Raw genomic sequence first — 72,089 nt, forward strand, 5'->3', positions numbered from 1 at the left:
ACATTCTTTTGAGATTGGTTCTGGCTGGTGTACAAAAATAAATACGGTATTTTGTCTTTGATTTTGTTTTTCTAATAAAGTGGAAGGATAAAGGGCAAAAATCGGAGAAAAAATGAGATCTCTTTGAATTTTTTTCAGTAGTTTCTGCTGCCTATGAAGTTTTATTTTTGTTCAGATCTTCTACATTAGAAAATAATAACAAATTTTAGAGAAGTAATATTTATATAGGTAGTACTTGAAATGATGTTCTTGTAGTAACTCATTTAATACGGTTGTACTTATACTCAATCAGAAGATCAGCTCTTTGGTTGTAGGGTTCTTCCACTACTTACACAAGAAGTGGCTTTGTTCCCGGTTGCAGGGTATCAGGAGAACATAGCTCCCCTCTCTATGCACAGGATTATTGACCCCTGCTGTGGATGCAAGTTAATGGGAACTGCAACCATGGCACAGCACCCGAAATCACTCACACAATTAATGACGCAAGAGATCACAGGCAGCATGACTGAGAGCCAATCGAAAGCAAAAGGGGGTGCACAAAGAAGCAGTTAGGATTGAAGACCCAGAAAACCAAGCAGAAAACTGGGAGGCAGAGTCTGGGGAGCTCACATTTTGGGTGATCCCCCCAGGTTAAGAGATGGGACTTTGAAAAAAGTGGTGCTGACAAATCTGGGGAGGAAGAAGGCGATGAGAGCCAGATGTTTTTAAAGGCATAGAGATGAAGGGAGCCCAGGAAGTGGTTAGAAAATAGAACGAGAAAGTAAAAATGAGAATTAATTCTTTGGTCAGGGAAGCCAAACCACTAGGAAAACTTGGTTAAGAGTCAGAGAAAGAGGATGAGAAAATGTGGCATAATACTTTGCTCTGTAATATAGGGGAAAAAAAGTAAGAAATAAAATCTATTGGATTTCTATCAGGAATGAAAATTTCCAAACAACTTGTCTCTTGTGAATGCTAGTAGAGAGTTCTGAACACATAGTTACCATATTGGTCATTTAGTTTCTATCAGTTTAACTGTTTCTCTTAAGAAGGGATTTCCCTTTGTTTCCTTCTACATGGCTGCTTCGCTGTTCAAGGTAAGCACTATTTGTTGTGGTGAAGCTCTTGGTGTTTCAAATCCTGATATTCCATCTTAGAGGGCTGCTAATATAATTGTGTGAGGCACACATAGTTTCAGGTTGGCCATTCCTGTATAGAGAGGTAATCTAAGGCTAGTGATTATATCCCAGGAAAGAAAATAAATTCTTAACACTTCTTTGATCCCATCTGAAGAATCCCATTAAAAACAAATAAACAAACAAATAATAAGGAAACAAAAATGAAGAACAGAGTCTTCAAGTTAGAGGGACCTAAAATATCTCCTAATCTGACCTTCCTCCCAGGGTGGAAGGTCCACAGATTTCTCCAAAAGAAGGGAATATTCTACAACTTAGTTTAAATACTCCTGGGCCCTAGAATCTTTTGTAGGTAGTTGCTGCAGCCTGAAGTTGAATAAGACTTAAAATGAAGTACTATGTTACATTGTATTATGAAAATCTTCATTTTTGTAGTTGTTTCTTCATCTGCCTAACATGTCACACAAATATAGCAGAAACCGAATCTGCAATACCTAAGGGAAAAAAAAAAAAAAGAAATTATTAGTATTAGTCTATTTCCTCTTTAGATGCCTTTTAAATAACAAATTAAAACTTATTTTTCATTTGGGTTCAGAAAGAGTATCTACTAAGAAAATAATGTAATAGTTATCACTACTTGTCATTGTAAACTTGGCATCATCAAAAGCAGACATTAGAAAAATATTTGGCATATTAGAAATATTAGAAATATTAGAAATATGCCAAATATTTTTGTCCTAGAAATTAAAAAAATTAAAAAAAAATACCTCACAAGAAAAACTACTTGTTAACTAAATAGGTGAATATATCTGAAATCTGTATTGCACTAATATATATTTATTAGAGGCAAAATAACTTATAAGATTATTTTAAATACAATTTCACAATTCAAACTCTAAGATTTGAACTTGAGTATAATTTCAATAAATCACAATGCAATCTTAACATACAAGAACATAGATCTGAACATCATGGCGAAAACAATAAATAGCCCATCTGAAGACTCGATTTCATTGTAATTAACCACCAGTTAATTACAATGAAATCTTTGAAATCTCTTGTCACTAGGGAAAACTATCTGCCTTATAATATTGTTTATAGGAGTAATATGACCATCGTTAGGTATGTATTAATATCTTACAGGAAATGCTCACTTTCAGGAAGAATTTGTATCCCTGTGTAATTAATACCAATCAGGCCCTTAGAGACTCAAATTGGGAAAGCATTAATAGGGAGAGAGAAAACATTATCTCAGTTTTGATATATATATGTAACATATATATTAATATTTTTGCTACAATCCTTCTTCCTTTTTAAATTTGAGTATGTTCATTAGTGGCTCTTTTAAAACAGTCTTTTATTTTTTCATTTGGTTAGAGGACAGAAAAATTATTACTGCAAAAATGATCTGAGGACATTGGAAGTGTACTATATAAACTGGATAGGTTTGCATCTTTAATATATTCAAAAAATATTCCTTGATATTTAGCTTGAAGTTTTAAACACAAATTCATGACTCACCACAAATATTACTCCCCATTTTCACATGAGCATAGCCATCCACTCCCCATGAACTTCCCCATGAATTCCGCACAATCCAATATGGAGTACTTCCTACAAAACATAAAGTAGTAACAAACCCTGATAACTCATGTTCGTTATGCATTCATGAGTTTATTTAAAGTTGGATTATTGATAAGTATATTAGCTTTGAGAAAAATATTACAAATGTCGTGTAACGCTAACTTAAATAAAGTAAACCTGAGCTGTGCTTAGTACCACACCCCAATCAGTAGAAATGTGTTTGAGTTCATTTCACTTAACACAGGGACTACAAGAAATGAAAACACACATGCATCTCCAGGGAATTGAGAAAAGAAAAAGAAAAAAGAATTGTTAGATATGTGTGATAAAATACTAAGTACCTCTCTCTTCCCAACAATTATCCTAAATATTCCAGATGGAGAATGCACATTATTTAAACCAAAAATTATCATCATTTTAAAAAGGTATCCATCAAAAAACTGATAGGTGGAACCTGAGAGGGTATTTACACCTGTAAGATTATTGAGTAGTTGTGAAGGTCTTATGGGGACTTGGACATAGCAAAACCAAATTTCAACATTCTACATGATGGTGAATCATTCGGCTTTCAGAGTCCAAGCAGGAAAGCAATCAGTTGGATCTTATCAGTACTTACCTGTTTTATCAAACCCAGTTATGAGAACTGCATGATTTGCTTCTCTACTAGAGCAATGATGCTGTATTATGCCTCCCAGATAATCTTGCCAGCTTACTGCATCTACTATGACTACCAAAGGGCCAAAGTTAAGAAGTGCTTTCACCATTTCATCTTCTTGCTCACTACCAAAAAAAAAAAAAAAAAAGAAGGAAATATTTGGTTAAAAAGCTTAGTTTTTAAGGAAAAAATAAAAATGATCTATTTAACCTGTGTACGGTTATGAGTAAGGTTTGGTGGTTGTAATTACAAAAGACAGAAATAATGGAGGCTAAATGAAGTCTGGGAGATTGGCAATCTACGACTACTATGGGCTCTGGGATATCAGGAACCCAGGAGTTTCCCATATCACTGTTCTGCTTTGTGAAGTTTCCATTCTCAAGGTCTGTTCATGCTCCAGGAAGGCTGCTGGGGCTCCAGCCACTTAACACATATTTCAGACAGCAAGAAGTAGAAAGGAGAAGAAATGGTACATGTCTGTTGAGGAGAATTTCCAGAAATAAGACGTAACACTTCTGTATGTATCTGCATGGATCTCATTGACCAGAGCTCAGTCATATGGCTAAGTCTGGCTTAAAGAAAGACGGAGAATGAATTTTGTAGCTGGCTAGAAAAGTGTCCAGTTACAATACAAAGATTCTTTTAATAAGAAAAGGGGAATATCTCTTGTCATCTCTGCCACATGGTATGAATCAAGAGACTAACTAACTTATGCTAGTGAATGTCAAATATAGAAATTATAGGGAAGGCTTACCCAAAAGTAGCTAATATAATTATACAAGAGAAAAAATGTTGAAAGAAATGTACAAAAAGAAGACATATTAAGATGGAAGGAGAAGTACATGCTAGATTGTGAAGACTGCAAAATACACAGTTACTGTTTTTACACATGGACGTCTACCAATAAAGTCTTATGTTACACAACATTTGTCCTTCATCGATCTTAAAAGTATATGATCAAACCATTATTTACATTTTTCAAAGGTCAGCTTTGTGGGTGAAGGACACTGAAACCAAGTTACTGATAGTTCAGGCCATTAAGATAGCACTTGGTGGTTTATTGCTACAGCAAGCAGTGGGTGGACTGGTGGCTGCAAAGAGTAAATAATCCCTCATGATGCCCAGCTGGAGACTAGTTTCTAGCAAGGGAATATTTTGTTCACACGTGAGTAAAAAATTGAATGCGTAACAATGGAATTTATAGAAATGGAAACTATAAACTTATTTTATACACTTATTCATGTTACCCATTAATATGAAAATCTGTATTTTGGAGATCAATAAGCAGATGTTTCTAATTTCTGCTGCTATAATAATGATCAGTATTCATCAAGATTACCCTAAGACAGGCAAAATTATAGAATTTTTAAAAGGCATCTTGATAGGTTTTGAGTTTTCTCACACCTGGGTTCAAATTCCAGCTGGACACTGCAGTCATGCCACCTATCATGCAAAATCAGTATGAAGATAAAATTATCCAACGTAATTTTGCAGGATATAAATTACATAACATGTCTAGCACATAAATTATACCCTAAGTTTACAATAAGCATTTTTCCTTCCCTCATTTCTAAGTTATCTAATAATTAATTTTGTTAAGCACAGGATTTAGTGTATATAAAGTATATTTTATTGTATGAAATTCTTTGAATATTTTGTAATTTAAATATGATATATACGATAATCTCTGTATTAACTGGAACACAGCTATCTCCATCCATTAAAGATAACAAAAGGGTTACTGTAAATACATCGCATCTAAGATCCAGTTAGAGGAATGAGAGAGAAGCAGAAAGATCAAGAAGGAGAAATATGTTTTAGAATGTAAAGTGTAATTAACATTGTAGGATCAGAGAAACAATTTAGTAATAATCCCTGCTTTGAGGTGGAGCTGAAGAAAAGATAGCAAAGATATTGGAAAATAAGAAATAGGATGGCAATCCATGGACATAACCAGCAGACAAATGTTCCAACTGTTCTGCCTCAGGACCTTTGCATTTATAGTTTCCTCTGCTTGGAGGTGTCCTCCAGATATCTGCGTGGCTAAGTCCTCTCACTTCTTCAAGTCTTCACTTCAATATCACCTTCTCAGCGAGGCCCTGTCTGGGAACCCTTCCTGAAACTGTATACTCCCTCCCCCCTGCCCCCATCTTTCCTCTTCCTCACACTGTTTTATTTTGTTTTCTTTAAAAAGTATTACAGCTAACATACCATACATATTTTTTATTTGTTTTGTTTATTGCCTGTCTCAATCACTAAAATATAGTCCATGAGTTTTGTCTGTTTTGTTCACTGCCAAATCCCCAGAACTGATTTGAATGAATGAATGAATCAAAGAAATATCTCCTTGTAGTACAATATAATCAGCTTCCTCTCTCCTCTCCTAATTCAAACTAATGCCTATTATTCTTTTGCTTCTTCCTAATCTTTTTTTCAATTTCCTATCCATAACAAGGGAGTCCCTGAATCCTTTTTAATGATATTTTGAAAATTCAGTTTCTTCTTGTGTACACTCTTCCATCATACTCTCAAGAAACTGATGCTTATAGAAGCACACTTTCTCATTTTAGAAAGCACATTACCTACTCCCCCAAAGGAGATGTTAACGAATGTACTCAGTGACCCTGCACATTTTATTATAAATCCCACGTAGCCTGCCAGCTGTGGAATTAAGGCTCTCTGGTGTATAGTTCCTAGGGTCACCCCGAGGGCCCTTGTTGCAGGCAGAAGCTGTGTTGACAATATGCCAGTCCTCTGCCAGGCTCATTTAAAGGGGTTACATTTTTGTTCAAGGATGCAATTTCACCCTTGATTTCCTCCAGATCCCATGGGTAGATACCATCTGCATCAAGGGATTCTTTTATATTTAGCATCAGTAAGTCACAGGGCATTGTTACTTTATCCTAATTTAGTTTAGCTCCTCTGTTTTCTCTGATTCAAAAGACTGTGCAAAAAATTCTCAGTATATATATATTTTTAAATGAAACCAGGAGTTAGTTGAGTTTTCCTCTGTTTTCTTTTTTTCATCCCTGAGTACCTATTTTTTACTATATCAAAGGATCATAATGATTCTCTAGCTGGCTTTGTGTTTTTCATGTGTTTTTAAAGCATTTTTAACAGATGTTTCTCCCTGAACCTAGACAAAGTTATCCTGTCCTTCAATTCCAACACAATCTTTTTCCTCATCCTATCTTTATCTATCCCTGTGCTTACAGTGTGGGCTACATAATTTATCTGCAGTCGTATACTCTCTCTTGTTTCTAATCTGAAAGTTTTGGTTTATGTGTTTCTTATGGCTGATGTCTTGAAAAATGTGAGGAACATAGAAGGTGTTGGAAAAATGCTTCTCGGTATGTAGCCTGCTTGGTATTAGCTGGAAAGTCTATAACAAGCAATTTTGGATTGACTCAACATTAAGATGGAAATATGCAAGTGGTGTCATAACACCTTAATTTGGTAAGAGGAAGGGAGTATAAATTATTCTGTAAACTGGATTGAAATGTGTTGTTTCCAAAGTAATGACTCATAGGAAAATAAGTAGATTAAGAAACAACATTTATAACACTCCATTGTGATCGCCCATTAGTCTCTTTAGTAAAAAGTAAGGTTTAAAACAATTAAGAGTACACAGTGATGCATGCCTTCAATCAAGTTATTAACTCTGAATAGTTACTAGGTCATAAATTAAAAATATATAGAGAAAGAATAAGACACTTACCTGAAGTCATATGCATAATAATCTTTGATCGAAAATCCAAAATGTGAACCAGAAAAGTAATGACACAGACCGTTTTGTGCTTTAAAAGGGTATTCTGAATCTTTCACCAGTTTTACCTGCGTCTAAAAGAAAACAATTACCCAAAATGTTCACTGTGTCAGTTGTTTTAAAACTCAAACAGAACCTACTTCAATGTGTCAAAATAGGTTCAATTTCATTACACCTTTATCATGTGGATATACTCTGGGTTCTTAATAGTGTAAATTAAATCTTTAGGTGCTTGTTCTGGATATCCTAAACAATTAGTGTCAATATCTTTCTTTCTCTTTTACTTCTGTGTTCTTATATCTTCTTTTCCTTGACCTCCATCGATCTGATAATAAAGTCTCGTCATCTTTCCCCTGAGGGTACAACAGGGCAGTGCACTTTCCTTCCAGGGCTCCTGGCTCTTTGTTAACAAGTCTTTGAGACCCCGTCTGCTGGTTTATACACAGGCAATGGGTAGGCCGAGCGTCCTCTCCATTACTTCACCTTATGCCATTCATCTAGCACTGCAGTCTCCAACCACTGAGCCAACCAATGGGCTGCAGACTGGTAACTGGTTGGTCCATGGCCTGTTAGGAACCAGCTACACAGCAGGAGGTGAGCAGAGACTGAGCAAGCAGAAGCTTCATCTGTATTTACAGCCGCTCCCCATCACTGGCTCCCCATCGCTGCATAAACTCTGCCTCCTGTCAGATCGGGGCGGCATTAGATTCTTACAGAAGCATGAACCCTACTGGAAACTGCATGCGAGGGATCTAGGCTGTGCTCCTTATGAGAACCTAATGCCTGATGATCTGAGGTGGAGCTGAGGTGGAGCTGAGGCGGTGCTAGCACTGGGGAACGGCTGCAAATACAGATTATCATGAGCAGGGAGGTTTGACTGCATAATAAATGTAATGTACTTGAATCATCCTGAAACCATCCCCCTCCCCGCCCCGTCCATGGAAAAATTGTCTTCCCTGGTCCCTGGTGCCAAAAATGTTGAAGACTACTGATCTAGCATGTGTCAAATATTTTATAGTTGTCTGTATGGCATCCTCCCTTTCTGAATGCTGTGCTTATGAAAGGGAGGGGCCGCACAATTCACTGTTGTCCACAATGTGTATAGAGCAGTTTCTGAAATACAGGGATTGGAAATACAGTGAATGGATAACAGATGGGCATTTGGGTTAGGGGAACTCCTGCTTGATGACTTTCTACAAAGCAAAATAGTGCCGTCATTGGCAGGTTTCATGAAGTTGCTGTTGGATCTGGGGCAATGTCAGAGAGAGGCCTAAATGCACCGCGGGACACTAGCCGGAGCCATGCGGTGGGAGGCAGGGGACTGAAGGTGCAGCTCTGGCTCAGCTACTGACTTGGCAACAATCTCTCATCTCCCAGGTCTCATTTCTTCATCTATATAAAAAGCTACGGCATTACTTGGCCTCTAACGTCCCTTTTAGCCTTAACATGCAGATATTCTATGAAAATAAATAATCATATGCTCTCATCTTTCTGGGAAATTACACGATATGTGTCTGCAGAAAAAAAAAAAGTATTTTTCTATTAAGAAACATTAAGAAGTAAACATAAATATTTTTCTGAAGCCAGATCTCAGCTAAGATTTTTCACACTTTGATTTCTTGATGGTTGATTTGCCTGGAAGCAATTTTTAAGTCATTTTTAAGTCTTCTAATTAATTATTTTAAGCTTTGGTCATCTACATTTCTGAATTTGAAAATAGTACTTAATACATCAGAGTAAATTGTCTGCATTCCGAACACACAGTGAACAAGCAAAATAGGAAATGAAGAACTTTAAAAGGCTGAGAGACTAGTCACCTTGTTTAACCAGTTTAGAGCATTGAGAGTAGAGCCTCCGCTGCAGCCGTAATTGTCATACGAACAGTCAATGACTTGCTGGACGCTTAGGTCTTCCAAAGTCCCCCCTTTTATAGCACATACGGATTCCACTGCACCCACCACGCTGAAGGCCCAGCATCCTCCACACTGATTACAAATAGACAAAGGGGGTAGTATTTATTACCCAATAGTGCTTAAATCAATTCACTGATATCTTGAAATATAACAAGTCATCAAATTAAGTAAAGCTTCCAGAATGTGGAAACCTATAAAAATATATACGCCTGTCCTCTAGATTGCAAATTAAAAAAAGAAAAAGAAAAAAACCAAAAACCTAAAAGTCTCTTTTGAGCGTCAACATTTAATTATTAATTAATGTTAAATTAGTAGTAATATTGCTATTGTAAATTAGACAATGAAAGATCAAAGTGAACTTTTAGAGATTGAGAAACACTGGGACTAACCGATGTTTTGTCTTTTCTTTGAGACAGAGTCACACTCTGTCACCCAGGCTGGAGTGCAGTGATGTCATCATAGCTCACTGCAACCTCAAACTCCAGGGCTCAAGTGATCCTCCTACCTTGGCCTTCCAAAGTGCTTGGTTAAAGGCATAGCCACAGTGCTGGTCTGATGACATTTTAAAACACTCGTCAGTTCACTGAACATACAACTTCTCTTTGTAAGTGGCTTTTCTACTGGAGAGTGGGTACCGACTCTCACCCCGTACTTTAATCACCCTTGATTCTCTCTGGACCCTGTGCTTCTGTGGGATGTAGCGGCTCCATCCCAAGGGTGGAAGTCAGTGAGGAGAGGCTGTGGGGGACGGTGTGTGTTGTATTCATTAGTTGATGAAAACAGGAGCTGAACGAATTACTTTTCAGGCTATTAAGATGGCAGAACGTACCTACTAAGTATGCACATTGTGGATGCACATGAAATGTCCTAATGATTTAAACTCCTATCAATCATTCCTCAAACACTGCCTGCCAATCATACTGATTGTGGATCTATTAACTTGCTTTTATTTGATAAGCTAGACCAAAAGAATAAAAGGGCTAGTCCTGAAAGAAAGAGAGGAGATAGAGGGAATGGAATTAGGGATCATGTAAAAGAAAGAAGGAGTCACAGAAAAGGCAGAGAAGAGAGTAAGATTTGAAATTGGACAGAAAACCATGTGCTGCAGAATTAGGCCAAAAAAAAAAAAAAAGGAAGAACAATTGGATGTCTTTGTGGAGTGAGGTTTTGAGCAACATTATGGCTTTAAATGCTCTTTTTTAGGTCTGTATCTTCAGTGCCTATAGCATAGTAAAATATTCACTAAGTGACTCCATGGCAGAGTCTCCAAACCTTGACAAATGTGAATACAGACTGCTGATACTACATCCATAGCTAGCTTTATTCAAGCCACGAGGGCAGTTCCTGCTAAGAAAAAAGAAAATAATATATATATGTATCTGTCCAGTATATTCCTTTAATTAAAAATGACTAATTAAAAGTTCCTCTTTAATACATGCAGACAATTTTGGGAAGGATTGGATTTATGTCTATTTCACATGTTATGAATCCAATAATAAAATAATGATTTGGTGGTAAAATTTAATGCACAATAATAAATAAACAATCTGATAAATAAAAAGGATCATTCTAACTAGGCATTCACTACGAAGCTGCTGAGTCCAAAACACTTTCCATACAAGGGAAGGCCGAATGACCTGTTGAGGTTTTCCACTGCATACAAACTGCAGGCAAATGGAGATTACCCTCCTGTGTTTAGGGGCCTGACTTTCCCTGTTGGCTGGCATTCCTGGCCAAGAGTGGGGGTGCAGATGGCTAGGGAATGACAGCAAAGCACACACACACCCCTCAAACATCTACCAGCGAGGCAGGTTCCCTACGTGCATAAGTCATATCCTCCCACATCTGATGTTACCACTTCCCTTCTGACGTCAGAGGACCCTTCTTTCACCACTTCAGAATAACACAGTTGCAGCTCTTCCAACACCCATGACCGCAGGCACACTTTGGGGTCTTCTTCAAAGTAAATTGCTCTATTGATGGCAGTACTTACATATTTCTTAATCATGTAACATGTATGAAACTGTGCTTCCAGGTTTATCAGTTTTCAATCTTTTTACAAACTATGTCATTGGCTAAGTTCTTAAGTGTTGTGACCTAACTTCATTTCCATCCCATAATCCCTGGCATTTTCTTGCACAATTTTGCATAGACGGTGATTTATAGGAATGTCTATGTCACACTGTAGCGGAACTGATTACCGATTATACGTTTAAGCACCGTAGATTAAAAGGTGTGTGATCCTCGGAGGATGGGAGCCTTTCTGATGGAGATCACAAGACGAGGCCTGAGAACCCAGCAGATCTGGCAGCACTGTTGGTACATGTGTCCATTTTCATTACTTTTTTAGTATTGTCCTTTGAAACTATTTAAGCCTTTAGTGGTCATGTTTACCTTCTCCAGCCTTCCACCTGCTGTTCTACAGAAGGCTTGGTATCTGGGATACAGCCACTGGCAAGAATCCCTGAGTTAGTGTGCTGGTGACAATGGCAATTAGTGAGAGAACACAGCAAGGAAGGCTTCTTTGAATTCAGGAATAAAAGTCAGGGCTTTGACATCTGCCTCTCACTCCTCCAGAGATTCTCCTTTCATTGTAACTTTTGGATGATTGAGGTGTTATATTCCTATAGAAATGATGGGCTCTATTACAAGTTTAATTAAACTTGACCTCAGAGGTGCCTTCCAATGCTTAAATGATTAAAAAAGACAAAAGTTCTAAAACTTACCATCTGTTGGTTTCTCACTTGCGTTACAACATGCTTGTCCCTCCAGTCAAATCTTGATGGCAAAGATACATTGGAGACAGACGTTTGTACACCTGCTGAGTATCTGGGAAACCTGGAAGGTTTGCTTCTTAGATAAATGGCTGAGTAAAAACACAGAATGAAAAGACAACCAATATTATATTATAGGGAGGGAGTCACGGGATTATTTTTGGAGGAATTTTTCAAACAGAAACAGTTCTAGTAGACCTGTCATTTTAGGATTTTTTTTTTGTATGTGATTTCATATAACATGAAATGATTCAGCTGAAAGCTGCAAAAGAGAAGTATTCCTACAACAAGGCTGGAGCACACACAAAAGATGACTTGTTTTATAGAACTAGGTCAGTAATAAAAATGAGTACAATTGCCATCACTTGTCTGCCATCATTTCATCATAACCCATGAAACCACAAGTATCTTAAACAGAAATAGCATGGAAAACTACAGAAGTGACAAAACAATTGTCCCTTGTAACCACATGGAAATGTGCATAAGTATTTATTTCTTAAGCAATAATTAGCATAGAACCATGAATTTATTTTTATTATGGTAAGCACATGGTACCTGCTTGACACTTATTTGGTATTTAATAAATGTCAACTATTACTCAAATTACTAGATTTACAATTAAATACTTCCTCAAAGGTTAAGTAAACAAATTATTAACATCAGGAGATAAATCAACTAATATCGCCATCAAACCATACCTTTAAATTCTTCAGGAAACAAATAAGAAAACTGATTTATTCCATAAATGGCAGTGGAGTTTTCACTATGAAATAAAGAATTCAAGTATCGATGTCTATTAAGACTTTCCTACAAGAAAAAAAAAAAAAAAAGCTATTTTATATCTACCATGTCAATTTTCCAAGTAATCTGTGTTTAACTAACTTGGAGATATTTTTCATGCATAAAAGCCACAGCATGATTTCCTGTAGATTACAATGTAAAGCTATATAAGATATTAATAGCAGATTTATAAACATTTTATATTAGAACTACTGAACTACTGTCTAATTTCAGACAATTTTTTTTGAGGCTTGGAAAAGTATATCTTATCTACTTACAATTCCTCTTCACCAAGCATGTTGCGATATCACATATATAGTTGTTAAAGTGTTGACATAGTCAAAAAATAAAATAAATTGCAGATAATCACTAGATACTAGTGGCAAATTGTCACCTGTAGACATTCACTCATGTGATTAAATAATTAAGAATATGGAAAGTGGCCTCATCATCTTTGTGTTTCCCATCACTAAGTAATGAAGCATGAAAAAAGGACTGGGTAAATAAATGAATACATCATTCTAATTCTATTAAAGCTTTATAGATATCTCTACCTTATGTAGGGTAAAAAGGCATTGTGAAGGAGATGCAATCCTGGAAATGTTCCAGGAAGACAGCCTGGTATTTCTATAAGGAGGGAAAATGTGACCATTATTTATAGATTCTTCATCTTTGCATTTTGTGATCATTTACCTTAGAATTGTCTTTTGTATGAACATGCTTCAATTTCCTAATACCAACCAATTGTGTAGGATAAATAAAACTTCAGGGGACTATCATTTGGCAAGTTTCCAACCTAGCTCTTCTACATACTTGTTTATGTACTTATGTATTTATTGTGTGTCTGTCTCAAAAACCTACCAGTGAAGTAAGGGCAGGCCTGTCTGTCTTTTTGATCTCAGTGTTACCTTCTGAACACGTGCCTGGCACACAACAGATCCCCAATAAGTGTTTGCTTATGAATAGATACATGATACTTCGCTTATATTATGGCCTTACTAGCTTTCAGCTGTTTATTTTTAAGCAAATTATTGCTGGGAGTTACCATAATCTCATTTGTTCCTTTTAAGCATGCCTAGAAGGACTGCTAATTACTAAATTAATAAAGTTTTTGAGGGCATTTAAAGAAAGTCTTGAAGAAGCAAGGTTTTGAATATAATCTGGATATATCAACATAAAAACAGAACTAAAACATAAGGCAATTCTATATATGACAAATGTCAAATATAAGCCAGAAACTGTTAACTGCTAAGTAATTCCAAGGATTCACTCAATCAATAAGCATTGACTGGCCATCTTTGTGAGCTGGAGTAGTCAGGAAGGGATTGAGAATGTAGGACGTTAAGAATGCACAGGAGAGCACATGGGAGCCACAAGAGTGTGCCTCACTGGCTTTGAACTTCCATGGTTACACCAAGGGAAGCCACAGTTCCCACAGGCTGCACCTAGCTAATGACTGAGCACTAAGGCTGGGCACGTAGGGGAGACACAGGACTCCTCTGATGGCTGATTTTGATTAAGGACTCCCCGATGGCCTTGCCAAACCTTCCAACCTTCCTTGGACTGTGAGGCAGTACAGAACTCTTCCTCCAACCTTCCTTCCCTCTCTCCTTTCCTCAGGGTCAGAGCTACACTGCAATCAGATAGCTCTACCTGGCCCTCTCCCCATTTTCTCACAGGCATTGCTCCTGTGATTAGGCAAAAAAAAAAAAAAGAGACAGAAAAAAAGATAAAGGGAAGACACAAGTTATCAGTATCACAAATGAAAGAAGGATCATGATTATAGATGCTGCAAGCATAAAAAAATAATATCTTGAAAACTTTATGCCAGTAAGTTGACCACCTGTATGAAATGGACAAACTCTTTGAAAGGTACAGATTACCACATCTGAAAGTAGGAGAAATAGAAAACTTACACAGCCCTTTACCAACTAAAGGCATTAAATTCATAATTGAAAATTGACCCAAAAGAAAATTCCAGGCCGAGGTGGCTTCATTGGTGAACTCTGTACGATAAAGAAAGGAATAATACCAATCTTACCCTTTGAGAAAATAAAGAAGAAGGGAACACTTTGCAACTTAAATAAGACAAGTGTTATTCCTATCCTAAACCAGAAAAAGACATCTCAAGAAAATAGAACTTCACACCAATATCCCTCATAAATATACTATGGTTGCAAAATCCTTAACAAAATATCAGCAAATCAAATCTAACAATATATAAAAGGACAATACATCATGACCAAGTGAAGTTTATTCAGAAATGCTGGGTTGGTTTCATACTTGAAAACCAATCCACATAATACATCACATTAACGGAATAAACGAGTAAGGAAAACTGTATGCTACTTTCAACAGATGCATAAAAAGTATTTGACAAAATTCAACACCATTTGCTGATACAAATTCTCAGCAAAGACTGAGAATAAAAATAAACTTCTTCAACCTGATTGAGGGGATTTAGGAAAAACCTACATGATAGTGATGAAGGGCTCACTATTTTCTTCCTCATAACAGGAAAAAGGAAGGGACGTCTGTTTTCACTGCTTTTATTTCACAAGTGTGCTGCAAGTCCTATTTTGTTCAATAAGGTAAGAGTAATAAATAAAACACATTTTAAAGAAAGAAGTAAAACTGTATGTATTTGAAGAAAATAGGATAACATGCAGAAAATGCAAAGGAATCTACAAAAATGCTACTTGAAATAGTAAATAAATTTTAGCAAGGTTGTAAGGTAGAAACAAGATCAATATAAAAAGCTAATTGTATCTTTTACACTGGCAACAAACTATTAGAAAATGAGATTTCAAAATTTAAAAATTTTTAATGAATATGAAAAATTGAATGAATTTTCAAATATTTTAAAAATGACTAAATTTAACTAAAGTTGTTTAAGACTTGGACTGAAATATACAAAATATTACAAAAAGAAACTAAATTAATGGTGAATTGTACTGTGTTCATAGTCTGGAAGACTCAATATTGTTATGACAGCCATCTTCCCAAACCGATTATAGAATCAATGAGATTCCACTAGAAATATTAACAGACTTTTTTTTTTTTTAAAGAAACTGACTATTGGGCAAAGGGCTTTTACAGTTTGATGTCAAAGGAAAAATAATATCAAAATTGATAGAGCTGATTAAAAAAAATCTTCAGTGTACTACAAAAACCATAAATTAAATTGAAAACAATGCCTATGAAAACTACCTACCACTAAAGTTAACAATATTTTTATTCAAGAGATTTTCCAATTAATTAGAAGAAAATGAAATACTGATAGAAAAATCAGTATAAGTAACTAATCTTGTATTATTGAAAATATAAAAATAATTTAATATATAATTTATTAAATTTCAGTATTAAAGTGATGCTAAGTGACACAACAATAGCATTTTATGTTTGTCTGTGAAATCTGTACGTTGTTTATAAAAGTAAGATTCATCCTTCATGAAATCACTGGGGAATGGGAATATAGCCCACATGTACACACACACCTGTACACACACACATATGAGGCATAAACTGGTAACCCTTTCAAGATCCTTAAAATTCTAGAAATTGTTTGGCCAAGAATGTCTAATTCCAGGAACATATTTTAGACTCCTGAGTGTTGGCAACGCTGTAACTCCAAGTATTATATTATAGGTGCGTGTGTGCGTGTGTGTGTGTGTGTGTGCATGTGTGTGTTTACACGTGTGTGGCTAGGAGGGGAGACTATAATTTAGACACTCTCCATTTAGTTGGACAGCTAATGCAAATTTATCTTACTAAATCATTTTATAACCTATGAGAAAAAAATATTGCCATTCTGAGTTAGCAGATGTCAGACTAAAGCCAAAATGCTTAGAAGTAAACAAATTTATATATTACTTCTTTCTCAGTGAGTTCCCAAGTAACTCTCTTAATTGTTACATTGCCTTAGGAAAGTCATTTAATTATCCAAAGTTTAGTCATTCTGGCTGTGAAGTAATTTTAATGACATTAACTTAATAATGAGAGAAATAAATATAGTATTGATTTATTTTAAATATTCATGTCCCTAATTTTCAGTGTTGATTCCAATAACTGTTACTTGTTTGTGGTCTTACGCATGTGTTTGAAAAGACAAATCTCTCTCTCCACAGACACCATTTGCTGCCACTTTCTATACTGTTATTTGATTTATGTTGGCTGCACCAGTATTTGCAGAGCTTGTGGAAATGCTTCTTTCTTCCACTTTTTCAACCACGGGCCGACTTCTAAGAGAATACCATTTGTCAATTGTCTGTGCCATTCCAGTTCAATGACTCCTGTCATTTCATGGCTCTCCACAGTCCATGTTAGGGTACTCAATATTTGTAATTGTTAACTTCTTGCCAGGAGCAAAGTGTTCTAAACCCCAGAGTACTCTGCTTTGCCCTCTTCCTCCCACTGATACCTACCCCCTTTTTTTCACTCTGCAAACCACAAATAACATTAAAAGCACTTCCCTGGAGGTTTCTGAACAAAGCATAATTCTTTTACATGTCCACACACACAAAACACCCCCACACACTTAAAGGATGGCATTCTCCAGTGTTTCTTAACTATTCGACAAATTGAAATGTCTTCCCATTGCTGTGCAATCTTTGACTATATACTCCACCTCTCTGAGCTTTATTTTCTTCATTGACTAATGGGATAATGCTGACTTGGCAGAATGTAAGGATTAAATAAGATAATGTATGGAAATACATATTACAGTGGCTGGCAGAATAAATGCTCAATTAAAATACTTTCATGTTATTTCTTTCTTTTCTTTTAAACATAGAACATTTGGATTATAGGAAATGTCATTCTGTCTAGGGCCATACCATTCTGAACGTGCCTGATCTTGTCTGATCTCTACAGCTAAACAGGGCTGGGCCTGATTAGTACTATTAGGGGAGAAAACACCATTCAAAGATCATGCTTTCAGGCTCACTTGGAACGATTATTTCTCATGGTATTAGAAATCAGGATCAATTATCTACTGAAAGCAATTTATTGCTTTCATAATAAAATAATATTATCAGTATGACAAGAATATTTATTCTCCTTTTTGCTATAACAGAAGAACACATATCAAGGTCATTTAATAGGGGTTTCACATCATTTACATTTTAAAAAGCCTCATATTTCATTCCTTGAATTGTCTGTTCTTTTAAGTGAGTTGTCTGGTCTACCTGGATTCCGGCTGTTGAAGCAGATGTCACAGAAGCATCACTCACTGCAAGTCTGCACTGGGCTCTTGTTGCTCATTATATCAACAACCTCTGGTGGGGAAAGGATCAACTAGCATATGTTCCTAGCATAAGGCAATAGAGCGTATAATACTGAGCAACTTTACAGTAACTGTCTCTAAAGCCACATAAGATATTAAAATGAAAAACCTGAACCTCACTTTCATTTATTTGAGGAAAGATATAGAGTCTTGAGGAATATACAAGAAACTTCTCCTCAATAGCTTTGGAAAATGCAGAAGTTTAGAAATCAGATGGATCTTACATGAAGAAAATCAGAGCTGATAAATCGGAACAGTTTTTTGAACAGACTTGGTGAAAAATAACTACTTTCACCTAATTTTTGTTTTGTTTTGCTTTGAATTAAATGTGTTTAATTGAATGAGCTACAATGGGAGATACACGTTCCTGCCCACAAGGAGACTCAGGGCCAAAAAGCTTGAGGAAATTATCATATGATTATAAAACTAGGGAAAATATGTCCCTTGGACATTAATAGATATTATGCATCCTAAATCTCTTTAATCCACATTATACCTTACGACCCCATCCTTATAAGACTCTATCCCAAAGCTGTCTATATTATGACTTCCAACAGCCATGTTTCCAAGAGCTAGAATCTCTTAAAGTTGCCCTGTGTGCATGCGTGCAAGCAGGTGTGCAAGCAGGTGTGCTTGCGGTGATCCATATTCCAACTATGATTTACACGTAATATTTTCCTAAGCAGTCTCTTCAACATTCTAATTTGCTGCTTTGCTGGCCTAGCAAGGATTCGTGACTGCTCTGTACTTCTTATCAACCCATAAACAGAAAGGAAGGACAATGTTTGCTCAAAACAAGAAACAGAGGGGATTGTTTCAGTCTGATAAAAGATGACTCTGATGATAAGAGACCTGAACCAGTCTCATGAGGAGATTAGTCTGGAGTTTTAAAATTCTTCAGAAATCAACATTTTTCTTCTAGGATCAGAAAGCCCCTCCTTCTTTCTCAGGTGTCTTTACCCTCCTGACTTTCCAATTATGGGTAACAACAGTATTAGAAGTTGCTCCGTTTAGGGTAAATTGAGAATAAATGGTCATTTTAAAAAAGATCTAAGAATAGAAACCCATGGAAGGGGGTTTGCAGGGTTCTCAGCTATTTGCTGGCCCTTAATCTACCTCCTGGCAGAGAAACGTCTGTGAAATCTTTTTCACAGACTGCCTCTAAGTGAGAATAGACTAGATAAAGCATTTTCTTCTTCCATGTACTCAAGTGTTCCTAAAGGAGTAAGCGAATCCTATAAGAGCAAATTGTTGGGGCTTTCAGTTCTCTAAAAAAAAAATTCTCAGCTTCTGAGTACACTAAATAAATAGGGTTGAAAAGATTGTTACATTGGATGCCAGTATTTGTTCTAAGTGCTTTATATGAATTAATTGGGCCTTATATAAGGTAACTGCAAATATTACCTCCTTTCCGCAGGTGAAAAAACTGAAGCCCAGACACACGATTTGGCTAAGGTCACACTAGTAGCTTTTGATAGCCACTATAGAGGTCCCAATCTGGGCACTATAAAATAAGACGCAGACCATAACCAGACCTTTTTCTGCCCCCTTTCTTTTGCTGGGACAATGGATCTGCTCATCATCTGTGGCACACGGATCATGCTCTGCAAACCTCTGTGTAGCTCTTGCTCTATAATCCTACCCTTCTCTCCTCAATAAACCTTATTTTCATGCTTGTCTAACTTCGGCGTGTCTGGTGATTCTTCCGCCCTGGGTGTGTCAAGGACCGACATTTTCCGACTAAAACCTGACATTAGTATTTAGTGGAAGGGTGTAGTTACTCAGCCCATGGGCAACCTGCATAAAGGATATAAACTTTAAAGGACTTCAGGTCTATTTTATTAGCTGAGAAGGCAGTGAGAATTTGGTATCTTTTTCCCATCGGTATCTAGGTTTTCTTCTATTAATGATGATTTATTTTGCACTTATCAAGATATGCAATGATGTGGGCATTCCCTTATGACGAACCCCATGCATCCATGGGGTAAGCTCTATATTGACATTACCAGAGAAGCATAAGGTACTTTGTAACATCACTTTTTTCCCAGCACCTTAAACTCATTGCTCGTCTTTCAGGTCTGTTACTTAACACTTTTCTCCTAGCAGCCCTCATTGGTAGGTTCTGAAGTTTGGTGTGGGATAAATCATAAAGTTTACATACGGATTTAAAATGTTCTCCTTGGAAGTGCTTTACTTTCTGGAAGTTGCAGTGAATCCAGGGATGAGCAAAAAAAGGTAAAGTATTTGTATACAATATTGGAGCAATGCTGAGAGTTTCTCTGAAGACTTGGGAGTTGTAATTCTTAGATCAGTGGTGCCCAACTGAGGATAATTTTGTCCTTTATTTGCCATACTGGGAATCATCATAGTGGTGTGTGGAGGCCCAGCACGTTGACAATCACCCTGCAATACACAGGATGGCCCTCACAAGGAATAATTATCCATTCTAAAATGTCAAGAGCGCCACTGGTGAGAAGTCTTGTATTAGAATAATAAAAACTTTTCATAGCATATACTTTTATAAATTCCTGCTTTCAAAAAGTTTCTAAGACAAAGCATTTCAGATATGGTGTACTGAAGTATGTACAAAAATAAATGCAGATATATATTTACTATGCGAAGTAAAATAATAAGAAATGTTTAGTTAGTATTTGTGTGCATATGTATACAAAAAGATTGAATTAAATAGGTATTCTTTTGTGAATTGATTGAGGGAATCTATTTTTCTAGTGTACAAGTCTTTACATTCTTCTTTTTGTTTACCAGGAAATGGATTATAATAAAATGTTTAGACATAACAATATTCATTAATTAGACTATAACTTTTTAGAGCACAGTGCATGTCTTATTCTTCACTGTATCACTCAGAAAACCTAGATCAGTTCCTTATACATAGTAAATATTAAATAAAGTATTAGATAAATGGATGGGAAGATGGACAATGAATAAATTCTGGTCTAAGACTTAAAGTTTATGATGTATTTCCATTTAGTCAAGGTATACTTTAAGCAAGAACCATCAGAAAAGGTTTGCTGAACAACATTATCTAACATCAAATTCACCTCCTTACGCTTCTGTTATGTAGAAAATAAGTTTTAAAGCATTTTTGGATAAAGTTCATTTGAAGGACATGATCCAGATATCCAGGGAATGATCATGGCAATACCTAATGACATATCTGTGGCTCATTAGTTAGGATTGCTCATTATAAAGATGCCATCATCATCTACTTATACGTAAGAGAATATTTCTGAATGTATAAACAATTTATAAAAATGTAGCCTGTCTCATTATGGCAAGTGTTCTTAAGGTGAAATTTCTGGAATCGTATGTAAAAATCACGTGTTGGTATAGAAACATTATTCTGAAGTGAGGACATACAACTTTTATTAGATCCAACATTGGGTCTGTGGCCCCCAAAAGGATAAGAATACTAAATGCTCTGTCATAAAATAATGATGAACAGTAAATATGAGTGCACACTTAGATTTTGGCACAAAGGAGAGTAGGCTGCCTCCAACAGTTAGGAGCTTCCTGAGCACTGGAAGTTTCCAGAGGACCGAAAGGCAGAGAGAAGGGCTGCTACCCCTACCTTCCCCTGTCAGGTATCCTGTAAAGCATCCCATAATAAACTATGGAGGAATCTGGTCTTCACTGAGCAATAACGTAATGACAGTTTGTGGGAAAGTGTCATAGGTGCCACCTAACTTTCACTTAAGGAATATTCTGGGAGAATTTACAGAAATACATGAGGCTGGGTTTGCAAAAATCTTCACAATTCTCTAAACCTGTGGCCATGAAAACCATTAATCAATCAGGCACTTGCTCGGACTGGGCCTCCAGCTACGATCCCCTCAGTACTTTCAACGTCATGTTTCTGGCAGCCGCTATTGATTCATCAGTTTGCAAACATGATGACACCTATTTGCTATCCCTTAATAAGATACCAGGATCAAAAGACTATAGCTCTTGGTCCAAAGTATGTATCAACTTTTCTTGTTCTCTTTAGCACAACACAGAGTGCTTTGTTACTCTATTTTACTTTTAAAACTTTATTTTTTTTTAACTTTACTTCATCATGGAGCAAAGGGATTTTTTAGATTCTGTACATAATTTACCTGATAGGTAAACAGTGGAGAGTCTCAACTCAACCAATCATAATCTGACATATAATAGTCCCCCCTTATCTGCAGGGGGTGGGGGGTACCTTCCAAGATTCCCCAGTGGATGCCTGAAACCATGGTTAGTACCAAACTCTATATATACATGTCTTCCTATACATACGTACCTACGATAATTCATTTATAAATTAGGTGCAGTAAGATATTAACAATAATAATAAAATAGATTATAGTAATATACTTTAATAAAAGTTATGTGAATATGGTGTCTCCCTCTCTCTCTCTCTGTTTCTTTCTCTCTCAAGATATCTTATTATTGTACTTTGCCAGGGGTAACTGAACCATGGAAAGCAACACCGCAGATAAGGGGGGAACTACTGTAATTTTCTAAAGATAAAGTTTTCTACAGTTAGACTGAGATTCAGTTATCACATATTTCAATCATCCTGCAAGGCCAGGAGAATTCTTCCCAATGCTCCTGGTTGCCATGGCAGCAAGACCTTTCTCATCTTGCCCTGTGTCCAGCTCTCTACCCCAGGTCCAAAGAACTGTCTGGAGCCAAGCACTGAGTCGTCCAGTTTCCAGCAACTTTGAAGCCTAACTGCTCTCCTTTCTGCACCTCCACCTCATGAAGCAAACTCCTACTAGCCGCAATTCCTTTGCAAACATTTTCAGTCTTTCTTAGCCCAAGGTTTTTTAAATGTACTAACATTCTTTATAATTCTGTCCTCCTCCACATACAGCTTCCCATCTTCCAACTGGGATCCTTCTGTTTCTCCTGAGAAGATTTGTATTTTCTAGACAGTCATCTCCTGGGTCTGGCCTCTTCACAAGACCAATTAAGAGTCACTGTAGAAATTTTATATATATACATATACATTTATAAATTTTATTGCTAATATATGTTAAAAATATATTTATAACTCTTATGCCCCTGAGCTTCCAATCCCTAAAGATGGTAATTTTGAGGAGCATTGACCATTATTTGGCCAATGAATATATTATCAGAAGAGATGAGAGAATTTTCCCCTAAGGGGTATGGTTCACCAGGAAATGCAACAAAGTTCAGGACAGGGGTAAAACAGTGACCAGAAACTTTGTTCCCAAGTGAGCGGACCAGTGCCTCTGGTTTTGAAAGTGAGAACTGAACTCAACAGTAAGTAACAAAGTGGAAATTTAAAAAAAACACACATCTTGGTTTGAGCAAAAAAATAAAAGCTGACAGAATCAGAAAAGGATGGCTTTAAGGATGGACTTCCTAAACATTGGAACTTTCCAGAGGAGAGAGGAAGAGTAGAAAAGTGCACAACTAAAGAATCCCATGAGAATTCCAACATAATAGGAAGAAAAATACACTTCCAATGAGCAATACTACTAAAATTCAGACTTATTCTTTAATCAGAATAAATGAACTTTCTTTATAATAAATTAAATCATGCTAATAACATTTTTTATGACTTTTTAGAAATTTGTTAAATAGTATCAGATATATAGAACACAGTGAGGCAAACTCTAAATCCGTATCCCTTGCAGTTTCTTTGGTTTCAGGAAAAATCTATGTATTCCAGGCTAACTGGTCTTTTTCAGAGCTTTAATGCTAGAGTAAAATCTAAGCATTATGACGAAGACTTTCCCAAATAATCTGAAAAGGAAATTAAATGCTTCTCTTTTCTCTAAATCAGTCACCACCAAGTCAGAAAGAACTTTTAACTGGGTGCATTAATTTAAGGAGCCCCATTTCAGGAAAATCATTCACCATTAAGAGTCTCTGAGCTTGCTAAGGGCAGGCTCTTGTTAAAAAGTTCTGATCACAGAAGGAGGTTACCGGCGCCCCCTAGGGAAGAAAAATGGTAGGTTTCTCCCGCCGACAGGCTGCGCCCCATTTCTGGTTGTTATAAATGTGAAATAGAACAGCTTTAAAAACCAGGAGGAAGGGCCAAGGGGACTTTTAAAAGGGGATGCTTCTTCCCATCAAGAATACTTTAAAACCAAGCAGGTGGGAGGGGGGCGGAGGGGACGGGTAAATTCACACCTAACGGGTACAATGCCTGCTATCTGGTGGATGGGCACACTTACAACTTTGACTCAGACTGTACAAAAGCAATTCATGTAACCAAAACGTTTGTACCCCTGTAATATTCTGAAATTTTTTTTTAAAAAAGAATACTTTGGACATATCTACTGATTACTTTGGACGCATGATATAAATCCACAGCGACAAATCTCTGGAAAATCAAGGCTTTTGGTTAGCAGAGGCACTGGAGAGAGCGACAGTCTGGCACATGGAGAACACAGTGAGAAGTTCTCTGTGTACAGGCAGCTCAGAAACCCCAGAAGCATCGCAGAGCCCCGCGGGCCAGGGGACCACTAGGACCGTCAGCTCTCGGAGACCCCTCTTCCCGAGCCGAGACCCGGGACAGGAGGGAGGAGGACACAGACACACGGCGGCGCGCGCTCCGTACCCGGAAGGCGGCCGCCTCTCGCTCGCGGCTCCGCGGCCAGGTCGCGGTGAAGGTGGCGCCAGAGCCCGCGCCGCCCCCGCAGCACAGCAGCCACAGCAGCCACCGCAGCTCCATCCTCTCGCCCCAGCTCCGCCGCCAGCCCCGGCCGTTTTCTCTTTCGATTCCTCGGCTCCTCCCCCTGCCCGGGTTTGAGGGGCGGAAGCAGAGCAGCGGAGTGTATCGTCCTGGAGACTGGCTCTCCTTTGGGTCCCTTTGCTCTGTACCTGGGACTGTGGTGAACTGGCAGCTGCTGAGGTTCCTGCTGATGGTGTTTATGGGTTTTGTGCTGTGTTTTTCCTCCTCCTTTTGGAACCATCGGGCACCTGACCTCGTGCTTTCGGGATTCACCTCCCAGCCACTCCAGAGAAGCCTGAGAGCCACTCTTTATTCAGTAATGTGAAAATACAAACTACTGTGTGATCTCAACCTTCAGACTTAAGTCCTTTATTTTTCTGCCTTTTATCTCGAATTGACAGATTCAGTCCTTCCCCTTGGGTTTTCTTTCTGCCTTGCTCCCTATCGTCCAAGACCCAGTTCCGAGTGCGCCAGTTCACACGGAAGCATTCATTCAGCAGATGTTTATAAGTATGTAACGAAAATGTATAGTTGTGAAATTAATGCACACTTTCTTGATCTGTTATGGCCATTTCCAAACTCTTGAGGCCTATTTCTCCATTTGCAAAGGAAGAGAGAGATAGCACTTGCTTCTTAAGTTTGTGATGAAATTTAAATAAAATAATTCATGTAAAATAATGTATAAGAAGCCTGGCACGTTTTAAGTGCTCCATGTTAGCTGTTTATTTTATTTTTAAGGTTGCTGGGTTTTGTTCCATTTTATTATTATTACGTGGCTTTCCATCTATTCAGCTTAGTTCGTAATAACCCATTCTTTGCACATTCTTCCTTCTCCTTGCTTGTATTTTTATTTTTTCAAACCGTTTCACTTCATATTAACTAAGTCCTAGAGAATGGACTGCAGAAGGAACAAAAGTAATGCTCTCATCAGTTAACATCTCAGTCTGGCAACATCTCAGGTTAAAGATTTTCAGGTGGACGGTAGGGAAAAACTCTCCTTTAGGGAGAAAGGGCAGCTTCCGATGTCCGTTATCACAGGCGTCACGGATGACTCTCGGAACAGCACAGCTCTGTTTCTCAGAGTTGAATGTGCTGGGGAAATGCAAAATCAGATCCAGGAGATCTAGAGTGGGTCCTGATTCTGCTTTTCCGTCAAGCTTCCAGGTGGCGCTGCCACTTCTGGTGAGCCAGGCCACCCTAGGAGTAGTGAACAGTAGTAGCCCACTGCTGCTGTTCTTCGCTTGCCACCGTGCAAGAAGAAAATGGAAAAAGGGTCGGGGTATCTACCTTGGAGGAAATTCTGTCTGCCTTTCTGGCCGTTCCATCTTCTGCTTATATCCTTGGACAGTGAGTAGAAGCTGAGGACTATTGTCTTCTCTTAGCCTCAGAGCCGGGTACATAATTTGCAGGGCTCAGTGTAAAGTGGAAATAGAGGCCCCTTCTTCATAAATCATTAAGAATTTTAAGATGGCAACGGTAGCGCATTAACCCAAGCAATGGACCCTTCTAAGCACTGGCTCCAACATAGATGGTACATCCATGAAGCTGGCTCTAATGGGCCTTTCTATTTTAATCTATTCTAAACAAGGATCCCAAATGTCTTTGAAATTCATGTCATAGCCCTCTTAGAGTTTTAGAACCAACATCTGATTTACGTAATTAGTTTTTACCTAACTACAGTGAGTTATAATATTCTCTGATGCAAAACTGGTAGTAAAAATAATAATAAAATGAAAACAGTGTTCTGGGTATTGAGGAAAGACACAGGAGGTTTTTTGTATACATCCATAATAGAATATATTGCTTTAGGAAAGTAGGGTGATAAAATGTAATTTAGATAATAAGTTCACAGATCAATGTTCATGTTAACCTCAGCAGTTCTTTCACATCTGACTCTTTCTTGTAACTCACTCAAGCAGATAGATTTCTTTTTTAACTGAGGTTTGCCTTCTGACTGTAGATCCTGTTTATTGACAACCCACTGAGTCAGAAAATTCAAATGTGGCAGTCATCCTTACCCCAGGATAATTGGTACTGTGAAAAAGCCATTTGATCTAAACTCACTTCATAAGCTCACATCAACAAATATTTATTGAGCACCTACTTAATGTTGGGCGTTGTTCTAGCAGTAAGGATGCATTGGTGCATATGTAACTAAGGAGATGAAAATCCCCACCCTCACGGAGCTGGTAGTTTAGTGGGATATGCAATAAAATTACTACAGGTTGAATATCCCTTATCCAAAATGCTTGAAACAGGAAGTGTTTTAGATTTAGATTTTTTTTTTAATTTTAGAATATTGGCATATACATAATGAGATATCTCACGGATGAGATCCAAATCTAAACACAAAATGCCTTTATTTTTCATATACAAGTTGTACACATAGTCTGAAGTGATTATATTTCATATTTTTAATACACATGAAAACAAAGTTTTGATTGCATTTTAAATGTGACCCATCACATGAAGTCAGTTGTGAAATATTCCACTTGTGATGTCATGTCAGAGCTCAGAAAGCTTCAGATTTGGGAGCCTTTTGGATTTTTGGGTTAGAGATGCTCAATGTGTACAAGTGTTAAAGGACAATAAAACAGGATAAGGAGAGTCACACGAGAGGGGCGGGGTTGCAATTAAGAGTAGGCTGGGGCGGACAGGCCTTGCTGATAAGGAGACATTTGAGGGAAGACTTGGAGGAGGAAAAAGTGACCATGTGGATTTTCAGATATCTGGGGGAAGAAAAGCTAAGAGAGAAGGAATAGTCAGTGCAAGGGCCTTGAGGTAGAAGTGTGGCATGTTCCAGAAACATAAAGGAAGTGAGTGTGGACGGAGCGAAGAAGAAAAGGGGGAAGAGGAGAATGTGCGATCAGTAAGGAACACACAGGTTGTAAAGGTTTTTAGGTCAGTTAAAACAGAGATCAGAATTATAAAAAAAAAAAAAAGTTTTGAAAAAGTGGCTTGAAAAGTGAAGGGGAAAAGTATCTTCTAATTCTTAGAATAAACACTACAAATTGCATCTATATGTGGGGATGAAATTTTTTTCATCAAATTTGCTAAATAGCACATGTAGCTTCCTTCAACTCTGTGTCAGATATATATTGCTGCATAAAAGATAACCCTCAAACAGAGCATCTCAACAATAATCTAATTTTTATTATCTTACACAGTTTTCTGTGGGCCACGTGTCTGAGGACAGCTCAGTTGGGTGGTTCTGGCTCAGAGTCTCTGATGAGGCTGCAGACAAGCTGTTGCATGTGGCTGCAGTCATCTGAGGGCTACATCGGGTTGGAGGATTGGATCTCAAGTTCACGTGGCTGTTGGCAAGAGCCTCAGTTCTTCTCAGGGTTTTGGACAAAGGCTCAGAACCTCAGCAGAGGGTTGGGCTTTTCCAGAGCACCGCTTATATTATGACAGCTAACTCCCGAGATTGAGAGGGCCAGGGAATGACTGAGATGGACGCAGCGGTGTCCTTTATAACCGAACATTGAAACATGTCATCCCTTCAGCAATTGGTTACAGACCCAGCCTGGTACAATGTGGGAGGCGGGAATTACAGCAACGTGGGGCGTCTCAGAGGCCAGCTCTGACAACCTCACACTCACCGTTTGCAGCCCAGTAACAACCCTGGTCATTTTTGAGTGTGTGAAATACTCCAGGACTATTTTCACAAATGTCTCTCAACCTTTATGACATTTAAATCATAATTGATTGTTTTTTATCTTATCAAGGACCTTCTAGATTTCCTTCAGTTTTTAATCATGCTACTTCATTTTTAAATGGCTTCACTGTGGAAGTTATTTTGTTTGCTTCTATTTTTATTTAAAACACATCCATGTATTTATTATGATTGACCAAGCATTGTGCTAAGCATTTTACAAATACTAACTTTAATCCTTGTAACAAGTCCTTGCATTTCTAGTGTATAGATGGGGAAACTGAGGCACAGGAAAGCTACTTGCTCAGCGTTATGCATCTGGGAACTGGTGGAGCTCCTATTTGAATCTGTGTAATCTGGTGCTAGTCCATGCTATGCTGTCCCTACAGCTCTCATCATCACTTTTATATACTTCACAAAATCCTGCACCTTCTCAAGATAATATTATTACTCTGTCATCAATGAGTGCTACAATTACATGAAATATTGTAAGCTTCATATAATCAGCTAAAGATTGTCAAGTATTTTGAAACATCGGAGAATTATGCTAGGGTCCATCTTGGGAAAATGTTTGCATGGATATTAATTTTATAGGAGATTAGTTCTTTAGTGAGTGGTTCCATGATATGAAGAATTTTGCATTCCTGCTCAACCTCATGACTGCAGGGTTTGAGATATTCAGTACACTGATAAGAAGGAACCCTGTCTGTATCTGTAATCTTTACAACACCACCACAAGGTAGGAATTATTGTTCTCACTTTATACATGAGAAAACTGACGTGTATGATGATTAAAGGATTTATTCAAGATCCTAAGTGGCCATGGGGAGATATCAATTGAGCTGTCAGACTTCAGAGCTCATGCATGTTTTTTCAGCTACACCAGGCTGCCTTCAGGTACTCCCAGGCCTATCTTGTTGTTTGTTATTACAAGTTTTATTTTATGTTGACTTTTCTTTATTAATCATATCTTTTGAAGAGCACTAGAAGCTTTTCATGTTCTCATTTAACTTACAGAAAAGCATGGCATTTAGTCACGCACCTGAGTCCTTGTATTCTCTCTGAGTTGAATTGTTTATTTTTTTCTCTTTTAATTTTTCTTTCAATAGTATGGGAAAGGACATTATTCCTCCATGCAATTAATTAGCTAGTGTCTGATTGTAAGTGTGCTATTATAAGATTTGATTATTATTCATCTTGGGTTCCACAACTGAATTTTTTTTTTTTTTTTTTTTGAGACAGAGTCTTGTGCATGTTAAACTAGCTAGAGTGTAGTGGCATCAACGTAGCTCACTGCAACCTTAAACTCTTGGGCTCAAGCGATTCTCCTGTCTCAGCCTCCTGAGTAGCTGGGACTTCAGGCATGTGCCACTACTTCTGGCTAATTTTTCTATTTTTTTTTTTTTTTTTTGGTAGAGATGGGATCTTGCTCTTGCTCAGGATGGTCTCAAACTCCTGAGCTCAAGCAATCCACCTGCCTCCCAGAGTGCTAGGATTACAGGCGTGAGTCACCGCGCCTGGCCTACACCTGAAAATTTTACTAATGCCATGAAATCCTTTTGTTATTGTTAATTGGGTTCATAGAGTCATTGCAATTGTCCTTAACTTCTTATATTGGTGGCATTTCATAGAGATAACATAAATCCTGAATAAGAAAATGAATTACATAAATTTCTAGGTAAGAGATTTCAAACTTCCTTTCCAGTCAAAAGAGAAGAAATGCTGTCTGAACAGCTACGACAAATGGGCAGGATTTGTCAGGTTTATAAGTGGCTCATTCCAGTTTCTCAGCTGGAGGGGAAAGGCTGTAAGAGGGACTGCCAAGAATTCCATAAAACAAAGGCGGATGTGGTAGCTCCACCAACCAACATCTATTAATAACAGGGAAGGAAAATAGCATTAATGAAAGTCATGATATATACTTCTTTCTCCCAACAGTTAATGTAACCAAATGCCCTGAGAAACATCTGAAATCGGGAGCGGTTTCTATGGAAACCTCAATCCATTGCTATTCTGCTGACATTTGAATAAATGTGAACAGACGAATGCTTTAGCCCCGATGCATTACATACACTGTGGAGACAGCGCTAATGGATTTATCTTAGAACCATTATTAACTACTAGCAGCAAAATAGCATCAATTCTCTCCTTATAGACTTAGACTATTCCACAGTCTTAAGTACTTCTGAAAAATCTGGGATCAGTAGGCAAAAACAACACTTTTTACATTACCCTAATATTTTGTGGGAGCCTAATACTCCCTTTCTCACTCATGTAATAATGTTAAATAGCAAACATTTGTCATTTTCATGATCTCAGAAAATAATTCTGGTATCTTTAATGTGTCGTTAACGCTAATGCATGCCATTAATACTAATGCTACATTCTGCTTAATAGCTCTCCATTCTCCTCAAGTGAGATGGAGCCTGCAAGAATTACACACCTTTTGACTTCTATTGCCTACGCAAAAATCTCATCATCCCAAAGGAGAGATGTAAGGGGATGGAAGACTCACAGGGAAGAGACAAACAGAAAAACCAGTCTTTAGCTGCAGTTTTTATAAATGAGGGTGACTCATCCTAATTGTAAATCCTGCCTTACACTTAACATCATAGAAAACTCTGGAGCTCGGGCAGCGTATGAAAAAAGAGGCACTTGTAGCCAACCCACAGAGGCAGCTGGCTGCAGAAAAACAATTGTTTCATTGCTTGGAAGGATGATTTGGTTTAAATGAATTATATTTGATCACCATTTTAATATAGTATCTGTGCACCACGTAGTCTCTAAGGAAATCCTTGGGCTAAGTCCACAGGTGACAGAACATCACAGATACAGCACATTCTTGAATTTGGGTAAACTTGGGTTCTTCTACGTGTTTGTTTACTGGCTTTGCGACCTTAGGAAAGTTATTTATGCTTCTTGAGCTTCAATTTCATTGTGTGTAAATTGGAAATAATAATTTCTAGTTCTGGTGGTGTTATGAGGATTAGAGGTGCTTGGATCACAGGAGTTGGTTCACAGTGGTAGCTACAATTGTGTGGCTGTGAAGTTTTCTTTCGGGCCGAGATTCAGAACTGACATTATTAGACTTTACTTTCCTCATTGTTGAGGCCTTGGACAAAAATAATTTCATACTTGAAGATTTATTAGCCCTTCCCTGTCCTTTTTGCCTCTTAATGCTCTTGTTTAAAACTGCAGACACTGTGTTAGGAATCATATGGTGTGAAAGCTAGCTATCATTAATACTGGGGAAATAAGGTAATTTTCTAGTGACTTTAATTTGTTTAGATTTTATAAATATAGTAATTCTTCCTCAGTCATGATTTCCCTTTTAGATATTCTCATTCACCTAGCAAACTCCTAGAATTATTGTTTAAGTTTCTATTTCTATAGTTAGAGATATTTAGGGAAACAAGGTTTTGGAGTTAGAAAAGAGAGGTACTGTGGATGGCAGAGTAGGAAGTATGATTTCTGCCATGAAATTGGGGGAGAGAGAATGTTAAGTGGAATCGAATCGCTGGCTCCTGTATCTGCATGGTGCTTTAAGAGGATCTAATGACACATGCTCTGGCATTAAGCTATAACGGACAGAGATAAGACCATTACAGAGGTGGCTGAGAAATGGCGAAATAAGTTAAATAAAGCCTAACTAAACACAAATCCTCCGACTATGGGGGCTTTCTGAAACTTAACCCGCACAGCCAGAGAATGACCGTGGTATTATTAAACAAAGTGGACCAAGGAAAGAAAGTGGCTCCAAACCTAAGACTTGACTTTTAGAATCACTAAAAAATGGAAGGTGGAAGCTCGCACAGCATATGCAAATCCTATAGTCCGTCTCTTTAATTTGCAGATGAGAAATTTCCTAATTAGATGAAGAGTACCAAAAATCACACGGCTGGCACTTGGAGAACCAGGGGTTGACACGGTGTCCCCACTCCTACTTTCCTCCTTCCAATGTCTTATCATTCCTTTCTCAGTGCATCGGCCTTAAAACTAAACTTGACCCCTTTTCTCTTTCTTTTATGCAACTTAAAATACAGCCACTGCTCATCTGCCTCATGCAGTGATCCCATAAACTATAAACCTGAAAAAATTTCCCGTAATTACAACATTTTAAATAGACTTATTCACATTCACTAGTGATAAAATTTGAATTGCTGAGAAAACTGTAACTCATTTCTTACTGTAAGATATTTTATCACTTTATTGATTCACACTATAATTGATAAGGAATATTAATTAATAAGCAAAGAGTATTATTATATATAATTTAAAAATAAGTTAGCATTCTTTGAGCATATAGTTTCATATCGGGCATTGTGTTAATATAGTTTTCACATGTATTAACACATCTTCAAGCATTTTATGTACATTTCCTCGTAAATGTCTCCTACAAACAAAGGAATGTTAGAGGGTGAGCTTTTATATATATAAAATACTTGAGTGAGAATATAGTGGTGAAAGAGTTTGGGCTATGGAGTCAGATAACTTGAATTTGACGTTGGCCTTACAATTTATTTATTGTGATGTCACGGCGCCTTCCCACATTCCCCAGCTATGTTTTAATTTCCTCATCTGAAAAACGAGAGATTAAAAAAAAACCTCTCTTAGAAAAAACAAGTGAAATAAAATATGGCCAATATTTATAGTGCCTAGCACATAGATAGTGCTCATTAATGTTTACTGATATTAGTATTTGTATTTTTATTGCTGCATGAAAAATTTTCATCACTACGAATGAATAAAACCTTGGCACTTTTTATGAATAGGTGATTAAAATTGATTTGACTATTGGCCATTTAGGAATTTTAACTTCAAATATAGGATTTCACTTACTATTCGTTAAAACACAACAAATGTATTTACAGGTTTGAGTAATCCTTCGTGTGTAATTCCAAGTCTGACCACATGAGGGCAGCATGGTACCTTTTAAGACAAGGGTCAGAGCCTGGGTGGGGGCGGAAATCTAGTATTAAAGCCATAAAAATCATGGAAACAAAATTAAAACTAGAAGTCTCCGTAATTATCCTCTTATCCAAACTTTAACTTTACAATTGAAAGAACTGCGGTCCAAGGAGACCAATTAGCAAGTCCAGTCACACAGTTGATGTCTTTTGAAAGGGGAGCAAAGAACCATCCAAAAGCATTAATATTAGCAATAATAATTGCATTATCGGGGCACCTAGTTATTTTAAGAGACCTTTTATTAAGCACTAATATTTTGTGTGACAATAATTAGGAGCAAATTGAATATTCCTGATAATGAATTAGCCACAGGAATGTTCCTTTCTGAAGAAATAGACAAATAAAAAGAACCTTATTTCTGGAAAGACTTAAGTGTGTACTTGAAGGCAGAAGAGTGAGCTGTATAACTTCTCAAGGTTGTCATTAATATTTTGCTCACAACCATGTGTTTGCGAATTGCCTTGAAACTGCAGCACTGTCTCCAAGCAGCAGCAGCAAGCAAGGGAAGCGTGTATATTGGTTTTGTCTAGAAATTTCCCAGTTTTTTTTTTTAACCTACTTTTTTTTTTTCCCAGCACTCGTCTCTCCAGTTCCACAGTCAGACAAACACGTGCATGTAAACAGCCAGCATCCACGCAAACAGATACAGACTCGCCAGCGGCAGCACCTCAGTGGGAGGACTCGCAGGTGGGATGCTTTAACCTCACCATTACAGTCTTCCTCGTACTCACACACATCCCGGCTCCAAACTTCCAATAAGCATTCACTAGATAATCTAGGTAAATAAAATATGCTTACTACTCAATACCACTCCCCTATTTCCCTCTGTCCTTAACATCTTTTAAATCTGTGCAGTTCTTCCCTACTCTCCTGCCATCATTATTTCTCATCTGCCTTACTCTGTTGGCCTTGAAAATTGGACACTGTGATGATGAGTTTATGTGTCAATTTCTCCCAGGCCATGGGATGTCCAGAGAGTTGGGCAAACGTTATTCTAGGTGCTTCTGTATGGGTGTTTTTGGATGAGACACTGAGTTGGCAGAATGAGTGGAGAATCAATGATTGCCCTCCATCCTGTGTGCTGAAGGCTGGGACACAACAGAAGACCTTCCCCGAGTGAGAGGGAATTCTTCCTGCCTTCCTGCCCTTCCTTCAGACTGGGGCACTGGCTTCTTTTTGTGCTTTCAGATGTGAGCTGACACACCAGTGTTTCCTGGGTCTCCGGGCTGCTGGCCTTCAGACTAGAGCTACACCGTTGGTTTTTCTGGTTCTTGAGAACCAGAAGGCTTGAGCCTTCAGACTGTGACTGGAACTAAACCTTCAGCTCCCTGGAGTCTCCAGCTTGCTGACTCACCCTGCAGATCCTGGACTTGCCGGCATCCATGATCTCATGAGCCAATTCCTTTTCATCTCTTTCTCTCTCTCTGTACATACATAGTGGTTCTGTTTCTCTGAAGTACCCTAATACAGACACTTATACTATTTTCAGTATATTTTCAGTTGGAACCAGAGTACCATTTGCACAATAATTTGAGTTAGAATTATGCATTAAATCTATTTAGTAAATGTATTAAATCTATTAAGTATGGAACCCCTATCTCATGCTGGGCACCAACCTCGAGCACTCGGTGACCGTCATGGTGTTTGTTAATTAGTAGGCATTTAACAAATACATGTTGAATGAGTGGATACAGAAATTCTCTCAGTCATCTTGAGAAAGACTTTTTGTTTCTATGGGAATGCCTGCATGTTTCCTTCCGTCTACGTGAGCGTGCTAAGGTTATAAGCTACTGCAAAGAAAGTGCTTATCATTTTGTTGCTAGGATACCACTTTGTCCAGCCACAGAGCTATGCAGAGCATAGTTTTAGGACAAAGGACAAAACAGATTCCAAGTATGATTAACACAAAATAAAGAGGCTTAATATATGTGTTGCTTTTTAGTGCGTTAGATCATGAGATTTTTGTTTAATTTAATTTATTAAAATCTGTAATAGTACTTTGACAGTAAAGACTCTCACATTTTCCAGGTTATAAAAATGAATTGCAAAGAGTGTTTGGCCATGTCTGCGTAGCTAGTGAGCTGGAGAGTGACCACTAGAAACCCAGTCCTTGCTGCTCCTCTTTGCTGGCCTGCACACGCCACCTCACTGAACCCCCAGGGACCACAGCCCTCCCTTGCCTGCTGGGCATCAGTGTCCTGCCTTTTCTTTCCCATGTCCCTTGACCATCACGGGCTCTTTCACATGGGAGGGTCTCTTATTGCCCAGTAAGCCCAGAAATCTCTTCTTCTAGCCTTCCACATCACTGGCTCCTTTTTCTTCCTTTAGATTTCTCCCTGGAAAATGTGGAAGTCTTCACTGTCTTCCCTGAGCTCCCCATTTCAAGTAGCGAAACATCCTAGGAGTCACTTGCTATCCCATTTCTCTGTTTATTTTCTTCATAAAACATTAAACTATCCAAAAGTATATTTCCTTTTAAATTTTGTTTGCTCCTTCTTGTCTCTATGCCTGGCAGATGATATACTGAAGCCTTTTACAGTTTGTAGAGTAACCAATGCCTAATACAAAGTAGATGATCGATAATTGTTCTCTGAAATGACAGACTCTGATTCAATGAACAAATTACATGAAAATGCAGTTCATGAGAATAAGACTTCTGTGTCAGTTGCTGATTTGAACATATGGTTCAAGACTAAATAATAAAGTAAAACTTCAAGTCTTTGTTTTATGTGTGCTTTAAATCAGAAATTGCTATTATTGAAATTTATTGGCTAAATTTGTATGGACTTTCTAAACTTTCAAATTGGAGGGGCTGTGTTTGTATAATATTGAGATCAGTTTTGAACAAAAAATATGGATGTATTTAACTTAAAAGGATAATTTGGTGAGGTTCTCTTAAATATTTAATATCAGTTGAATGGGATTATAAAATCGAATCATATTTTTTCTTTAAGTGTATTGATTAAATAGTCTAAATTCATAACGTATTTTCATCGATTTAGGACCTTATTATTTTAAGAATAAATGTTATAATCCATAAGAAGCTGAATAATTTAAGACAGAAAACATAGGAGTTGCAGTTGTCAGGTTCAAAGTGCCAAATGTTGATGGTCACAGCTTGGTTTATGAACCACCTGACCCAGGTAGAGTGAGTAAAAATAAAGGATTTGGTACGAGTGAGAATGTGAGTGAGAGTCAGAGCTAAACCCAGAGGCAAAGCTGCAGTTTGGTAGATCATTGCCAAAACCCTAAAGCAAACAGAGGTGAAGACAGTGTGCGCTGTGATGAGTCTGAGAGAAGGGGCTGGCAGGGGTGGAGCTGCCCCCGGGCTGGGGAAAAGTTGGAGTCATTCTTACCAAGCATTTCAAAGTGCGACATGCTGACCTCTTTTGCAATCATAATTTTCTTAGCACAGTGCTTGCAAGTTATCACCAGATACTAGATTTTATTACCTATCTCTTAACTTACACTGCTGGGGTAGATTGTATTATGAGTCCATAATTCTTTCTTCTCTCCTCTGCCTTCCACGGTTTTCCTATTTGTGCAGTGTATTTTCTCACCCCACTGACTTTGGGCTTGGCCGAGTGGTACCTCCTTTGGCTAATGAAACATTGAGCAGACATCATTATGTGCCTGTTCCAAACTGATGCCTTGAGAAACATGTCAGTTTACTCCTGGAACATCTATCTGCCCTGTGCCAGGAGAGGAACAAGTCTCAGGGGATTATTTCTTCCTCAGCCCAGATCATGCAATGAAGACGCACACCCATCCGAAGTCTAGTGCAGGGAAGCCCAGGCAGGCACAGCTGAGATCCACCAGATGGCAGATCGCCCGCCAATGTGTGTGTGGAAAAAAAATGATTGTTTTTGTAATCCATGGAAATTATCTGATGGAACCCATGGAAAAAATCTGCCTCCAGTGGAAACCTTACTAATTCAGCTGCTGATAAAGTACCATGAACAACATATTAAATTTATTGAGGAAAAGATAAAATGATTAATAGAAAAAATGCTTACAGGAATTTGAAAATGATCTCTAATATAATTGACAAAATGACATTTTCACTATTTATTTATTTTCAGTAGGCTTCTAGATTTCTACTTGATCACAGAATTGAGTTTTCCCAGCGAGCTCTTTAGAAGAGCTCTGTGTTACCAGTCTGATTAAACCACTTGTCCCATGTACAAAGTTACGTATGAAACTATTGATTGTTCTAATGTGGGAAGCCTATTGTTATTTCTCTGGTCCTGTATTATTGTGCACCCAAGTCTTCTGTATTAGATTCTCTCTCTTCCACGTGAGAATTGGAGCAATACTCTCATATGTAAAAGCACGGGTGCTACAAATAAAAGCTATGTCTGCTGCATTTGTGTATGTTTTTAAACTGCTAGCATTCCATTCATGTGCATTGATGATTTTCTTTAGATTTTACTATTTAATTTTAAACACTATGAAGGCGGAGCCTGACTGTTGCTCTCTTTAAATTTGTCCACGAGACATGCTAGAAAGGTCCTTGGAAAGTAGGTATTCAGCAGTTGTTGCTAATTGCTTCTTTTCTCCACTTCACTTTGCTATTACAGACCTGGCCAAAGACTCTTTGTCTGAATGAATCCCATCTTTGTTTCCAGCTAATAATCATTTTCTTCAGAAGAAGTAAACATTGCTATTTAAAACAAGCAGTAAATATGTATCACACATGGAAGAAAAGTTCTAGTTAATAATATGTGCACTAAAAAAAAATCCAAATTAATTAGAAAAAAAATATTTTACTGCTCTGAAAATTCAGAGAATCCAGAGTTTCTGAGTCATTTTTATGTGATTGACTTGACATATGCGATCATTTCACACATCAGGAACTGATGGCTTCATTATTATTTTTTTTTAAGTAGCATAACTGCTATTCAAACCTGGAAAATTTTAGTTACATTAAAAATAAACCAGTTAAGTAAACATAAGCGTATTTTCAAATAGAGTTTGGGACATAAATACTTTTTAAATCTACTCCAGCTGCAACTCTGAAGTATTGGTTTATGAGGCTTTTCAAAGTTATATAGTACAGAGTTTATACTGCAATATCAACTAAAAGGGCTGGGAAGATAATGGCACTAGTATTTTTAAAAAATAATTTTATGATACATAATATAATTCCTTAAAGAAATCCTTTAACTCAACTGTATGATTTCCTAGATGTTAAATATAATTATATTTCTCAACTCTCAAATTATAGACTATGTATTTGCAAACTCTAAATGATGCTAATGTATCTTTTCCAAAAAGAAACAAGCTTTTGTAAATTATAAAGTGGTGTTTATTTTTTTGTAGTGCTTGGGGTTACTTTAGGTGCCACTTTTCTTCTCTGCAGATTAGATTTCCATAGTGCATACCCTATGCAGAGACACCTCCCCGAACAACGTTAACGTAATTGCCAGCTTTACAGAGACTGAAACTTTTTCTCATTATTTATCTATCTTTAGTGAGGGCAATAAAATCCTCCTACTAAATTGTTGTAAGATTTCTGTTCATATTAAATTGAAGCAACAAATAATGTCACAGAATGCTTATTGAAAATGACAAAGTACATAATGATGGTTTCTTTCTCCTATTAATTACATTGGAGTTGCTGACCATCCTGAATAGTCTCAGGGATCTCTTAGCCCAGTGGTTATTGGGCACTTTCAAAGAAAATTTATAGGTATGAGGAACTGATAGAAAAAATACACTGTAGTCTTAAAACCATTTTACAGAGAACAGGGAAGACAGTATCACTAAGAAGGTGGAATGGGATGATCAGATATGAGATTGTCATTGGCACTTCCAATGCTGCTTGGTTCCCATGTGAGACAGATGTTGAATAGAGGGCCGATGAGCCTGTCATGGCACCCACCAAGGTGGGAGTGGGGGGAACATGCCTCAAAGGATATCAGGGGTAGGGTACCTGGTAGAAAATGTGGGTCTCGAGCTCTGCACAAGCCACAGAAAGGCTGGGTCTGCGCGGAGAGGAATCGGGCTCTCAGTGAGCTGAGTGCTAATAGATCTTCAGTCAACTGCTGATTCAGCCACAGGTGCTGATCAGAACACCCAGGGGTGGAATAGGGCTGTGTTCCATCAGGTCAGCCACTGCACAGCCAGGGCTGGCATAAACCTCGGGGACACTGAACAGACCTGAGGGTCCATTCCCTGTGATTCGTCACTATCCTGTGAGTGTCCTTGCACTCACACATCAAACACTGCTTATGGAGGAGCTGGAGAGCAGAAAAAATAGATTGAACTCTTCCTACTACCTTGAGTGGGTGCTTGTGAAGAAGACTAGATCAGGTATAAAGTTGTAGCTGGAGAGTGACCACACTGCAGAGGGCAAAGCAAACTGCGTGCACACCTAACATCTGTGCTTCTCACCATTTATTTAATTCTATTGTTTCCCAGACTTTGCCCCCATTCTTTATATTAATATTTGTGATGATATTGCAAGCAAGCATTGATTAGGACTTTTCCTTTTACCTTAAAATTGTTGGCTTGTATCCATGCCTGAAAACTAGAAACAGCACATATCCTACATTGTAAAGATGACTATGAACCATTGCAAAATCAGCACCATGAACATGAGAACCCCTGCCTTTCCACGACTATGCGTGGAGATGTTTGAGGAGGGGAAGAAAAAGTTGTCAGCCTCCTGGAAAGTACAGCGTTAGTGGTGAGCGTTGAGTTCTTCCATCCCCAAGTAAGGAAGGGGCACTTCTGTTCAATTCCTCAAACTTGTTGACACCAGTGAAGATTAATGAGGAGGGAATAAAAGATGGAGAGGTTGTCTGCAAAAATGGAGAAAAGGCGAGCCTGGCATTTTGATGTGCATTTGGATGCATGCTTGGGTGATATTCCTGCTTCTCTCCTTATGCCCCCCAAGCAGGGGAAAAGGCAGGTCAGAGAGAGGGAAGAGGAACAAGGCAGGGGGAACCTACAATTTTGGCATGGCAAGAATGTGTGTTTCTCATGGGTCAAGTGGAAATCCCCAGAAGGAGCTTCCACTGCATGAGGGGCCCTAGTAGCAGCGGGATCAAAGTGGACGGCCAAGCACTGGGGCGGGAGGGGACTGGAGACTGAACATATCCAGTTTCCTCATTTCGGAGAACTGTGCCCTAGGAGCCCATGGATGGCCTTCCAAGGACCACACACGTGTGCTGGAGGAGAGGCCAGCACAGGGTGTCAGCCTCACAGGAGGCTCAGACAGCAAGTCAGGGATGCTAGAGAAGCAACACCAAGTCACAGTGGCAATGACACCTGCTCGTTCCCATGATCCATCCTCCTGGTCACAATCACCCAGGACTTAAAGTTTATAAGGACATAGGGGAGGTAGGGGGAGAACAGATCATGTCCCTTGCACAGATCACTTCACAAGCATAGCTGGAGATAGCAGAAGGAAAGCATTGAATTAGACAAGACTGGAATTTTAACTCAGACTGGACTGAATTCTAATAACAAAAGAAATATTCAAAAAGTTATGAAATCTGCTCAAGGTGACATTCAAGGATGGGAAAGCACATTCAAATGACTATGGCTAAAAGTAGTGACTAAAAAAATATAAAGCCATTTCATTTTCTGGCCTCAATGAAATGCTCTTGCAATGAATGAGGAATTATGAAGTTAGATCAAAGTAATGGAGACTATTTTGTAAGGAAAGCAGAAAAAATCTTATCATTTATTGTAAATATATTTATGGGTAAGTAGTTTCCAAGGGGTCTATGTCTATCATCTCATTGAATTCTTTTTTGAAATTTCAAAATATTAAGGAGATACAGATGTTTTTCTTACATGGATACATTGTATAATGTTTAAATGAGAGCTTTTATTGTCACCAGAATAGTGTTCATTGTACCTGACAGGTAAGTTTTTATCCCTTACCACCTTCCACCCTCCACTCTTCATGGTTTCTAATGTCCTTTATGTCTCTTTGTGCTCATGTGTACCCAATGTTTAGCTCCCACTTATTAATGACAACATATGGTGTTTGTTTTTCCATTATTGAGCTACTTCACTTAGGATAATGGTCTCCAGTTCCATCCAAATTGCTGCAAATGACATTATTTCATTCCTTTTAGTAGTTCTCCATGGTATACATATACTACATTTTCTTTATCTACTCGTGAATTGACGGTCACTTAGGTTGATTCCACATCTTTGCAATTGTGAATTATGCAATAAACATTTGAGGGCAAGTGTATTTTTGATAAAATGACTTCTATTCCTTTGGGTAGATACCCAGTAGTGAGATTGCTGGATTGAATGGTAAATCTACATTTATTTCTTTGAGGATTCTCCATATTGTTTTCCATAGAGGTTGTACTAATTTGCAGTTCCACAAACATTATATAAATGTTCCTTTCTCTCTGAATCCATGCCAGCACCTACTGTTTTGGTTTTTTTTTTTTTTGCCTTTTTAATAATGGCCATTCTGACAAGGGTAAGAGGGTATCTAATTGTGGTTTTAATTTGCATTTCCCTGATCATTAGTTATGCTGAACACTTTTCATATGTTTTTTGGCCATTTGTCTATCTTCTTTTGAAAAACTTTTGTTCATGTCTTTTGCCCACTTTTTAATGAGTTTTCTTTTTTTCTTGGTGATTTAAGTTCAGTGTAAACTCTGGATATTAATCATTTGTCACATGTATAGCTTGTGAATATTTTCTCCCATTCTTTAGGTTGTCTATTTATTCTGTTGATTATTTCCTTTGCTGTGCAGAAACTTTATAATTTAAATATATCCCATTTATTTATTTATTTTGTTGTTGCTGTATTTGCTGTTGAAGTCATAGCCTAGGTCACTGTCTAAAAAGGTTTTTCCCTACATTTTCTTCTAGAATGTTTATGGTTTCATGCTTTATGTTTAAGTCTTTTATCCATTTTGAATTAATTTTTGTATATGGTTACAGATAGGGGTTGTGTTTCATTCTTCTGCATGAGGCTATCCAACATTCCTGGTACCATTTAAATAGGGCTTCCTTTCCCCATTGTATGTTGTTATCTGCTTTTATGAAGATCAGCTGGTTGTGGCTATATGGTTTTATTTCTGGGTTCTCTATTCTGTTCCATTAGTTTATATCTATATCTCTACTTTTATACCAGTATACAATGCCGTTTTGGTTACTATAGCCTTGTAGTATAATTTGAAGTCAGGCAATGTAATGCCTCCAGATTTGTTCCTTTTGCTAAAGGCTGTTTGAGCTGTTTTTTGATTCCAAATGAAGCTTATAATTATTTTTTCTTGATCTGTGAAATATGACATTCATATGTTGATGGAAATTGCACTGAATCTGTTAAATCACTTTGGGCAGTATGGACGTTTCAGTGATGTTGATTCTGCCAATCCATGAGCAAGGGATATTTTTCCATTTGTTTATGTCATCCATGATTTCTTTCATTAGTGTTTTGTAGTTCTTCTAGATATCTTTCACCTTCTTGATTAAGTATATTTCTAGGTATTTTATTTTCTTTCCAGCTATTGTAAATGGTATTGAGTCCTTAATTTGACTCTCATCTTAACTGTTATTAGCATATAAAATGCTGCCAATTTGTGTACATTGATTTTTTTTAACCTAAGACTTTGCTGAATTTGTTAATTTGATTGTTAATTGTTAACTTATTAATCAATTCTAGGAGTGTTTGGCAGAATCTTTAGAGTTTTCTAGATACAAGATCATATTGTTAGCAAATGGGGATAGTTTGACCTCCTCTTATCCAATTTAGGTACCCTTTATTTCCTTCTGTTGCCTGATTGTTCCAGCGAGGACTTCTAGTACTATGTTGAACAGAAGTGGTGACAGTGGGCCCTCTTGTCTTGATCAAGTTCTTTGGGGGAATGCTTTCAACTTTTCTTCATCAGTATGATGCTGGCTGTGGGTTTGTCATATACGAACTTTTAAATTTTGAGGTATGTTACTTCTATGTCTACTTTGTTGATGGTTTTTATCATGAAGGGGTGCTGGATTTTATTGTATGCTTTTCTGCATCTATTGAGATACCATATGGTTTTTGTTTTTGCTTCTGTTTTTGTGGTGAATCACATTTATTGGTTTGCATGTGTTGAACCACCCTTGCATCCCTGGGATGAAACTGACTTGATCATGGTGAATTATCTTTTGACGTGCTGTTGAATTAAGTTGCTAGCATTTTTTGAGAACTTTTGCATCTATGTTCATAAGGGATATTCATCTGTAGTTTTCTCTTTGTGTTGTGTCTTTCCTGACTTTGATATCAAGATGATACTGGCTTCATAGAATGAGTTAGGGAGAATTCCTTCCTTCTTGATGTTATAGAATAATTTCTGTAGGATAGGTACCAATTCTTTGTAGGTCTGGTAGAATTTGGCTGTAAATCGATCTGGTCTGGGGCTTTTTTTGTTATTGGTGGTAGATTTTTTATTACTGCTTCAATCTCATTCACTTCACCTATGTTCAGGTGTCGTGGCAGCACATAGCTTGGTAGTCTGTGGTGGAGTGTGGACTGTGGGGATGGCTTCTGCAAGCTGGTAACTGGGAGCCACAGGGTTGGGGCTGTGCGGCCAGGTGGCAGTGCGAGAGCCATGGGGATGGGGCTGCAAGGCCAGGTCACTGGGCACCCGAGGCTCTCTCTTTGTGCAGGTCCCATTGAGGCAGTTGCTGTGGGGCTTCTCAGGTGGCATCGGCAGCATCGGCTATGTGCAAATCTTTAGTAGGGGGTGCTCAGTTCCCAGTCACAGGGTATGTGAGAGCTTCTGCTCTCCCTGCTCCCTCCCCGGCCCAGCAGGGGAGATGTGGAGGTGGTGGCAGCACAGACAAGCCAGAATGGCATCAGTTGCAGTGACCGGGAAATGGGAGCCAGAATGTTCTTGCTGTGCTTGCTCTTCTGTGCAATGTCATTGCAGTCTCTGAGCAGCTCTCTGATCAGTCTGGAGGTCTGCAGTGATGATGAGGGCCCGCTCACAGCTCAGGCTGCAGTGTCTAGGGGAGCCTAGAGTCCCGGCGTTTTGTCCTCCTGCCCTTCTCCATGTGTGGATGCCTCCCCCAGCTACCTTCCAATCTTGCTGAGTGGATCTCCTCATCTCCCTCTCCTTCCCTCTGTCTCCTGTCACTTCTCTGATGATTTACAATGCTCTCTCCAAGAAGGTCCACCTCTACGTGAGCATCTACTTGTGACTTTCTATCCTTTCCTTGAGAGTGGCGTGTATGTGCTGCTTCTAGTCCACCATCTTGCCCCCCCCTCGCCCCCATTATCTCATTCAATTCTGACAGTGAATTGTGTCTTGCTCTTCTCAACAGAGGAAACTGAAGTGAGAGAAGTTATTTGTTCAGGGACACACAGCCAATGAATGAATGATGAATCTGGGATTAAATTTAGGTGAATGTCATGTCAGAGCCAGTACTTATTCTAATTGCATTCCATTGCCACCAACTGAGCTGGGCTGTCAGACATATTTCATACTAAAACTTCCATAGTGTCTGCTTTAATCATATGTCTAATCTAGTATGAAAAGTCATTCTTTAGGTATGGTATTTTTTAATTGGACCTGTCAAATGTATATGATGATTCTTTGTAAATTCAAATACTAATTCCCTATTTAATAAAAAAAAAAAAAAAGGCGCAATCTTGCCTTTACTGTGAATTAACTTTGTTTGGATGGTTTATTTGGTGCCATGGAGATGATATTCACAGACAGATGTTAACATGTGGTTATAAACACTGCCTGTTCTTGCTCTCTGCTGCAAATGAAGAGTTCTATTAGTATTTCATGGCACGTCGCCATCTGGATTTGACTCAAACCTCTCTTGACACGTTTTCACTCTGAATGACTAGTTTCCTTTTTGTTTGCTTCTGGTTCAGATTTCTGAGGTCATGTTTCAATTTCCATTGTGAAGAGTGAATGGTGGGAGAAGGGGGAGGGAGAATGTAGAGTTGGGCAGAGAAGATGGCCTTTTAAAATTTTTTTTGATACTAGAGGTTTCAGTAGAACAACTCTGAAGGCAGGCATTGACTGAGTGGCTTATTTCGATTTTCCCATCTGAAGAATTCCATGATCCTAAAACCACAGATTTATTTTTCTGATATTTATCAACTCCCTTAGCTTCCCTAAATTTGATAATTGCCTAATTTTTAGAATTCATACATGACACTGTGCTCAGTATCTGATTAATTTTTACTAGTACATTCATGCTTGGCTTAAGTCTACTTAAAGTTATCGTTATTGTTTTGTCATTGGAGCGAGGACTGAATTGTATCAAATGCCTCCTATTTATGCTGTATTTTATTACCTTTCTCTTTGGAGCCAATCGGGGACATTTTCTCTAACACTACAGATATTCAGTAGTTTCATACTCTAAGATCCCACATCTATTTTGACTTATTCTTTCTCAATCATATATCTATAGCAATTTAAATGACCTGGCATTCATTCCATCCTGTAAATATCTGGTCTCATAGCAGTAGGCAAAATATTAGTTTCTCAACAACACAGAAAGACATCTCTGAATTAAAGAGAAGAAAAGGAATAAAATAAAAGAAGGGATCTCTACAGACTTTATTAATAATGTATTTAGAAAGTGAGAAATTAAATTAACTCTCTGTTCTTGAGATCAATAAAAATGAAAAAAAGTATCTCTAATTACATCTGGAAATTTTAAGATACGATTTTGAAGATGTCTTGCTAATATTCCATGCAGGTCTTACACTTTGATCCCTGTTTCCACCACTGGACCCCTGGTTGGCTAACTGGAGGCCAGATGAGTGGGCTGATTGAGACAGATGACCAGGTTAATCTTATCTGTCCTTGTTAAGTTTTTGAGGCTGTGCTTCTTATAATAAGCGTATGTACTTCTATTTTTGTTTTCCATTCTATTTTTTTTGCAAAAGCATAAGATCAAATGCTGTATAAAAGCCAATGAACAAGAAAATCATCCAAATAATTGCACAGACTCTGCTTTATTATTCTGAAATGAAGTTCCTGGTCAGAGGACAATCCCAAACAAGGTGGCTCAAAATATGTAACTGCCAGAATGTATGAGTTTGACAAGTGGAAGGTGTCTTCGGGCTACCAATAAATATTATATGCAAGTACAATTTATATAAAAGTTGAACTTCAGAAAATTTCAGTCCAAGTTTTACATTTGTATTTTACCACAGTGGTGGTATATCCAGAGGAAAAACAGTTACAAATACCCTACCTAGATTATCTTGAATGCCCTTGCTGTTAATTTTAAGGGCCACGTGGGGTGCTGTTCCTGACCTAGTGTCTGCAGAAGGCCATGGGCTAAGGCTGTCCTTGGCCAGCATGTATTAAAAGGAGATAGAGATCATCAGTTGGTTAATGCAGAGAGTTTGTTAGACAAAAGCTGCTTAAGAGCACCCATCTAAATTCACATCGCCAGCTATGTGACCACGTGAATGGGGTGATGATGTTATCTTTAGCACTTGTTTACTCTTTGGAGGTGAAAGGACAGAAGGAATCACCTGGATTCACTTTAAAAATAAGGGTAGCTATCAAGTTCTCTTAGTATTCCTATGAGCCTTCCCTTCCAAGCAATATGTCCATCCTCCTGAGTAGTTATTTGAAAAGCTCTGTGAGGAAAAGCTCTTTGAACTGTATTTTTTCTTTTCAGCTGAGTGAGAATATCTGAGAGTCCATCTCCCATTTTCTTTCATTGACACTAACTCAGTTTGACAGTCTGTACCCAATAGAACTATATATTACGGCGTGAACTAGACTTGGCCAGACATTTAAATGCTCACCAGCCCTGAACTCACAAGGCCATTTTTAACCTCTAGTTTGTTTGTAGACTGCTGGTCAAGGTAAGTGCCCATGTAAAGTGACTGCCTTTGTTTTGCATGGAATTCACTTCTATTTGTTAGGCAGAGAACCTAATTTTTTCTTTTATTACATTGCAAAACACTTTAAGATCCCAAAAAAGTAATTTTGCCTTCTTTTCCATTCATTATTCATCCATTTGTAATTTTATAACAAACCAGATGTCCATTATAGCCATGAAAATCAGATACTTGATAAATAAACATAAATTATGCACACAAAACTAGGTGCAGTTTTATATATGGAATAGAATGTACGGTTGAGGTTTTAAAGAGTTATACTTTATATCAGCCTGCAGGATACCACTTTTCTTGATACTTTCAAAATTGTTCCAAAATTGAATCCACCACTGTTGGGTGCTATTTAAACCATGATAATACAAAACCTAGAATTTTGATTGTGTGTGTGTTACTTCGTATATTGCTGGAGGAAATAATTTCATAGCTTCATAATTTTCTGTAAGAAATTACATTTGGAATATGTAGTTTACATTTTTATTTTGTCCTCTGTCCTTAATTGCATCATGACATTCCACGTGTTCCCAATGTGAGCAAATAGCTGTAACCTGATGAAACCATCTCTCTTCTCCTCATTGTTTAGCACCTAAATGTGGGTGTTTATTGAGTGGTCTGATTTGCTGAAGCAATGGGGACTTTGTTACAATATGAGCTTTTAGTCTAAGCAATTGCTTCTAAGCAAAGCCCTTAAATTCATTTTTTTAAAATATCTTTTTGTATCCTAATGGATAAGACATTGTTTGAGGATACATGGTTCCTGGTATTGAAGAATTAATCTCCTGGTGGGAAACAGGCATGTATACAACACAACATAATCCACGTAGAGCTGTTATCAAGAGGAAGGAGAGATGGTCATAATACTCTTCTAATCTAAGAGAATGTGACATATTTGAAAAATAGTTAAGAATTTGACATGCAGAAAGGAGGTTGAGGGAGGAAGTGGGTGGGATACCACACACATTCCAGTGGTTTGGAATAAAATTCTTTAGCATCCAAGGCCCACATCAGTGATTTCCCTTTTTGGCTGAAGGTCAGGATCTAACTCATGAACTTCAGAATCTAGTGCCTGAACTTCATTCCCAGAGATTCTGATTTATTTCATCCCAAAGTAATCCTATATGTAGAACCAGAGCTAACACTTACTCATCGGAGTGATGGCCCCTGCCTTCTTTTCAGAGCTTAATTTTCCTGTGTTCCTTTAGCTCCTGCCACCTGCCGACCTCCTGCCCCCACCACAGGGACTTCTGTTTCCCCAAAGCATCACTTCTACCAAGGATGACTTGCTGTTACCTGTGTCTGCATTGCTGTTTCTAAGATAATAATAGTTGGCATTTACTAGGCACTCACAGTGTGCTGGGCTCCGTGTATCTCACTCTGTGTATCTCATGTGTTGTGAAATGTATTAACTCATTCAATCCTCCCAACATAGCTGATGAGTTGTCCTTATTTTACAGTGGAGGAGCCTGAGGCACAAAGCTGTGATGTACATGTGTTTGCAAAGCTGGGATTTGAACTGATGTAACCAAGGCTCAGAAGCCTGAGGCCCAACACTGTCAAGCCACCTCCTTCTTTTTACCCTTCACATCATTTAAGCCTTTATCAAATGTTACCTTCTTAGAGAAGCTTTGCTTGATTATCCTACCTAAAATATCTCCCACCTCACTCCCTTTGCTCTCTACTGACTTACTTTGCAATTATAATGTTCATTTATATAGTTACTTACTTACATATGAAGTCTTTCCTCTATTACAATGTAAACTCCACAAAAGCTAACGATATCTCCTTGTTCACCACTGTATCTCTAGCACCATAAAAATGGCATATAAGGTTTCAACAAATATATGTTAAAGGAAAGAATAAGTTGCTGGTGTTAAGAAGTATTCAAAGGAGAATGAAATTACTCCAGGCATATTTTTTCTGTACATGTTTGGCATAATGAGTTCATGATTTGAAATCCCAAAGGGAGGGCTAAGAATCAGGAGGGTTTGATTTTTATATACTCAACCCACATTTGATATTCCCAGAACCTAAGCTTTGCAGTCCACATCTACAACGAGCATCATTGGTTGTTGAGCAAGTATCCATTGTGTCTTGTTTCCCTGCTGGTAGAGCACTAATATTGTCCTAGTTTTTCTTCTCTGGGAAGTTTCAGGAAAGCCTCGCTGCACCCCATCCCAGCGGGTGAACCATGAGAGCGTGAGCCCATCACGGTGGGCTGTGCTCTTTGCTGATGACTGCTCAGGTCTGGCAAGTGTGACAGTTCTGGCAAGGGAGACCTGAGTGACATTCTGTGTGTGTGTGTTGGCGGGGGTGGGGGGGGGCATGAGAGCATATGGAGAAGGTCTTGTTCTAAAAAATTCAAACAGAAGAGTGAGCCCCTCCTCCGCCCTTAGTCACCATCACCACGTCCGAAGGGAATTCCTTGCAGCTGTAATTCCATCTTGGGACAATGAGGTTTGATGCCCTAATGGTTAAGAACATGGGCTTTCAAGTCAAAATGTTGGCTTCAATTTCCAATTCTGCCACTTAATAGCCATGTAGTCTCGTGTTAATTGGCTAATTTCTCTGTGCCTCATTTCCCTTATCTGTAAAATGGGTATTAATAGCATTTATTTCATACACTATTTTGAGGATAAATGATTTAATATGTATCTGAAGTTCCCTCATTTGTAAAAATAAGAATCATGGGGGACCTTCACAGGACTGTTGGGAGGATTACATGAATTAAAACATATCTAAAGCCCTTAAACCAAGGTTGGCACATAGATAGTGTTAATAAGTGTTGGCTAGAAACAAAACAAATTAGCAGGAAAGCAGAGTCAAGACAGTCTCATGGAAATAGAACTGAAGCTTTGATTGTACTGAACATGGACCAACCTTAGCCTTGAAATTCCTTTGTATCAGATTTTTTATACCTTCATAATTTGAGCCATTAGAGAAAGGGTTTTCTGTATCCTCCAGCAAAATTGATTTTAACTGACTTATTGCACATAAGTGTGGAAATAGTGGAACCGATGTCTATCATGGCCTGTTCCCAAGTCTGTAGAAATAAAATAATCTAAATGCAAAGAGGGTATCTTGTTGTCCAACCTGAACAAACAGATTATTTATTTGTTTTCAAAGTCACCTTTCCCATCATTAAGCCAAAGATTAGAAAAATTATAATTTAGGTGGAAGTATCTGGCCATGAACTTCTTTCTGTGTGATAACGCAGTTTGGAGCCTGCTTGGGAGTAGAGAAGAACCCCTCGCTCATACTGAACACTCTGCTTTCCAAAGGGTGGAGGTTAGTATTTTAATTCAAACCTCAACATTTAAATGTTCTCAACTTGAATGGCCAATATAGCCAATACAACAACAGGGCCCAGTTCTGCACGCAGGCACTGTTAAATGTCCTAGAATCATGCAGGGCTTTAAAAATCTTTGTCTCAGCCTAAAGCAAAAGCAAAGCTTTATATTTTCTTTTCTTCCAAACCTAGCTTCCATGACTAAAATTCTAAAGTCCAGAACATGCGGTGTTTAATTATCTAGCAACTATTGAATCTCATTTGAGCAAAAACAATTTGATCGATGGGTCCAGCTGTGACCATTGTGTCACATGAATTTTCTGATCACTTTAAAATGTTGGCTATGCAGCTGTCATCTGGAACTTTAGAATGCACTGGCATTAAAATGCCACAGCTATTTTATAGGCCCGTCTGTATCCACAGGAGAGATGGCATTCTTCGGGGCAACTTCAATACACAATTTGGTACATATTCTAGTGATGCTGTAATCAGTGTTAATGTTTTTGTTTCTCTTAAATTCCTGTAAATTAGTGTAATTGAACTGTTTAGAATGGGGTTATCTCAGGATAGCTTTTGCCTAGTAGAGGACTATTTGTCGAAGTCCTGTTTTGCTCTTGCCTATACAAAGCTGCTTATGATGGCCGAGACCATGGAATGAGATTCCTGCTTTTTTATTCCCACAATTTGTACAATTTATTAGGGAGACTGGAGGAGGAAGGATCAGCACAGAATCTTTCTCACCAAGGCTGTCAGAACTGGTAGAGGGACAAGGGATGGAACAAAAGCAGGAAGACCTCTTCCCTCTGAGTCAAGGAAGTTTGGAGATGATGCAGTAGCCTGCTCCTTGCTTGTTTTAATCTCCGATTGTATTTAGGGCATATTAGTGGGGGTTATTCCCATCTTCAACTGAAACCACTTGCCAGTGCCTTGCAGATATATAGGCGTAGGATATGGATGGTAATTTCTATAGAAACGTAAGTGAGAAGAAGAATCTGGAGTTTGTAAATGGCCAAGTGATGAAGGACAACTTTCTAATATAACATGAATTTAAATGATATTTGTATCTTTTCTTTTCAATGCTATAATGACATGGCCTGTTCCCAAATCTGTAGAAATAAAATAATCTAAATGCAAAGAGGGTATCTTGATGTCCAACCTGAACAAATGGATTATTTATTTGTTTTCAAAGTCACCTTTCCCATCACTAAGCCAAAGATTAGGAAAATTATAATTTAGGTGGAAGTATCTGTTTTGACATTATGGGAGGGTGAAGAAATTCCTTTCTGGCTACTTCTCCATGGCAGCTATATACATTAATAATGTGATCCACTATAGAGAAGTGTAGCTTTCTCTCTTTATTTTCTTTAAGAATATTCCCATAAACGTTATAAAGGAAGGCTGCAGCCATTTAGGAGTGTTTAACATGTGAATAGTTTGTGACCTTGACCACCAGAGGTTCTCAGCAAGTGCCTGCTGCTGTTTTTAGTAGTACTGAGAAAGAGAGAATTAGTTGTGGATATGTGGAAAGCTTGGTAACGTTTTTATTATAGTGAGCATTCAGACTTTTATGTTTGGAGACCATTTCACATGAAGTAGGAAATCCTTGACAGGTGTCAGAGTTATTTATCCACATAAAATATCTTGACCTTTGCTTTCTTTTGGCTGAACTGAATTTTCCAAGTGTGACTTCCCTCTGATCAACTGTGTCTTCACTGAGGAAAACATCTCAGTCATTGGGGATATTTGCGATATGTATAGCCATTAAAAGATCAATATCCAGAATAATAAAGTACTCTAACAAATCAAGAAGAAACACACATGTACTCAATAGACATATTTAAGGGTGGCAAAAGACAATTTATAGAAGAGAAAGCCCATATGGTTAGTTAACAAAAAACACTCAATTGCTATTATAATCTAACAGATGCAAATTAAAATAATTAGAGTTTGGTAATGTATTTTTTTTAGTTTTATAATGCCAAGTGCTGTTGAGTTTTTGAGAAAATAGAAACATTTATTTTTTGATTTAATGTGCAAAATGTTATAACCAGTTTTCAGAGTAATTTTGAAATATCCAGTTAACAATGTGCATACCTTATGAGGTAGCCAGCCTCCACCACGGCACCCAATGACACCCACTTCCTGACGTTTACACCTTTGTGTGGTAACCGCCCCTATGGTACCAGGGTTGTGGCTAATAGCATAAAACAGAAGTAGATGTATGGTTTTTTTGTGGTGGCGTTCTTAGATTGTAGAAGACTGTGGCTTTCATCTTGGGCTCTTTTCTCTCTCTGTCTCTCTCTCTCTCACTCTCTCTCTCACCTCAGATCACATGCTCTAAAGGAAGTCAGGTGTCATGTCATTGGTAAAGAACAGAGGCTTCCTTCCAAAAGCCATGTCCATGAGCTTGGAAGAGGATACTCCAGTCTTTGAAATGATTGCAGCCCTGGTAGACACCTTCACGGCAACCTCATGAAAGACCTTGAGCCAGAACCACCCAAATAAGCTGCTTTTAGATTCTTGACTCTCAGAAACTGTGAGCTCCTAAATGTTGTTTGAGCTGTTAAATTTTAGGGTAATGTGTTACATAGCAATAGATGACAAATGCGCCTTATTTCCCTGTAATTCTACTTGTCAGCTTATACTGCAGACCAGCGCTTCCAACATGCTTTTTATGTCATGGCTCACATAAAACATGCTAATGTTCGTAAGTGTAAATAGCCAGACTGTTACCAGCTGGAGACAGGGCTGGCATCTCAGGGCACATCAGCCCCATCTAGCTGCCTTAAGACCTGAGGGTATTACTATCTGCAGCCTAGTCTTTGTAAACGATCACTGCTACAGGAAGCTCATAAGTATAGAGAGACGTAAAATTATGTGCTCAGAGAGTGGTTTGCTATTTTAAAACATTTGAATAAATTTTGTCTTGTATGTTAGTCTATGAGAAACAGAGAAAAAAACTTCAGGAAGAAAGCTGTAACAATTTTTTTGTAAAACAAAATTTGCCATTGGGTGTTCTTGCTTTAGTGCCCCCCACAATTTTAAGAAGATGTAGAAATAGAATAGAAAACAGTAAAGTTGAGATGAAAAGTCTCTAAATATAAATTTTACCTCCTTTCACTTTGATTAGTTTTGTTTTCATCTTCCACTATCAGCAAATTCTGCTTTTTTCCCTTTATGTTCCTTTTTTTTTTTTTTTTCTGAAAAATGTATTGGCCTAAATTAGGCTTCTCTAGTTTTATATATTAACTTTTTTCTTTAAATTTTATTTATACTATATAGAAATGTTTGAATAAAAGTAATTTATGGCATGATTAAAATACCAGAGAGTTTTTAATGAAAAGCAACCCTTCTCCTCCCCAACACAAATTCCATTTCCCAGGGGAAATTACTTTTAACCATTTTCCCTAATGTTAAGGACTGAATGTGTCCTCCAAAATTCATATGTTGAAGCCCTAACTCCCAGTGCAGCTGTAACTGGAGGCAAGGCCTCTAAGGAAGTGATTGAGGTTCAATGAGCTCGTAAGTATGGGGTCCTGTTCCGATAGGATTCGTGTCCTAATAAGGATAGACATCAGAGAGCTCTCTCTTTCCTCATCCCCTTCTTCCTTGAGTCTCACTGAGAAAAGGCCACGTGCAGGCTCAGCAAGGAGGTGGCTGTCTATAAACAAGAAAGAGAACCCTCACCAGGAACCAAACTGGCCAGCACCTTAATCATGGTCTTCCAATCTCCAGAACTGTGAAAACAAATGTCTGCTGTTGGAGCCACCAAGACTGTGGTATTTTGTTACAGAGTACAAGTTGTCTAAGACACCTATCACTGGATTGTCACTAATGACAACAATTCTTTGTTTGGCTAAACTCTAGTCAGGCTTCTGGAACTTTTCCTGGGGGCATCTATACACTTACTTGTAAAATCCAATTTTTACAAAGGAACTCCGCAAAGTCAGTTTAGCCAGAATCCTTCATCCTCCACATCTGATCATTATCTATATCTGATCAGGTTCCTCTTCCTCTGCCAGGTGATATCTGATCACCCTGGCCTCTCTTCAGCAAGAACCGTTTTAGGTTGGTTTAGCCAGATTTCTCCTTACTACTGATGTTTCCTTTTAGTAATTTTCCATCCACTGACCGCCCCACTGCTCTTTGCCTGTAAATTCCCACTTGCCCATGCTGCATTCAGAGTCGAGCCCAACCTCTTTTCCCCACTGCAAGACCTCACTGCAGTAGTCCCTGTACCTATGGCAATGATCCTGAATAAAGCTTCCCTTACCATGCTTTAATGAGCATCATTGAATAGTTTCTTGTTTAACACTGCCACGTATGAACTCATGCCACTCTCCACACACAAGGTACCTATTAAAATGAGATTGTAGTGCAAGAGCTGGGATTACTAAAAATCAAGATAGGCTTCTATTAAGTTCCACATTACAAGCTTTTTCAACCCAAGGACAAAAGTTAGACACATACCTAGATGGAAAACTCTAAGTGAAATGAACATACACACATGAAAGCATAAAGAAATTTACAAGGTTATGTGTCTAAATTATTTCAGAGTCAGACTCTTGCTACTGTGTGGATTGATGTTGATACATGATTGAATATAAAATGAATGGTTTGTTGTACTCGTTGATAATGTATAGTCATAAGATAGAGCATTTTAATGTACTTTCTATTATGTGATCAAATCAATAAATTTTCATTATTTAAAATTCCTGGGAAAATTGCTAGATACACCAATTGCATGCAAAACAAATAGATGTACAAAAATAATGTTTATATTGTAATTCATTCACTATGTGTTTTTATACATGTTAGCCAAAGGTGATCAACAGACATATAGAGTCAAGGTTTAAACTTATGGTTGTGTTATATAGTTTCTAATTTTAATATCAGGGATTGTGGAGAAAAGATAGAGAAGAAATTAAAATTATAATGAGAATATTAAACATGTAATTCTGACAGGGTATAAATTGGTTTCACAAAGAAATTTGGTCTTGATGTTAATGAGAATTTGGATTAGTTTCATCGGTGACATTAATAGCCCTCATATATTTCTTTTACTGTTCATTTATTTTCCCAAGCACAGGCATTACACATATAATAAGTTGGCACATTTGACAAATAGTTATTTTTCTCAGTCTCATAGTCTAAATATATTTTGTGATCAATAATATTTGACAGATTATTTGTTATTTTCAGGATGTTTTAATGCAATATAAGAAAACAAACAAATAAAAAAATTTCCTCTATAATTTAAAAGATTAAAGGAGACAAAATTTCATTTTGTCTATATTTGAACCTAACAATCACTTTCTGAAATATTACCCCAGGTTTTTCTAAGTGTTTATTTCAAATGGTGATCTGCACATAACAGACTCACTCAGTACCACAAATTACTATTTCATGTTTTATTTTCACACTAAATTGGTCTTTGGGAAAAACAACTAGAATTGAGTTTTGCCAAGTCTTAAAAGTGACTCCTAGACTGCCTCTATAGCTCCATTTGCAAATATGTACACTACCAAAACTTTATTCTGGAAACTGAACTATGAAATTTATTATATATAGTTGTCAAAAAAAGTAAATGAAATAGGACTGGCAGGAAAAGAAAATAACAGGGAAAAAAACCCAAAATACTATTTCAAGCATTTACCATGAACTATACAAATAATTTAAGTGGAAATCTTATCTAATCTTTACAAAACGCAATATACAGTTACTGTTATTAAACCCATTTTTATAGGCTGGGAAATGCCTAGTAAAGAATTTGGTCTCAGCCCAAAGAGAGGTCAGGTCTTTGTCCCCAATTACTGGGAAGTAGCCTCTAAACCCTTGGAATTTCTAGAGTGATTGGAATGTCTTTGTTATTCGTGGGGAACTTCTGGTACAACAGCAGATAGATATTGCTAATGAGATGACTCAAATAGGAGCAAGCCATGTCAGAAAGAAAAATCCTATGATTAGAGAGTTGAGGTTTGGGGCTAGGTAATATCACCCTGACCTCCCAGGATTGGGGGCTGGACATGAAGCTCAACCATGTGGGCAATGATTTAATCAATTATGACTGTGTAATGAGACCCCAACAAAAACCCTGGACACTGAAGCTCTGGTGAGCTTTCTGGGTTGGCAATACTCTGTGCACGTTGACACACATCTATTCAAGGTTTATATGTCCCTTAGGAAAAGAAAGATTCATGTTTGGGAACTCTCCAGATTCCATCCTATGCATTACTTTCTTTGGCTTGTTCTAATTTGTATCCTTTTGCCAAAATAATACTGTAATTGCAAATATAGTATTTTGCTGAGTTCTCTGCCTTGTTCTAGTGAATTATTGAACCTGAGGGTGGTTATGGGAATCCCCAAAATGTAGCCAGCTGGTGTGAGGTGAGAGTGGCCCTCTTGACCCTGAAACTGTCAGCTGGTGTCTGAAACAAAACATTTCTGTGGGGATCGTTCCCTCAGTCTTTGAAGTTTGAAAATCTCTTTGCATTTGGTGGCAGAGTCTTGGACAGACTTGGCAGTCTGCAGTACTGTGCCCTTAACCCCCATTAGGCTAACTCTGGGTAGGAAATAAAATCTTTGATCATTTAATCAATTTGCTCAAAATATTATAGTAAATATGTAAAGAATTTGAGATATGGATGCTTGCAGTGTAATTCGATTCTGGGATCCATCCAGTAATTTTAAGCTGTTTTATTAAACTACAGAATGAAAAGATATGGTCATAGTTTGAATTCCCCTTGAAGACCAAAGATAGAAATAAAAGTAGTTGTTTTGGGAGGTGCAAGGGATAACATTAGGAAAATGGAGAATTGAGCCAGGAAATAAAAAGGGAGCCAGTGTTATCAAGTGGGCTTACACTGGGGGTGACTAGAGCTTACTCGCTCTGGGAAGCTCTGAGTAATGGCAGAAGGCCTGTGCCATCTGCGGGTAAGATAGCTGTGACGTGGATAGTCCAAGACAGTCTGCGGTTGAGGACGTAGTGTCAGAGAAAGGAGGAATGTTAATCCCTGGCTCTTCTAGATCGCACAATGCACAGACAGAGTGTTTTTCAAATGTCTGGGGGAAAGCTGTTCAGCAGGCACACGCAGTTATTAGCAGATGAAAACCTGGGGCAGGAGGGGCGCTCTGAAGTTGCAAGGCCTGAGGGCTATGCGCATGCGTGGACGGCTATGACAGATGTGATAGCAAATATAACAGCACTGTCTTGGAAAGTGAAGGTTAGAGTCACAAATTACACCAGACTCAATAAGCCACTGCTGTCACAGCCTAAAAGATAAGAGAAGTGAGGTGTATGGCTAGCCATTGCACTGGAAGCTTCAGCAGCAAACATTAGCAGTCCACAGTAATTAACAACAAATAGTGTTGGTGGTTCAAGCATTTCTCCTTTCAGGAATCAAAGACTTATTCCCCCAGCAGATGCGAGTGCAGCTTGAAGATACCCCGTAAGCGTCAGTCCTCTGTATATTGCTTCAGCTGAAGAAAACTGCTTTGTTCTTGGGTCATACCTTCTTCAGGGACATCCTACATCCCATGAGTGATCAACACATGGATTCTTTGAAGGCCCTTCCTAGTCCCAAAGCTCCATATAGGGTTTACCCGTGGCCTTCGTGTGAGCTGCATTTGAGCTCAACGTCTTGCTCTGCCTAATCCTGCTTTCCCCCTCCCCTTCTACAGGTGCCAGTTTCAAGAACACTCCCTAATAAATGTTGTGAACAATTATCTTCATCCCACAGAACACAACTTGAAACAATCAGAATACTTGGACGTTTCTGATAAGGCTAAGTTCTGATAGTAGCATTGCCTAAATATGGACAAAAGATAAACCCTCCTCCTGTAAATATCTTAAAGTTTTCTGATTATAACATAATATTACATAAGATGGTATTGTTATATAAACTCAGTAACTCCTTTTTTCCTGATTTAAAGGAATGCTAATGTAAGTTAATTAGCTAAGATCCTATAATGACTAGGCAAAACACATGAGTAGTGTTTAGTTACTTACTAGTGTTGGGGCTCAGAAAATGACACCCTGAAGTATGGTGCTTTGGCACGCTGAGCTCTTTGAATTAAAGGACATCGGAAGGCCTTTGAAGCTGCCTCGTAACCAAGGTCTGTCTGACCTTCCCTTCTTTCTCCCTTGCCAAGCACAGGGAAGGGCCAGCTCCAAAGTTCACTTATCTGACTGAGGGAATTTCTTCCAAAAGGAATGTGACTGTCTTGAACTCCTCCCTAGGAACCTCATCAACAACCAGGGAAGATTAATCACTGGAAAGGAGATTAAAAGTCATCACCACACCCAGACAGGCTATCACATGTTCTTCTGGAGGCCACCCCAAAACAACATTTACTACATGAGAGACTTTATCTGCAAAATAAGACAATCTTTGTTCACCATGTGCTTCCACACTTCTCCCTCCCCTAACTTGTTACCAAAAGCCTATGCTATGAAACCTTCAACCATCTGGGCTCCTCTTTGAGGCCCATATTCTTCTGTGAGGCTCATTTGGGTATGCGTGTAACTAAAATGGTTTTTCTCCTGTTAATCTGTTTATTGTCACTTTATTCAGCAGATTCAATTATCCTGTCAGAGGTAAAGTTTAAACTTGCCTATACTGATAGACAGGAAATCCTGTTTTGTAGATTAAAAACATTTTTAATTATGACAATGGTAAACTTCCATCTATTTTCAAGGGATTGAGATGAAAGCTGGTGTATTTTTATAATCTATAAATTTTTTTGGTCTAGATAAAAATAGATTAAATATTAACAAATGATTGGACAGTATTTCATCATTTGAGAAGTTTTGTTTCAAAAGCCACATCGTTATCTTTGGCTCTGTGAATTACACCACCTGTGAAATAGCTACTTTTTATTTAGCCCATTTTATCTCTAGTCACAAATGGTTAATAATAATTTTAATCACAAAATATCATTCATTAAGTGCGCCCTTGTTATAGAAAGTTTTTTAAAAGGTTTTCAGAACTTGTGTTGCACACTAGAATCCCTCCAAGGCAGCAGAAGTTCTTCCCTGAGAGCATGATGCTTCCTAGGGATTTTTTTTGAATAAGTGGACGTATGCTTTTGTTGGTACTTCAATGACTGGGGAGCTCCAGTGGCACTTATGTAGCAAGGGCCAGGAGTACAAAATAGCCTGGAGAACGTGGAACAGTCTCATATAGTACATCAACCTGTCTTTAATGCAAAAAGCAGCTATGTCATGAAAAGATGTAGACAGTTGTCAGTTTATAAATGCAAATATAAACTACATAAGAGACATCGGTCAAGTCACTTTTTTTCTTTAGTCCTAAATACTAATATTAACTCTACTTTCTTTTCAGAGTTTGTAAGAGCACTTCACGAACATTAAAGTGCTATATAAACTTTATTAAAGAACATGTACATTGTTTGAAAAGTATAGCCAGGCCCATAGATTGAATCAGATACTGGTATTTTAAACAAAAATGCATGTGGTGATTTACTCAGTTTCCTGAAGTCTTTAAAACAATTTTTGTGATCTTTAAATTTTATAAGAATTAAATGGAATATATTTAATCTTGTTACTGTAGCAAATAATGTATTGATTTTGAGTTTCTGGAAAATGTCATTGATGATTGAAAATAGCTGTCTATAAAAATATATTAACCATTTTCAGCAAATTTATTTTCATTCATGGATACAATGCTTACTATTTACTATATGTACATACAAAAATTCATTTTATTGATACTGGAGTCTATATTTTCCTCATGCTTAATTCAATCCCTGGAACTTAGATATTCATGGACTTACTGTGGGGCACTATTTTTCTATTTTATAAGACCACATAGAGTTCCAGAGTGGACTGTGTAACTGTAGATATCACCAAACCACTAAGGAAGAGCAGGTTCTTTGGTTCTGAACCAGACATACAGAACTACAAATTAACGTCACTTCTGTGTTACCTAAAAGTTGGGAAAGTAGAAAAACTAATATTATGATGCCTTGATCTGTATGACAAAGGAAGTTAAACACTCACATCATTCTATTCTATTGCCTATAGAATGTCAACTAGGTAAGGATGAACTCTCTTTTTATTAGAGAAAGGATAGCTTTATCTCTCAGTTGACTTCAGCCAGTTCCTAAGGATTGGGTAGCATTTAAGTGCAATGGTGTAACTGTGTTCTTAATTAGGCTTCCAATCTGAATGATGAGAATACGATACTGAATATGCCTATTAAACAATATTTTTCAGTTCACCAACTTGACCTTAACTTAATGATGTACAATGAGGGACTTGTCATAAAACATGAAATTAAAGTGACCAAATTATATTTTATTTGATTCAAGATCACCAAGAAATCACTACTTCTTCCTGGGACATTACTGGGTTGGAGTAGCAGCACCTTGCTAGGGCTCTGTTTGTATGTGAAAAAAGTCTTATTGAACCAGAAATCTTCACTCACAAATTCTACCAAACGTTAACAGCAGAATTAATGCCAATCTTTCTGCAACTCTTCCACAATGTTGAAGAGGAGGGAGCACTTCCTGATTCATGCTATGAGGCCAGCATTATTCTAACACCAAAGCCAGAAAAAGATACTTCCAGGAAAACAAAACAATGCAAAACAAACAAAAAGTCTACCTGCCAATATCCCTTATGAGTATTGTTACAAAAATCTTCAACAAATTACCAGCAAACGAAATTCAGCAGCATATTAAAAGGATCATTCACCAAAACTAAATGAGATTTATTTCTGGAATCTAAGGATGGTTAAACATATAAAAATCAACTAATGTAACACACCACTTTAATCAAATGATGGGAAAAAAACGATCATTTTAATTGATGCAGATAAAACATTTAGCAAATACTCTTTTATGATAAAAACTCTTAACAAAGTAGGAATAGAAAGAAACTACGTCAACATAATAGAATCCACATGTGAAAAACCCACAGCCATCATCGTTTTCAATGGTGAAAGTCTGAAAGCTTTCCTTTACATAATAGTAACAAAAAAAAGATGCCCTCACCTTTTTTTTTATCATACTGGAAATCCTAGCCAGAGAAATTAGATGAGATAAAGGAATAAAAGATATCCAAATCGGAAAGGAAGAAATAAAATGATCTCTGTTCACAAACATGATTTTATATGTAAAAAATCCTAAAAATTCCACAAACACACCCTCTCAAATACTGTTAGAAATAAATGAAGTCAGCAAAGTTGCAGAATACAAAGTTAACATAAAAAAAATCACTTCCATTTCTAAACACTAACAGTGAACGCTGCGTAAAAGATGTTAAGATAAACAATTACATTTACACGTACAATGTCATTTACAACATCATTACAATCTCATTGACAACGTCATAAAAAAAATAAAATATTTAGAAATGCACTTAACCAAAGACTGAAACAGGATCCACACTTTTCACCATTATTTTAAGAATCATTTGATTTATCAGCTCGGTATTGAAAATGGTTTTGGTAGACAAATCTATGTTTAGGCCCAATTAACTGGATATTTCCAAGAAGTAGGTAGCAGAACTTTTGAAAGAACCATTATTTTAAGAATTATTTCACCATTTTTTAAAGGATTGTAACACTTTTCACCATCATTTTAAGATCTTTTGTTTCATCAGCTCTGAGCCCAAAATGGTTTGGCAGACAAATTTACGTTGAGGTCCAGCTAACTAGATATTTCCAAGAAGTTGGTGCAAGAGCCTTTAAAATAACCATTATTTTAAGAATTATTTCACCATCGTTTCACCATTATTTTAAGAACGGTAGCACTTTTCACAATTATTTTAAGAATCACTTGTTGGAGTTGATTTTTGTGAGAGGTGGAAAGTGCATTGTCTGCCCCTCACCTCAGAATTCTCTTTTGTCCTTTTATGACATTTGAGATTTGTAGTGAGTCTTGGGGTCTAACGACTATATTTTGGTCCCTGTGCTCCATTCATTCTTAGCTGCCAGCTTACATTGTGCCTGATTAGTGTCCTCTACCATACAGTTAGGAAAAGAGGGATGTTTTAAACACTGGTTGGTAAGAACGTCTTCCCAATGGAGGCTCAAGCTTGGAATGTCACCCAGTGAACAGTTATTGATACAGTGGCACATTCAATGTAACAGCATCAAACATGCCCTTCAGTGATAACAATTTTAAGGACTTTTCCATGCACTAGAAAGACATTTAGAAAAGTACTATTTGCCTTAATTTGCTTCTATTTAAAGAATATTTATTAATACTTAGTAATTAAAGCAATTCTCTCTTTTGATCTGGCCCCATAAAAATATATCAGAAGCTCAACTAGCATTAATACTCATTATGTCATAATTCTATGCACCGGTTCCTTTGAAAGTTGAATGAATGTGATTTTAATGATGATACTTTGCATGCTCTTAATTTAAAATCACATATAAAACATATTTAATTCCTGGGATATTTTTCCCTAAGTTTATTTTTTTTTAGTTTTTTTAATCAATACTTTTTAAAACTTAAACTTTTTATTTTGAGATCACTGTAGATTCACATGCAGTTCTAAGGAATCACACAGAGAGAGCCTATGTTACCCTGTACCCAGTTTTCCCCAGTGATAACACTTTGTAAAACTATAGCACATTGTCACAATCAGGAAATTGAAACTGACACAGTCAAGATAAAGAACATTTTTATCCCCACAGGATTCCTCCAGTCGCCCTTTTAGAGCCACAGCCACTTCCCTGCTGCTGTCCCCCTCCTAAACCCCTGGAAGCCACCAATCTGTGCTCCAGTTCCATAATTTTGTCATTTCAAGAATATTATATTAATGTAATCATGTGTGTGTAACTTTTGGAGATTGGCTCTGTTCACTCAGCATATTTCTATAAAGATTCATCATTATTGTTGCTCATCAACAATTCCTTCATTTTTGTTCCTGAGTAGTATTCTATGGTATGGATGTACCACAGGCTTTTAAACCATTTACCTGTTCAAGAACATATATGTTATTTCCAGTTTGGTGGTATTATGAATAAAACTGCTATGAACATTTGTGTACAGGTTTTTGTGTAACTCTTAAGTCTTTATTCTCTGGGATAAATGCCCCAAAATGCAATTGATGGGCTGCATGATAATAATTTCCATTTTTACAAATCCAACCATGAAGTGCTGAAAATTGTACACGAAAATGCATTTGTAAATTAAATTTTCACAAATTAAATCAAAATTTTAATATAATAGTAGAGCTCTGTATTTTGAAAAATGAAGAGTCTGTCCGTGTTGGTAACATTTATTCCCTCCTTATTAGCTTTATCCCACAGTTCCCTAAATGCTAGCTTCCTCAGGTATATAGGCCATTCGATTGGCAGACTCCATTCAATTTCTATAGCAAGTGCTCATTTCACAAGAGTAGCTGTTGGACTTAACTCTGTGACATTCTCTTGACCATTTGGAAAATTTGTTATTATCATGGCCCCGAGGTGTTATATTTACCTAATCCAGTATTAAAATTGGGTTTAAATAATTAAGCTTTTCACTATTTGGATTTAAAAGTCTCTTTCTTCTTCTCTGTATTGTTCATCATCAAGAGAAAGAGGCTATTTCAACACTAAGGTATTTTGGAATATAAGAAAGAAAAAGGCATGGAAGGGTCTTGTGTGGTTAAATGTTTTGTACCTTCTGATTCTTTGACAAAAGTTTTTCTTCCTCGGAGCTCACAGACATAATGTAATTTTAATGTGAAACAGATACTTGACTTACACAAACTATTTTAGATATAGGTTTAATGGAAGATTTTATTCTGCTTTATTTAATTAAAGGGTTTTGCTTGTGTGTTTGTTTCTTAAGCAGACATTTTGGTGCGTGCTACTCAATATTTTTTCATAAATACCCAGAGATACATTTTATATGGTTCTTAAAATTTATTCTAATTCTGAAGTCTGATTAAAGCACTATCTAAAAATGTAACACATTTTAGTGTTTTAAGATACATTTGATTTATTTACTGCTTACCTTGTACTTTTTGAAAAGGACAAATTATTTTGCCTATTGAAAATTCTATTATAATTTATGAAAGTTCTATAATTAAGTACAAAAACCGCTAATGAAAAGTATATGGAATTAGCAGCACCCGGACGAGATTCCCATTGTACTAAATGCTCACAGCACGTTATTCGTGAGGTTTCCACCTGGCTTTCATGTGTGAATGCAGCATCCTTTCTGTCTGTGGGCAAAACTGGAATAAAAGTTATCTGATCCATTGTCATTTTATTCTAGTATAATAAATATCATCTGTGCCAAGTTGTTTGGGCAAATAGAAGTTACATAATAGACAGTAGAAATAAAATAATTACTTGCAAGACAATCTAAAGAGAACACTATTGTTATTTTTTTTGATGCTGAATTTTGAACTCAGAAGCTGTTAATCATGAGAAAATTGAAAAATGATAATCATATCTTTGTTAATCAAATACCATTAGGTCTTCCTTCTGAATGGGTTCAGGTGGATATGTACATGGGAGAAACTCAAGGAAAAGAACACTTTTTACTCATTAGCTAAGGGCATTACTCTCAAATCCTAACCTGCTTCTCATAGTTTGGGTTAGTGATCTGAGCCATGTGTAAATATCAGGACATTTTAGCTCAAGGTCAGGTATGAAGCTGACCTGAATTTCATTGCTTCTTTTTCCCAGATCAGTCCAAAGAAGCCACCTTAGCAAGGGACCGCTGGTTTACCAAACCAGCTGCACTGAAGTGAAGGAGGTGCAGAAAAACACAAAAAAGAACAAAGATTCAAAAAAAAGAGAGCAACTGACCTCATGTGGTTCTATTTATAATTTTCTTCCTTTCATTATAAACAATCTTCCTCGAGGTGGCCTATTTATGTGTCCTTGTGGACCCCGTATTCTCTCTGTTATAGCTTTCTCGAGACGCCTCCAGGATGGATGGGAGAGAGTGATGAGCCGACCTCCTTCAGACAGCAGGCCACGCAACCACGAGAATAGAGAACATCCCATTCAACCTCCTGGCTTTACAAATGATGAGTTTTGAGGTTTACAGATTTTTACATGCTTTTCCAAATCCACAAAGCTATTTTAATATTAATTCACCATGTTGCTCAATTCTGTGATTCTTTTTCTAAGCTTTCTTACTTATTCCCTGACTGAGGCTCAGTTTTTGCAGGAAACTACATGGTACAAGGCAACTAAAGTTGTATTTTAAGCTCCTAAGAGAAGTTGTGGAATTTCTGCCCTATGTAAGGAACAAAGCAAATAGGGTGACCTACAAATTTCCGTTCTAGTTCAAATCATTCTATTCTGCTGCTCAAACAAGTTGCTAAGTATAGCAACTGCGAGTCCTCTCGGCAAGTCTTCCGGCCCACTGCTTGGACTGGGGCAGTAGCCCTCCTTTCCTTCTCATAGGTTCTTGGGGATTCAGACTTTCCCTGTTGCAAAATGCTCAAGCTTTGCTTTGTTTGTATGACTTTTTTCTCCTCAAAACTATCAGTACAGTAGAACACAGTCCCTACAAACAAAAACAAGCATATAATGTATTTTACTGTTATTATGAGATAAAATATGGGGTAAAGAGAAAACAAAAATCATAATTCTGGGCAAATTATGCATAGTTTATAAATTCAAAATCACAGTTCAGTAATTCTCAAACACTAGTATATAGGAGAAATTTCTGCAGTGCTTGTCAAGCATCTGAGGCTCAAAAATGTACATTTTAAATAAGAACTCCCTTTGGTCTCACCACAGCCAGGCATATGTCTAGATAATATTGTAACAAAACTTTGGGGAACATTGTCTTTTTAGATAGTAGCTGAAAAGCTCTCTCCAACAGGGGTGATTCTCGAAGCCATGTGATACAGCTTATATGTTAACCTCAATGTACGTTTGGATGCTAACTACAAAGACTGGTGGAATTCCCAGTCCTTTCAAATCTTCTTCCTAATTACTCCTCTGGTTAGTGTTATGTTTTTATGATCAAATCTCAATTTTTTCCCTAAGCATATTATTTATCATTTTAATTTATTTGCTTCCCCTACTATTTCAACTTGAATGAATGAAGAACTTTAAAGAGATGATCTCAAAATACCCTCCTGCTCTCACAGTGCTGTAATTCTAGGATTTTGCCTTGTCAATTTTTTTTTTTTTTTTTTCTGAGATGGAGTCTTGCTTTGTCACCTGGCTAGAGTGCCGTGGTATCAGCTTAGCTCACAGCAACCTCAAATTCCTGGGCTCAAGTGATTATCCTGGCTCAGTCTCCTGAGTAGCTGGGACTATAGACGTGCGCTACCATGCCCGGCTAATTTTTCTATTTTTCATAGAGAAAGTGTCTCGCTCTTGCTGAGGCTGGCCTCAAACTCCTGACCTCAAGCAATGCTCCCTCCTCAGCCTCCCAGAGTGCTAGGATTACAGGCATGAGCCATCTCACCGAGCTTCTGCCTAGTCAATTAATAGAAGAACAACTCATAGTCGACAGGGATGAAACAGTTGATTTTAGTAGCAGATCAGAAATTTCTAGCCTATAAATACAGTAGGAAACACAAGTTAGTATCGGTATTGTTTCAAAAGCAGAGCAATCCTTATTTTACTGTAACAAGTAACTCATTAGTATTGTTATGTCATTATTATCCATATCAGAGCTTTATCTGAATGATAAAATATGGAGTTTATGCATTGGGGTATATTTATAAAAGCATATCATATATTTTTTAAACTTTAAATCTATGTGAATAGAATAGGGAATTACATGGACTGTACAGATTTATAGATTGGGAAACAAAGACACAGATGACAAACATATTCAGGAATTTGGTAGCATAATTTAAATTGGAACTCACATATGAATATGTATAGTCTGGAAGGATAGTTTCAAGTGCACTGATGGAATAATGGATAAGTCATAGTGGTTCCTTGGGAATGTCTGGATATGTGTGTGGCTGGGGAGGTGGCAGATTGTTCTGCAATAGTGTGCAGAGGGCACTGTTTGCATATAGTGCATGGACTCAGGATGCCAAATGCCCTGTTGCGTTCCAAATACGCACGGCTTAGAATTGCCCACTCTCTTGCTATTCATGCCTCTGTTGTGAAACATTGGAAGAGGCTAGAAATGCTTCCATTCACACATGATCACTTTTGTTCTGATTGTATGTTTTTTTGAAAAATAGGGTAAAGTCATGTCTTTTGACGTTTGTTTGCTACTGTGAAATATATAAATGCATTGTATTACCTTTTCATTAGAGCAACCTTGCATTCTCTATGCCCCTTAACCAGCGCAACTCAAAAGAAATAGATACTTTATTAAGTCCACATTATATTAGCTTGTTAGTCTTTTGAAAATATGAAAAGATCATGTTCATTTTTATCTTTTGAGGAGGTATGGCAATAAATTTTTCTTAATAGTGAATTTTCATGGGAGAAGGGTGTAAACCTTGCAGTGCTGATATGAAAGTGTAATGAGTTATGAACTATTCACCACTGCCAATAAAGCACCACAAGTATTTCATGTGAATCTCAAATAAAAAAAAGAACAAAAATAGGGTAACTACTGATAATCACAACCAAGTAGATGGCCAATGCTATTATAATGTAAAGAAGATATGTATTTACTAAAATAACTGCTGGGTTCTCAATCAAGGTAATATAATGAACTGTTCCTATAATGCTTCTTATAATATACTTATTGGTAATACCTAAGAGCTAATTTATAATATTCCTTCTAGACTAAGTTATAAACTATCTTTGTATTAGCAGGATCATAACAGGATTATAACTATATACACAGTTTTCTTATGATACAAGATAACTTAATAAAGACATGAATAAAAAAGTAACAAATCCAAGACCAGTGTAATTCCTACTCAAACTGTTAAATAGAGAACAAACTGATTATTACCAGACCTAAATGATATTTTTCTTGAAAAAAAAGATGTTTGGGACCTCTTCCAATTTTGCATATAGAAAAAGGTATAGGTAGCATTTGTTAAAAATTATTCAAAATTAGTCAAAAAACCTGATTATTATCAGCATTTTGAAGTTCATATTCATTTCAAAAGTCAAAAGTCGTAATGTTATATCTAAACAGTCCTCTTTTTACTATTGGTTTAATTTTCAGTGTTCACAATTACTTGACACTTTTCACTTGTGTATTAATATTTAGTGATAAAAATAACTCCCGTAGCATTAGGAACCAGCTGAAGCCTTCCAAACAAATGCATAAAGGACATAACATGCATATGTGAAACTTGTTATCCCTGTACCAAGAGCCATTCTGTTTTTATTTGAAGATACTGTGTAAAGACAAAAAATGATCACTGAGCAAAGTTAATGTATGAGTATTCAATCTGTATGGCAATTGTCTGTCATTAGGAAGTACTTCACAGGGAACAATTTGCTTTAGGAGCAAGGTGGAATCACTATTATAGCACTCCTTATATAGGCATACCTTGGAGATATTGTAATTTCAGTTCCAGACTAATACAGTAAAGCAAGTCATATGAAATGTTGGATTTCCCAATGCATATAAATGTTATGTTCACACTATAGTATACAATATTATATGTGCAATAGCTTTATGTCTGAAAAAATATATACCTTAATTTAAAAATGCTATCTTGCTAACAATTATCTGAGTCTTTGGTGAGTTATATTCTTTTCACAGGTGGAGGGTCTTGCCCCTATGCTGATGGCTGCTGATTGATCAGGGAGGTGGCTGGTGAAGGTTGGCGTGGCTGTATCAGCTTCTTAAAATAGACAACAATGAAGTTTGCCAGATCAATTGACTCCTCCTTTCAGGAAAGATTTCTCGGTAGCATGTGATGCTGTTGCAAAGCATTCTATCCACAGTAGAATTTCTTTCAAAATAGGAGACAATTCCCTCAACCCCTGCCACTGCTTTGTCAACAAAGTTTATAGAATATTCTAAATAGTTTGTTGTCATTTCAACAATGTTCATAGCATCTTCACCAGCAGTAGAGTCCCTCTCAAGAAACCACTGTTTGCTCATCCAATAGAAGCAACTCCTCATCTGTTCAAGTTTTATCTTGAGATTGCAGCAATTTAGTCACATATTCAGGCACCACTTCTACTTCTAGTTCTTTTGCTATTTATACCACTTCTGCAGTGACTTCCTCCACTGAAGTCTCAAATCCCTCAAAGTCATTCATGAGGGTTGGAATCAGCTTCTTCCAAACACATGTTAGTGTAGGTATTTTTACTTCCTCCTGTGAATCACCAATGTTCTTAATGGCATCTAGAATGGTGAATCTTTTCCAGAAAGTTTATAATTTACCTTGCCCAGACCCATCAGAAAAATCACTATCTCTGGTAACTATAGCCTTATGAAATGTATTTCTTTCATGATATTATATGACTTGAAAGTTGAAATTACTTCTTAATCCATGGGCTGCAGAATGGGTGTTATGTTTGCAGGCATGAAAACAACATGATCTCCTTATACATAAATCCTCAGTAGAGGTCTTGGCTGAGCAGGTTCGTTGACAATGAACCTTGAAAGGAATCTTTTTTTTTTTTTTTTCTGAACAGTAGGTCTCAACAGTGGGCTTAAAATATTCAGTAAACCATGGTGTAAACAGATGTGCTGTCATCTAAGCTTTGTTGTTTCATTTATAGAGCATGGACAGAGTAAATTTAGCATAATTCGTAAGAACTCTGAGACTTTCAGAATGACATATGACCGTTGGCTTCAGTTTAAAGTCACCAGCTGGATTAGCCCCTAACAAGAGAGTCAGTCTGTCTTCTGAAGTTTTGAAGCCAGGCATTGACTTCTATCTAACAGTCCTGCATAGCATCTTCTTCCAATAGAAGGCTGTTTCATCTACATTGAACATCTGTTGTTCTGTATAGCCACTTCTTCATCTATCTTAGCTAGATCTACTGGATAGCTTGCTGTAGCTTTGACTTCTGCACTTCCTGATTCACTTGGCATTTTTATCTTATGGACACTGCTTCTTCCCTTAAACCTTGTGAATGAAACAGCTAGTTTCCACCTTTTCTTGTGTAGCTTCCTCACCTCTCTCAGCCTTCATAGTATTGAAAAGAGTTAGAATTTCCTTTGGATTAAGCTTTGGCTTAAGGGAATGTTGTGGCTGTTTTGATCTATCCAGAGCACTGAAATTTTCTCCATATCAAAAATAAGGCTGTTTTGCTTTCTTATCATTCATGTGTCCACTGGAGTAGAACTTTTAATTTCCTTCGAGAACTGTTGCTTTGCATTCACAACCTGGCTAACTGGTGCAAGAGGCCTGGCTTTTCGCCTTCTCAGCTTTCAACATACATTCCTCACTATAGTTAATTATTTCTACCTTTTTATCAAAAGTGAGAGATATGCGACTTTTCTTTAACTTGAACTCTCAGAGGCCATTATAGGGTAATTAATTGGCCTATTTCAATATTGTTGTGTCTCAGAGAACAGGGAGACCCAAGAAGAGGGTGAGAGACAGGGGAATGCCCATTCAGCAGAGCAATTAGAACACACACAAGATTTTTCGTGGTGCCCCAAAACAATTATAATAATGTAAGGATCACTGATCACAGATCACCATAACAGATACAATAATAATGAAAAAGTTTGAAATATTGCAACAGTTACAAAAATGTGACACAGAGACATGAAGTGACCCACGCTGTTGCAGAAAGGGAGCTGATAGTCTCACTTGACACAGGGTTGCCACAAACCTTCAATTTGTAAAACTGGCATTATCTGCAAAGTGCAATAAAGTGAAGCACAATAAGAAGTGAAAAAGATTACAGTTAACAGAAGTGTTATTCTTTTTGACTCTCAGGGTGGAATAGTAATGTTTCTATCTTTCTTTTTCAGCTGGTAATCATTAATATGCATTTGTTAGAATAAACGACACTATGCCTTTTAAACCCATTGCTCTATCGTATGTTTGGATTTTTCATCCCAGTTAAAGGACCAGAATAGAGGTACTGTGAGCAGCTTTATATTGCCCTGCACTTCCTCTCTCTCTTCTCTCACCCAATAAAAAGATAATGGAGGGCAGAATATCTGGCATGAATCACTGCAGTATGGCTGTGATTTATCTTTATTTTGTTCTTATGTTTAAACATGAAATCCTGAATAAAAGGAATAATCCCTCTTGTGATGGTAAGAATTAGCACTTTGCACAGCATTACTTAATTCTGTTGAATCCAGCCACTCATCCTGTCTGTAGTCTGTTTTCCATTTATGTTGGGCGATTGGAAAAGAAGGCTGCCTTCATGTGATTTCATTCCCTATGTATTTCCCTTTGGGAACTTCAGGGTGGGGGATATATTGATAACATATGGTTTTGAACAGCCTCAGTATTAGGTTTGATTTTGCCCTTCCTCCTTATGAGAATATCTTTTGTTTTACTTATCTGTAGTTTGGCAGAAAAATCAAAAGACCATTTATTTCACAACCAGTATGCATTGACTACTTCGCATACATTATTTCATTATCACTTTAAGTATTAAATTAGTTATTAACTCCTTTTTACAAATCATGAAATTGAAACTCACAAAGCTAAAAAAAAAATGTATACAGAGTCACCTATCAAATAAATAGTGAAAAGGGGATTTAAACCCAAAGTGCTTGACTGTAGCACATTGCTGATCTGCAGCTGGGTACGTTTGCCATTGGCTTCTGGATACACAAAGAATTACTCAGCCAGATAAAAGAATATTACAATTTTACCTGGCTCTCATGATGACACCTTTAGTATCATCTACCAATCATGCCCACTTTCAGCTTTTATTCAACTAAGCTACACCTGGGTGCATGATTCTCT

At 37.5% G+C, this 72,089-nt stretch overlaps 1 protein-coding gene across 1 annotated transcript; it reads right to left on the reverse strand.

Annotated features, from left to right (window-relative positions):
* Window positions 1-415: 415 nt before the first annotated feature.
* Window positions 416-25,968, reverse strand: CTSO (cathepsin O). Its single transcript, XM_069493259.1, has 9 exons — window positions 25,856-25,968; window positions 24,455-24,875; window positions 12,506-12,614; window positions 11,760-11,899; window positions 8,938-9,105; window positions 7,073-7,194; window positions 3,316-3,479; window positions 2,637-2,729; window positions 416-1,609 (listed from the first exon to the last, which is right to left on the reverse strand). Exons 1-9 carry the CDS (start codon window positions 25,966-25,968, stop codon window positions 1,575-1,577), a joined length of 1,365 nt encoding a protein of 454 aa, XP_069349360.1. The 3' UTR covers window positions 416-1,574.
* Window positions 25,969-72,089: the final 46,121 nt, after the last annotated feature.

The sequence above is a fragment of the Eulemur rufifrons genome, chromosome 18, assembly GCF_041146395.1.
Source record: "Eulemur rufifrons isolate Redbay chromosome 18, OSU_ERuf_1, whole genome shotgun sequence".
Lineage (NCBI taxonomy): Eukaryota > Metazoa > Chordata > Mammalia > Primates > Lemuridae > Eulemur > Eulemur rufifrons.

Coding starts and splice junctions, on each gene's coding strand:
- CTSO (XM_069493259.1), bottom strand. CDS start 25,968: ATGTACCCGGCTCTGAGGCTAAGAGAAGACAATAGTCCTCAGCTTCTA. Junction 11,900..12,505: donor GTTTCCTGAAGAATTTAAAG/GTATGGTTTGAT, acceptor GTTTTTACTCAG/CCATTTATCTAAGAAGCAAA. Junction 9,106..11,759: donor AAGTGAGAAACCAACAGATG/GTAAGTTTTAGA, acceptor ATTTGTAATCAG/TGTGGAGGATGCTGGGCCTT.